General features: G+C 34.6%; 1 long non-coding RNA gene across 1 annotated transcript; it reads right to left on the minus strand.

The window, feature by feature from the left end:
- Nucleotides 1-12,437: 12,437 nt before the first annotated feature.
- On the minus strand, nt 12,438-59,735 carry LOC140710048 (uncharacterized). Its single transcript, XR_012090912.1, has 5 exons — nt 59,310-59,735; nt 58,278-58,322; nt 51,510-51,653; nt 50,716-50,857; nt 12,438-12,723 (listed from the first exon to the last, which is right to left on the minus strand). It is a non-coding gene; the product is annotated as an uncharacterized lncRNA (long non-coding RNA).
- Nucleotides 59,736-72,089: the final 12,354 nt, after the last annotated feature.

Consider the following 72,089-nt stretch of genomic DNA (forward strand, 5'->3'; position numbering starts at 1 on the left):
TATTTTTCCCCACTAGAGGACTTACAGCATTACAATTAACTTAGAATAGATTTCCCACATGTTCATGTGATAAGGCAGAAGGTAGGACCATCGATGTTGGTAATAATTTCAGTAAGACCTGTCTTCATTTTTCTTGGTGATGACTGTAGATATTATTATGTGGACTAATGAAATAATTCATTTCTGACATACAAATAACTCATTAAATATAAGTGTCTTTTGCTTGAAAACCCAATTCATTCTGCTAGAATGATACATAGGGAAGAGAGGCTGGGATGCTACAGGGTCAGATGAAATTTTAGCTTTTAAGATTGAAAAGTTCTATGTTAGATGGAATAGGTCTCCTGGGAGACAGTTTAATTTTATCCTTGTTGTTAGCAACATTTCTCTGATAGAATCTTCGTTTTCCTAGTTTCATTCCATTGGTCCTGGGCATGTCCTTTTGCACTACTCTAAATAATTCAATATTGTGTAATAGCTCCTAGTAAAGGGCTCTTTTCACTTCCATTTCCTGCCCTCACATTATGCAATAAAACCTTTAGTTTGAATTTGCTATTCTTTAATATCTTTTCATTTTATTCTCTGGACCTTAGTCTATGATTCATCTGCCTTTTACTACTTGTTTCTCTACCAGCTATGGTCAGAGCTATCTAATGAGAATAAGAATACACTTTTATACAAAAGTAGAACCAAATGCAGCAATGCATAACATTTTTGCTAATAGTTCTGGGACATTATAGGTGGCTTCTGCCAACAGCCAGTTGCCTCTCAATTCCCAGTAAGACAAATTAAACCTAATGAAAATGGTGACTAGAATAATTAAAAGTCAAGAAATAGCTGGATTTTTTTCCCTTTAACAGATGCAAACACCAAACTTACTTTCTATTGTATAATTAGCTAACATTTGACATTTTGTTATTTTCTTTGTTTTCCTTGCCTGCATTTTAAAAACCACTGTTTTACATGTTCTGAAATATCTTACTTGGAATATATTTCAAATGCACCTTCTTGCATTGTTGCTGTCCTCTTTCTTTTACCTTATTAATGGCATTAGGGAAAATGTATTGTATTGAAAACTTTTCTGCTCTTTTTGTTGTACCTTTGACTTATTAAATCATCCTGCAAGATAGGAGAGTGAACACCACATGAGTTCTACTCCTATTGAAACTTGCAATATTGTAAAGAAACAGACATATACAAAAATTAGAAAAAAAATACCATGGCCCCCAGTTAAAATTGAGTATGAATGAGTGGAGACGAGGACCTGAGATATGAAGAGATGTGTGTAAACTACCAACAGAATTCCTAATAAAAATTATGAGGACGCCACCTTAAATTCACTTAACTTATAAACTGGTTAAGATTAGAGTCAATTTTGATATATGTAGTGGATTAAACATGACACAAATTGTTTGCAGCTTCTTCCCTGGAGTGACGGAGACCATTTTTTCATACCCTTGAATCTGGGCTGTTTTTGCAACTTGCTTTGATCAATAGAATCTGATGAAAGTGATGTGGTAGTTCTGAGCCTAAACCTCAAAACTCTTTACAACTTCAGTTCTTGTCTTCTTGAAACGCTGAAACTACCACGTGAAGATTGCAGACCTAGCCATCCTGAGGATAAGAGACCTGTTGCAAGAGGGGTACCTGCGGAAAACCGACAACAACCATTAGGACTGTGACAGGCCATCTTCGCCCACCCACCTCCTGATGGCACATGAGTGCCAGTAGGCAAATGAGTGACCCAAGGCATGACCAGCAGAAGAATTTCACCTTTGAGCTCAGACAAAATTGCTGACCACAGAATCATGGGCTAATCAGTTTACTGTTACTTTGAGCTACTACGTTTTGGGGTTGGTTTATTGTGCAGCAAATGGCAAATAATATGTACAAAAGCAAACATATAGACAAGGCCAGAAAAATTTGGTTTAGTAAAGGGAATAATTTAAAAGTGTTTTGTATGATAATACACTGTTTGCAGTTTCCCTGGAGGTGCACATTGGTCCTACTCTAATGTTGATAATACCATCATCAAAATCAAGCCATTGTACCTCAATCAAGCTCTTGTCTGTGCAATATTCAAATGGTTGGGTCAAAGATTATTAATCCTTTGTTTTAAAAGAGTTATTAGAACTTTTGCAAAGAGTTGAGAAGAATCAAATCAAACAAAACAACAAAATAATTAAACTTGCTACTAGAAAAATCAGGTACTTACATGTAAATTTTCAGGTGCTTTCTTATTTAAATTTTATTTTCATCATTGTAGTAGACGTACTCTTACATTTTTCACTCCTACCACTTCTGTTCCACTTCTCAGAGCCAACCACGCTTAAGTCTTTTAGCTCTTTCTCCTATTTACTTTTGTGCCTTCAAAGAACATAGTTAAAAGTGATACATTTTTATTTTTCAATTTTAGATAGCATCTCTTGATTTCTTATCATGGGTGAATAGGATGTAGCAGTCATACATTTATCACCACTCCAGCTATACACACTTCCCGTTTCCCCCTTTCTCGTATATAGTACTTTAAGTTTAATTCATATTCAACATTGATTTGTGATTACAACATAAATATTCTTCAAAGTAAAGCCATGTAATGCATACTTTCTTACTTACAATCTTTTGTACTTTCTCTAAAGTTAATAATTGCTTCCCTTATTTATTTTCTTAGTCTTACATGTCTCCATTACTAATTAATTGCCAAATTATCTTCTGGACTTATAAAACTTGTCACAAAATGAGAAAACACATCTGGGAATCAACATATTCAACTTTTTCCTTGTAGATGAACTATAGTTTAAGACGTCTAGTTTCCTGTCCAATATGGACTTTTCTCCAGGCATAATGGACGGCTGTTATCCTAGTCTGAAAACTTTCCTTAACTACAATCCTGGGAATTGCTTTCCTCTCTGCCCGGCTGGTGCTACTGTTCCCTAGATACTGGTTTTTCTTTCTTCCTTGGATTAATGCTTTTTTTTTTTTTGCTGAATCTCATTCCTTAGTAACTTCTTCACAAAGGCTAAATGGCAACAGAACCACTCTGATTTAGAAACCCAGGAATTCCATACACCCTGCAGTCTAGAATTCGAACAGTCACACCTAAGGCAGGGCAGAGTACATTCTGCACAGTTTTCTGGGCAGCTCTCACATGAAAGGATAGTTTTTGAGACATGGTCTGAAAATTTGTTAATCCATGCTCACATTGATTATTGTTTTGTACTGAGTATAGTATTATAGAATGGATATCATTTTTTCTAAGAATTCTGAAAGCATTGCATCAAAGTGATATATCTTTTGACGTTATCTTTTAAAGCCAAAACTTTTTTTTTCTTCTGAAATATTTGGAAACTTTTACCCCTGGTTTTCTACCATTTCTATGTGGTGTAACCTGATGTAGGTCTCATTTTATTCATTTTGCTGAGCTTTATGCAATCCCTTTTTATTTGAATACTCATGCCCTTCCAGAATTAAAAAACTGTATTTATTTGTTCATTTGATGTATACATTTTCCTCTTAGTGTTTCCAGTTCTCTCTTCCTAGAATTCTTTTTAATTGCATTCTGAGTTTATATTATAATTTGATTGTTTTATTCTCCTCCAATTTTATATCTCTTTACCTTTTTTTTTTACTGTTTTCTCAACTTGATTTTCCCAATGTCAATTATAATTTTAAAAATCTTTGTCATATTTTCAATTTTTATGAGTTCGTTCTTGTTATCTGAATGCTTATTTTAAATATTCTGTTGCTCAATTGATGCAATATATTTCTCTTATCTGAAACTAATTATAGTATTTTAATAGGCTTTTCCTGCCATAGGCGTTGCCTCTGTTTCCTTGAAGTTCCTTTATTTTATAGAATTTGTTTGTTCTCTTTCATTTTAGAGGCTTTCCATAAACATATCATAATCCTTGGCCAGCCATTTCTGGAGAGGTCTTTAAAAATTGGAACCTGGCTTGTCAACTGGTGGCTTTCAATGTAGAAAGATAAGAGTGCAAAAATGTGGCATTTTTAGTGGAGGTTCCCCATATGTCTATTTTTATAGGTTTTACAAATTGTAACTCATTTCAGAGTTTTGGGTGTGAATTGTAATTTGGACTCTACTTATGCAGGCGTGAGCTTCAGCTTTGAATGGCTTTCTAACCATCTATTCATCTGTTTTCCAATTTCCAACATTTTATTTATATCTCATGATACCGAAATGATTCTCTCCCATTCATTCTCTTCATTTGTGTGGATTTATGATTTTAAAAATAATTACCCATTTTTAATGGAGGTTCTGAGACAGACTGGAGATTTACATACATGGTAATCTACTATGTTTTAACAAACATGTTTCAATAGTTTTATTCTTGGCTGATAAAAATATTTAACTTAGAAAAAAATACTTTTAGCTGGCAATACAATTAATTGGCAAAGAATTTAAAAGGTTATGCTTCTCAATGAACTATCTGGCCTCCGTTTTTATAGGTGCTTATTTTCAGCTTGTTTTTTTTCTTTTGAGACAGAGTCTCGCTCTGTTACCCAGGGTGGAGTGCAATGGCGCAATCCCAGCTCACTACAACGTCCACCTCCCGGGTTCAGGGGATTCTCCTGCCTCAGCCTCCCGAGTAGCTGTGATTATAGGTGCCCACCACCACACCCAGCTAATTTTTTTTATGTTTTTAATAGAGACAGGGTTTCACCAGGTTACCCAGGCTGGTCTCGAACTCCTGACCGCAGGTGATCCATCTGCCTCGGCCTCCCAAAGTGCTGGGATTACAGGTGTGAGCCACCACACTCAGCCTTTCAACTTCTTATATCATCTTCTGAGTATATAACACCCATTCTGCCCTTTGATGTTTGGCACTGGACGATAAGAATTCAAGATCCTTCCAGATTAGTTCATATAAAAGTATCTCAGTCTTCACATTAATTTCATAATTCAAAAAAATGATTGTTGCATTGAATGAGTATACCGTAATTTATATGCATTTATGTAACAATCACCATATTGATGAGTATTTCAAATTTTTTTGTTATAACATCTAATGCTTCAATTACTATTGCTATGGAAACAACATTTAATCAAGGAGCCTATATATCTGTAGGGCAACTTACTAGTAGAACTGTATTTTTAAAATGTAAGTTTCCATGGAAATTATTCAAATTTAGATTCCAAAAAGGATTAAGTGAAAATATTGTTTTCCAAAACCATTATAAACACTGGCTTCATAATCTTTTCAATTTTTGCTAACAGATAAAAAATTACATTGTAGCTTATGTGTTTTTTTCATTTTTTTATGAAGGAGATTGGTAACTTCTCATATTTTTATAAGTTTTTTTTTTTTTTTTTTTTTTTTTTTGCTTTTCTATGAACTATCAGTTCTGATTTTTTGTCAATTTTTTATTTGGTTTTAGACAATTCTCTTCTTAATATCTAGAGGCTTTTTTTAAATTAAATAATTATGATATAAGCAGTAAATTATTCACCAAATTTGTTGTCTTTCAATATTGTTTATGTGTTTTTGCTATGCAGACTTTCAAAAAAGTGTTACAATTAATTATATCAGTGTTTCCACTTATGGAATCTGGATAATTTCTCATCCAATATATTAAGGTCTTCCCCTCTCAAAAGTATTAATATTTGTCATATATTATTCTAATCCTATTAAGTTGGCATTTTTTCCTTCCTGGAAATAATTTTGAAGTAAGATAGGTAGTAGAAATTCAAGTGTTATTACTAATGGCTACCCTTTTTCCCAAAATCATGTGTTAAAAGATTTTTCTTTTTTTCCCAGTAACTTGAAATTTTATTATTACCATATCATGTACTAAATTCCTGTATGAATTTGGCATATTTCTTGGGCATCCTGTATTGTTCTATTAATCTGTTTGTCAATTTTTCAACTGGTGTGATATTATTTTAATTATTGCAGCTTTTACCCATGTTTTAATACAAATGAAAACTAGTTCTCATTAATATTTAAGTTTAGAATGCTTCTGTCTCTTCTTTCTTATTTAGTCATATAGTTATATGATAGAATAAGTTTACCATTTTACAGAAAGGGAGTTTGTTGGTATCTTCATTTGACTTTGTTAATTAGAGTTTAATGTGAGAAACTCCATTGTGTGAACTATCTTATACACACCATCGTTTATCTTAGCTTTTAAGTTTTTGTTTGTGTCTTCTAAGAGTAGTATATGCATTTTTAATATTAATCTTGCATATTTCTTCTTAAGTTTGTTACCAAATATTTTATTATTTCCAATTCTATTTAATATTTCTCAGTGACTGTTGTTTACGTAGCATGTCTATTTTTTCTACAAATTAACTTTGTATGAAGTCACCCATTAAACTATATTATCATATATATTATTTTCTCTGTAGATTTTCATTGGTTTTTTTTTAAGTTAACAAACACGTTCTTCAAATAATATCACTTTAATGTCTCCTTCCTTTTCAAACTTTAAATTTAATTTAAATTTAAATTAACAAATTTTTGCTTGATTTGTTGTCTGGTACCTTCTAAAAATGTTAAAATCAATTATTCTGTGTATATATATGTATACATGTATGTAATATATAATATTATTTTCTTACCAAGCTTTAAAATATTCTCAATAGATTTAAAAATACCTCTTTTCCTCTTATATTTTTTTCCTCTCTCCTTTTTTTTTTTTTTTTTTTTTGAGAAAGAAACTCACTCTTTTCCCAAACTGGAGTACAGTGGCATAATCAGGGTTCATTATAGCCTTGGTGTCCAGGGCTCCAGTGAGTCTCTCGTCTCAGCCTCCAGAGTAGCTGGGAATACAGGTGTGCACCATCACGCCTGGCTAAGTTTTCTTATTTTTGTAGAGACAAGGTTTCACCATGTTGCCCAAGCTGGTCTCAAACTCCTGGGTTCATGCGATCCGCCTGACTCAGCCTCACAAAGTGGTAGGACTACAGGCGTGAGCCACTGCGCCTGTCTCCTCCTTCTGTCTTCCTGAGCCCTCATTCTTCCTCTACCATTTTAATGTTGCCATGTTTGGTACAAAGAGCAAATGCCTGGTGTTTGTCAATAGAAATGAATATGGGAAAAGTACCCGAATTTTCCCAATTTATGGTTTGTGATTTATAAACTGTGTTAATCAAATTCACAGTCACCTTTTGGCAGAGTGCCCCGAGGGAGAGAATTGGTGAACCCACCAGGAATGACACGTTCTCTTCATTCAAACAAAGAATCAGATTAGTGATTGTGGTTATAGAATAACTTATTTTAAAAACTTTTTATTGAGGTAGGGGCAGTTAAATAATAAAATATATAATGTTAAATACAAACACATTGTACAAATATATGTAGCTGACAACCACTACTCAGATAAAAGTATCGAAAATTTCCAGCATGGCACGTATGTCACTTTCATGTCAAGAACTCATCCTCCCTATAGCCTCTGTTAGTTTCACCTCTTCTTGAACCTCATATAAATGGAATCAGACAATATGTACTTTTTTGCCCAGCTTCTTTTACTCAACGTAGTATCTATTCTGTGTACACCGGTAGTTTATAATTTTTATTGCTGTTTCATATTACACTTTATGAACAATGAATTACATAGATGCTATTGTCAATGGATATTTGGTTGTTTTCAGTTTTGGGATTTATTTTTAAAAAGGAGTTTTTTGTTTGTTTGTTTGTTTTTGAGATGGAATCTGGCTCTGTCACCCAGGCTGGAGTACAGTGGCACAAAAAAGGACATTCTTGTACAAAGTTACTATTACTTAAAAAAAAAAAAACTGTTTTGGATATTTTTATTTGCTTATAGATATTAACACATTCTTTTCTTGGCTATATACTTAAGAACGGTATTGATGAATCATATGGTAGGCATACCTTTAGTTAGCTTTAGTAGATAATTCCAAATATTTTTCAGTCTGCCCGTATCAATTCACACTTCAACCAACAATGCAATAGAACTCCAGTAGCTTCATGTCCTTACTACTTGGCACCATTAGACTTGTTGATACTAGCCATTTTGGTGGTAGGAATGGTACAGGCTGAGGTTTTAATTTGTTCTCTTCTGGTGAACAAATATGTTGTGCTCAAAAGCCATTTGGATATCCTATATTTTGAAGTGCTGTTCATGTTTTTGCCTAATTTTGATTCAATTTTTTCTTTTTTTTACTTTTTTATGGTGGAATTTTTTATATATTCTGTATATAAATCATTTATTTTATATATACATTGAAAGTGTATTTTTCTCAGTCTTTGAATTACCTTCTTGCTTTGTTAATGATCTTTTGATGAGAAGAAATTCTTAATTTTAACAAAATCCAATTTGTTACTTTTTTTCTTTCAGGGTTACTTGCAAGTTGTTTATTCCAATGTCATGAAGATATTATGCTGTGTCTTCTCTTAGAAACGTTATTATTTTAACTGTTACATTTAAATCTATGATTAATCTCGAATATTTTTGTGTATGATGAGAGTTAGGACCTCAAGATTCAGTTTTTCAAATTATCCTAACATCATTTGTATAAAAGGCCATCCTTTCCAAAACTGAATTGTAGTGACATCTTTGTTATCAATCGGGTGACAATATGTGTGGGGGTCTATTTCTAGACTCTACTATCTTCTTTTGTTTATTTCTGTATCTTGAGCCAATACCATAATTTATTTACTATTATAGTGTTATACTAAATCACTGTGTGGTATTATAGATCTTTCAACTTTGCTCTTCTTCAAAATAATCTTGGTTAATCTAGGTCCTTTAAATTTCCTTACTTCACCTTGTTAGTTTACACACACACACACACACACACACTCATACACACATGCGCAGACACATAGTGTGTTGGGTTTTTGTTGGGATCAAATTGATTCATGAAAATTAACACTGGCTGAGCTTTTGCTAAGTACTTTTTATTCCATAATTTTTGCAACAATTGTGTGACGTTGTTGCAACAATTGTGTGACGTTGGTACTATGTTTATCATCGTTTTACTAATGAGTAATCTAGGCTTAGAGAGTGTAAAATATACCCAGATAGAGTCAGTGTGCATCATAACACAGACATGATTGGCTCAAATACCTATTGCATAACTTGTTGAAACGCAGTGCCTTTTTTAGAAATTCTGTGAGATCTTTCATTTTGAGACATTCAACAAACAATTGAATAATGAATAAAATAAACACTGTGAATGTAATTCAAGACAATTTGCCCTTGGAGTTGGAGCATAACAAGGAATTCTCAGTATCAGTTTAACACACTACTGGCTGTTTTTTGGTAGATAATAATTACATGACAACAATATATAATTTTAGATTATTAGTGATAATAGGAAATGGGCCTGTCACAGTAATAATTACCTTTCCCTTCGAAATAATATGACATAGCTGTGGCACGTAAGCTCAGTTAGTTCTAAAGATCCTGTGACTAGAGTTCTATTTCACCTTAATTTTAAAACAAGTCAGATAAGAAGAATGTAAGAAAATACTTTGTATTTCTTCTTTTTTCCCTATTACTTGCTTGACTGAAGATACTGGGCAAAACTGGGAGAACATAATTATTTTTTCAACCTGTATTTATTGATCTTGATAACTTAAACCTTAGGATCATAATTATACTAAAATAATCAGTGGGTGATAATTTTTGCTGCAAATAAGATGCTAACAGATTTTCAAAAATAAAGTATTTTCTGTTTCCCTTTTCTTTATGGGCCATTGCTGTATTTTCCACCTCGTTTATCTAATCATTTTAGTATCCAGTGGTGTCACAATGCCCACTGAATGCCTAAGGTTCAGCTGTGAGTCAATCCATGACTACCTTCCCACGCAGCTTGCACAGTCAAATACAGCATTCTTTGCCTTGAAGCTAACTAAAAAATCCTCATTGTCTGACTGTAAATTATTTTGACAAGGTTTTTTTGACCTAAATTTTTGACCAAACTCAATTAATATTAAGAAAATTAGAAGAGTGAGAAGGCCTGATTTTAAGGATATTAAATTTCTCAATGGAGATACATTTCTCAGTTGCCATATAAATGAATGCAGTATTTGACGCAGACCCTCTTCTCTTTCTCATTTCATTTAACTTTTATTCTTTTGAATATGCTGATATGCTTGATTTTATTAAATCATTGGTTCTCAAGCACTTCCTTTAAGTTTCCTAAGGAAGGGGTTTAGACCTCCCTGAATCTTTCCCTTCGCCCCTTTACCTTTACTCCTCAGCAGTAAAATTTGCGGTTCTGTGCAGAATTCCATTATCCATATAGTAGAAAATACACCTTTTCAGTTAAGTTGGAGATTAGATGAAAATTTAATGGTTGTGATTCTGCATAGTTTTTTTTTTTTTTCTTGTTTTGCTTTGTTGGTTCTTGGGTGGGTCTAAGCATGCACTGTTATGTGTAAACTCCATCTTTGGAGAAATATGAACAAGGATCTTCTGGAAAAGGTTATCACTAAAAAGCTTATGAAGGTAAATACATGTGGCACTGAGAGGAAATAATGAAAAATGAATCTGAAATCTTCATTCAAAGCATACTTGACTACAGTTGACAACGATAAAGAAGCTCCCTTTGAAAATCGCAATCATTCTTCATGAGGGATGTCGGAGAGGGAATGCTCATCTTGTCTTGTCACTGAGGCTTCCTCAATCCTTACAGCAGTGTCTGGGACATACAGTAAAGGTCACTTGTTGACTTATTATTTTTATTTTCCATTTATTGGATTGTGATTGTGCAGTCTGACAGGGGTTGGAGAAACTTTTACAATTAAGCATATCATGGGGAAATGAGGGCCATGAGTTTAGGTGGAAGCAAAATTGAGGAGAAAACTGAGTAAATCATTAAATAAAGTTGGTCACCATTCTTCAAGTTCATCTGCTAAGAAATAACGTTTTCAGCAGGCAAGTACCTACTGAAGGCAGAGTTAGAAATGTAAAGCAAAGTAGCGATGAGAAAAAAGTTGTCAGAAGCAGAAGATCATGTAGTTTCCAGCTAAAATGATCTTCTAATTACTGCCCCAAGAATCACACTGAGCTCGTCGTATAGGGAGAAATATTCCCATGTAATTCCTTAAAGTCCTTAAAAATCATTATCATTATTATTATTTTAAAAATATTATAATTACTATATTTGAACATGCAAAATATGGCAGCATTGTGATCATCACTTTATGTAATCATGACAAAATATCCTGTGAATCATTATTCCCATGTACGGAAGAAGAAACTGAGACAAAAATTAAATAACCTGTTTGAGGTCATACAGCTGGTAAATGTCAAAGCCATGACCAAGGTTTTCTTAGGACAACACTAATGCTCTTAAACGCTAAGGAGCTTTGCATCATAAGAGTAAAATCTCTGACAATATATGCTTTTCCCTCGGAATTTATCGTCTCATCTTAGTTTGATGTCACCTTAAATTTCAGAAGTTTAACGTGTAGATTTTAATAATATAAGTAAAAATGTTCCCATTGGATGCGAATCAAACTTTCTCCAGCAGCTGCTCTACCCTTCTTTCAAAAGAACCCTAGGAACCCCTGGAGTCTGATCAAACTAATGCTAGGTTAGAGTATACGGTTTAGAGTATTAGAAATATTGGAATTGATCAGCTATCCCCAGAAGTTTTAGATCTGGGAACAGAGTCATATTCAATCATACGACCTAGGTCTCTATAAATAATGAAGTGGTGGGTGTATCGTGGTATGGGGGAAAAGCATCAGAACTGCATACTGATTTCTGAGAAGTTATTTAATCTTGAAACAAACCAGGAACTTTTAAATGGTCTGTACTCTAGCCAGACTCCCTACATTATCTTCATTATTTATGAATTACTGGAATCTTAATACTTATTTTATACTTTTGTAAATCATCACCCTTCTACTCATTTGTTAATTATTTTACTATAGATATGCATATTTTTATTCCTCAAATTTCCTTCTATTTTGTTTTGAAGAAATGTAATAATATTTCAAATTACTGCTTTTGTCCCCAAGACATCTGCTTGGTACTAAGAATCCCAAGTTGGCATGAAGAAAGAGAAAATATCTGCTAAGTGGTATTATATAAGCAAGTGGCTTCTTTAATAAATCCTGGGCTATCTTTAAGAAAAATAAACTACTACAGCCATTAAAACTTTCTAACATTACTGCTACCTAGAAAGTGTTAATTTGCAATTAGTCAATTAAGTGATATTTTTGCTACGCTGAGCATTACAGTTTGGTAGTTTGACAATCTCTCTGTTGAAAAGAGAAGACAGCCTTTTGAGAAAACTATTTGCAGTCACTGGGTAACATTGATTATCTATGTTTGCCAATGCCTGGAGAAAGGAAAATCATTATGAATGACTCAGATTGCATATAAATATGTTGATAAATATGTTTGACAATGTTGAAATGTATTATTTCCCTTTACTTGTAAGAAAATTGTTTGCCAATCTAAGGAAGGGATAAATGACATACACAAGGCAGACTAACTCCTTCTTTATCTTTCTTCATTTCCCTGCAAAGCTAACATCTCTACTCCTCTGCAAGATGACCTCCTTCTGCAGGTACACAGCAGCTACTGGCTCATAGCAGCCAGACAACCCCCAAGTGCCTCTGAAAATTGCCGTGAAACAGAGATCTGCCTATTTCCTGAGAACCAGAATGAGTCTGAAGCCCAGTACATATGGGAACAGTTGAGCCTTTGGATCTTCTGTGCAGTTTCTCCTTTCTGATAAGTTATTCTCTTCCTGCAAATGATTCTCTCCCAGATAACAATCTGAGCAGGAAGGAAAAGAAGAAAGGGACAATTTGTCTATTGAGTCCAGCTTCAAGCAGCATTTAATGTACCCTAGCCTTGGAAAAGGGCTAAAACTACATTTAGTTTGTGGCAAATGTGAATTATCATCTTTCTATGTCAAGTTGTTCATGTCTTTTGATAACATAGCAGATGATACTTACTCAGAGTATTAATCATGGCACTTAACCTACTCTGAAAGAAAACGCAAATACACTTAGGGAGAGCTTCCATTACCAGGATATCCAATATTCATTTTGCCCTAAGTGCAACCTCCAAAGATGCAGTCCTATTTAAATAATCAATTCTTCTCAATCACCCCACCCAACAATGACTGGAAATTACTCCAAAGAAAAGAAGAATGGAATAACCTACTTTGAAAGAAAGCCCTTTTTATAGTAAACTTAGAAGTATTTTTTCTAACTCTCGTCATTTATATTTTTCCAGTACATACTGTAAGCTAACATATACATCAGTACCTGTCACTCATTGAATTTGTCAATCAAATCTACACATCTGTAGGGAACTGGTATTTGTTTAGCCAAAGGAAGCAAAATAAAGAGCAATGAATTATAAAAAGCAGGTTATACATGTAGCTTAATATTTGTGACAATTTTATTAATCAAGGTAGATTTGCATCTTTACAACAGGTGTCTTGAGTATATTTTTGTTGTTGAACGTGGGTCAAAGAGTGAAAACTAACTCGTAGAGTTAGAATCTGAATCTAGAGATTACTATCATTGATCCCAAGGCAAAAGCCCTCCTCTTTTCTTTTAAAAATGAATATAGTGTTTATGAAATTAACTGGCTATTCTAACACGCAAAATACCCAAGTCTGCATTCACAGTGAAATAAACAATGTTTGGGTCTTGGACAAGCTCCATGTAATGATAATGTGAATTACTTTAGTTCGTTATCTTTATTGATCAAAAAACTTGACAGTCACAGAATCCTGCTTCATTATAGTGCTGTATAGAACAAAGTATACCACAGCAACAGTCATCAGAGAGATAATTTATGATTATAATAATTTCAATCTTTTTATGACAGTTTGCCCTGTATTCGTTCAATTGATCTTTACACAAACTTTATGATTTTGGCAAGAGAAAATAAAGAGCTAGATATGGTCCTTTAGTGCTTTACAGAAAGTCTTTTTCTTTAGTTACATGGATATATATGACTTTAATGTTTAAGTAGCTTGACTCTAGAGAGTATTAGAGTAAATATTGATAAATCTGAATAGATGTCTCCTGGCATTCTATGTCAATGTGTCACACTGGCATGGTTTGTACTTTCCTGAAATGCTAAGTCCATGTATAGCTCCTGGATCTACACATTAGTATTATAGGCACTGAGGCAAAAACCCATTTCCTTCAAAATAACGGTGACCTTCCTAATAGAGGTAATGTCTCCTCTGTTCCTCCCCAGCAACTTTCCAGTCACCCACAGGGATCCTCTCAGCTAAACAGCCATCAGCTTCCTTTTCTAATTTTATGGTGGGAGGATAGGAAAAGGACATACTCCCTGAGGCATTTGAAAAGTTTAATTGTATTTTTGAAGCTAGTTTCTCATACAGGATGCACAATTTTTCAAAATATAATGAATTTAAATAAAATGTAAGATGAAATGAAGGTCACTATTCCTGATGATTAAAACTGTCTTATTAAGTGATTTGCAGTGTATGTTCTCTTCTACACAATTGATGTGTGTGATTATTTATTGATTTCCCTGGGTTTTATTGTGGCATCATTCGTACAAGGAGACCAAAATGCCACTTTTATTCTTTAACCTTAGTTAATTAAATAATTTCCTGATTTGTCTTGTTAATTCTGTAGGCGTGAGGTTGAGGGGAGGGTGTTTTCTTTTTCTGTTGCCACTTTTCTCATCTATCTCATTATTAGTAATTACGTTTGAAGTTATTTGTACTTTTTAAAGAGAAATAAGCAAGTAGTCTGAAGGTATTATATGATAGATTTTTCCAGGTAAAATATTTCAGACCCCAACTTATGAGTTGCAATGAATTTCTTTTAGGGTGATCACTGTCCCTTGGGGTTATGTTAGCTGTAGCTGGCAGACAGTAAGGGGGAAGTGGGGCACCCAGAGTGTTGGGTGCTTATTTATTCTTAATGTGACAAGACAAAGGGCATCACTGAAGGTCATGCAAAAAAATGTGTTATTTATGTCAGTTGAATGTCCAGGTATAGATAATGTATGATTTAAGCATCATAATTGACTCTTTGTTCTCATTGTCAACACTTTAGGGTGACAATGGAGACAAGAGTACATAGGTCAATGTAGCATGTGCATTTTAAGCACAATTTTCTCTGTTTCTTGGATTGATAAGCTTATTATGAGGGTGTATTCATCTTAGTTCTCCAAGGAAACAACAAATTAGGAGCATATATGCATATATATGGCTTATATGCTTACGGTATTGGTTTACATTGTTACAAAGGCTGAGAAGTCCCAAAATCTGCAATCTGCAACTGGCAACTTGAGACCCAGGAGAGCCAATGGTATATTTCCAGTCTGAGTTCAAAAGCTTGACAACCAGAAGAGCTAATGATCTAAGTAAATTCCAGTCTGAGCTCCAAGGCAGAACACTCATGTCCAGGCTCAAACACAGTCAGTCAGAGAATGGATTCTCCCTTACTCCACCTTTTGTTCTAGTCAGGCCTTCAAGGGATTGGATGAGGTCCACCCACATTGGGGAAGACAAACTGCTTTACTCAATCTGTATTCAAAGGTTAATCTCATTCAGAAACATTCTCACAGATGCAACCAGAATAATGTTTAATGAAATATCTAGGCGCCTGTGCCCAGGGAAGATGGCACATAAAATTAACCATCAAAAAGGGGCTAGCTATGGTCAAGGTTAAGGCTTTTGAAAGAATGATTTGCTTAAATTATCTTTCTTTTGTATAATTTCTCTACTGAAGATCAATGCACATTGCTACGGAATGTGATTTGTCTCAGATCAATTCAATTCACCACACATTTATCGAGCCCCTATGCTTACAAGATATAATGCCAAGCTATATGGGAAACTGAGTGGTGCAAAGTCCTTAAGAGTGCATAATCTGGTATTGAGAGATGAATATCCACAATTGCAGTGAAAGGCAGAATATAACAGGCAAAGTAAGACAGACATCAATTACTTACAAAGGAGGACAAAGAAGGGAAGAATTTATTTCTACTGAATCAAGAAACACAAAAGGAAAGGTTTAAATTTGCCTGGATTGTGACAGGTGAGCACCAGGGCTTGAAAGTGGTTAATTTTATATTATAATAACTATTCCAATTTGATGCAAATATGTTTTGGAAGCTCAGAAAATTTCTTGAATGAGTGAATGTAAATTGTGGCAAAAAGCCGGAAGAGAACACTAATTCTATCACAGGATTTGCCCATAAACATTTTTGAGGTGGAACTATTCTGATGGAATCCCCACAGAATTCCCTGAACATAAGATGTGCAGTTAAGGTATTTGTCATCCTTCTACCCAGCTTCTACCATAAAGATATGGTCATTCAGAAGGTGGAGTGTTCATTGAGTGTCACCCACCAGGGAAAGAATATAGACTATGAGAAATCTTAAAATATAAATTTCAACCATTTTTTTTTTTCTGCAGAAAGTACTCACTCTCTGAAAAGAACTAATGCTGTTTCATGAAGTATTGAACCTGGAGTAATGATATAATGTGCCTTTTGGTTGCAACCTAAGTCTGTGATAGTTTGTAAAAAATTATATGGGAAACATAATTTCAATAATTAGCTTTTATATTAAGTCAAAAATTATTGCACGTGCATTATCTCTATTACCTGTATGTGTAATAGAATAAGACTGAACTAATAAGCACTTCTGTAGTAATTCATATTTGATTTATATTGATCCTGACTCATAATTCTAATCCTTAATGATTAATGGGTACTGTATGTATGTGCAAGATGGCAGGAGAAGATAGAAAAGGTGGATTTTTAGCAGGGTAATAGAGAAGGATAAGGAGTAAACAAGATATAGGTGTTCTTTACCACAAATAAAGTCTAAAAGAGAAAACCAGTTTTCTACTAGAATAGTTAACAATGATGTGTGTCACTCATTTAGTAGCCATTCTGTATTAAGTTCTGTGCTAGGCATCTCAATATTGGGAGATTCCATATTATTTACAACCTTATATAAGAAAGAATCTGAGATTGAGACAAAATTTAGTAGTTTTTTCTTTTTCTTTTTCTTTTTTTATTTACACAGAATGCAAATAATAGAGCTCAGATTCACGTGAGAATTAATTTTACTTCAGTCATTCCAAAGCTCATACACTTTTCAATATATCACATGGTTCTTATAGAGTAAAGCCTGTATCAGTTTATTTATTTCATCATTGAGAAGTCTCTTGCATTCTTCACCCCTTTATATACTTCCTCTGTCCTTGGCTTGTTTTGAGTAAATTCTTTCCTATAGCATTGCAATGGTTTTTTTTAATTTGATTTTTCTGCCTCTAGTTTTCCATTTATGCCAGTTGTCTATTTATTGTCTCTTCACTTCAAATGCACTCTTGTTTGTGCATTTATATCACCTAGGTGTGTGATATAGCTGAACCCTATAAACATTTCTCTTTTGCCCACAAACACAAGGTTTGCTCTGTTACTCAAAAGTGCCACGTAGACACTGCAAATCCATAGCAGAGGAAGAGGTTTGTCTTTCTGATTCTAAAGGGTTGTTTTGTTTGTTTATTTGATTAAATACTCAGAAAACGACTAATCTTTGGTGCACAGTAAACACTAAATAAGAAGGATGTTAACTTTCCTTTAATATTAATAATAATTTCATTACAACAGAGATGTCTCATCAAGAAATGAGATAGTTGTGCATGTACATAATTCCTTAGAGAAAAATGTTGTCAATATAGTTAGCTATTCCTGTTGCAAATGATCCTCCCACCTCAGCCTCTTGAAGTGTTAAGATTACAGGCATGAGTCACTGTGTCTGGCCATTAGCTATTCTTGAATGTCAGTGAGAGCAAGGCAGAGTGAATGTTAAATGAGTGAATATTGCAGAGGAACTCAAATTCCAGATAAGGAGTCTGGGAAAGGTAAATGTTAAGATCCTTTGACCCTTGAGAATTTATTCTTGATTTCATAGAAAAACAATCCATTGAAACATTTACTGCCTGTCTTCTTAAATACTCATTTGTGTGTGTGTACTTTGTCTTTCCATTGTGCTATTTTTCCTTCTAACAATGTTCTCAGGGATATACCAGTTATACAGTAGAGTTAATTTATTTGTAGCGAATAGGGGTGCAAGTTCCTACTTCCAATTTTCAGTTTTAATCACCAGAAAATGCATGGCTGCTTAATGGAAAATACTAGAGTTTAATATGAAAACCTTCATGTCAACATTTCAGTTTTCCCTCATTGCCTCGTTTCCCTAACAAATACTCCACATTCTCCAGTGTTTAGCAGACAATAAATCAGTGCTGTGGCTCATTTCACACTCATATTGGAAGGGATTTATTCTCTCTAAAGCTTCAGAAGTTGGACCAAATACTCAATTTTTATGTATTCAACCCCTCAAATCTAAAAGATGTGATATGAACGAAACTAACAACACAAACAAACTCTCTGGGGGAAAAATAATACAGTGGCTTTAAAATCACTAAGAGATAAAATGAGGACACATTCCTCCGGGTGGTATAGAATTTCTCTCCTCTGCTCCAGAGGGTGCATTCCTTTTCAGCAGCATACATCTATCTCTTTTGGTCAAAGGCATGATTTAGTCTGCAGAGCCAAGAAAAAAAATCCTGTTGGATTTTAGAATTTGGAGAGTTCTATAGCCTCTAAACAGGAATTTATATACCAGAACTGGTCAATGGTCCATCTAGTCAAGCATCCTGCTTCCTCCTGCATCTAACGATGGATGTGTTAGAAGAAATGAATAAACTCGCCATGATGCCCTTAATTGAGAAAAATAGCCACACCAATGATATTTCTTCTTAACTCTGGTGCTGGGTTAGTTTATTCCATCATGCCTGAGGCCTGGTAACCATTTATCTCTATACTACTGTTACAGAGAAATTCTTTTATTTATTTTTTTGTAAGAACACACTATTAAATTTCTCATAAGCATTTAATTCTTAATTGAATCTTATTAACTTCTGCTGATTAACAACTCACTGTAGAGTGAACAAGCAATCACATTCTACCTCTTAATTTTGTTTAAAAACTTCCAGCTAAATGTACATGACATAATGATACCTCTTACTTAATTTCTTAATATCATATGTCTATAAAAATTGTGACCCACTGGAAGTCAACACATAAAAAATTTCTCTGTAATTAGTCATAAAATGTATTATTTGGTTATTAAACTACAAGGAGTGAAAGTTCAATTCATGACTTGTGAGTGTTTCAAGCCTGCTCTGTATTATTTGCTTAAACCTTTTAAGAACCTCATATTTCTTTACTAGGAGAAAATTGCCACTGAGCTAGACTACATTAACATGAAATATGTTTAACGATATCCTTGCTTGGAAACTACTAACAATGTGTTAACAGTTTTCCAGGACATTGTGGACAGTGTATTTTTTTTTTGGACAACAGGGCTGCAAAGCACTTTATGCAACTCTGTATTACGTTGTTAAGCTTTCGATGGAAGGACTTTAGGTAAACAATCTATGTCATCAAAGGACTCAACTCATTGTCATCACCTATAGACTGTTGAGCAATAAGGGCAAGGTCAAACCTTGCATTAGAACTCGGTGCTACTGTGGGTTAACTGCTACTCAGGCTTTGAGAGCAGGCATTTATGCTTGTTGGCAGACTAATTAAGGGAAATGATATGCCAAAAGAGTTCTCGCCTCATCATTTTTTAAAACGTGTTTACTTATAACTGTGCTTGGATTGGTGGTCAGAAGGCTAGAAGAAACACTAATCCTCCAAGAATTCTCTAATTCATTTTGCACGAACAGCTTACGTTATCACCTATTTTGAGTGAAAAGCCATAAATTGGTATCAGGTAATCATAAATCATATAGTCAAATATGAAAGCTTGTTCTTCTGAATGGTAATAGGTTAACAATCAAATATTTATTTATATGATTAATGTGACTAAAATGGGGTTTATTTAAACAGCATAGAATGAACATTAAGAGAACAGGACTTGTGTCTGGGTGCCCCAGATTTGAATCCTTGGCCCAAGCAGTCATTTCTATGCGCAATTAAGCAAGCCATCTATCGTCTATTAACCTGTTTCATAAGGGTGCGATGCGAAGATTAAATCTTTTAACACACTTTTAGATCATTGTTTCTATTATTACCACCATCATTATATTTTATGATTTATAAATTATGTGATTAATGAAAATAAATAAATTATGTGGACAGAATATTCTACAATTGAACTAGTTAATTTAAAAAACCAGGGCAGATTATGAGTTGTTTGAGAGAGAGAGAGAAAAAAAGAAAGAAAACTTTGACAATAATATGTTGCTCTTATGTAGCATATTCCATTGTTTTCTTTATTTGAGTCTCACAAATATCATGTAAAGTGTGTTAATTATTACTATGAAACTTTGATAAGAGTGTATTTTTCCCTCTAGGAACTAAGCTCCTTTAGAAAAATAATGTAAACATACTTTTGTACTGTTACAAAGTAGTACTAGACTGATAAATATGTCCTTACAAATGGATATAGCACTTGAAAGGTTTTGGAGCTATATGGTTCTGTACATGTCGTTATTATATTGTTTTTAAATGAATATCATTTTCTCCAAGCCCATGCATATGTATATAAGCATCTGTTAGGGGTAAATAGGTAGATGGCAAGTTGTTTCTTTGCTTAAATTTTAGTTGCAAGGCAAATTTCCTAATAGCCTCTGTTCCATGTACCTGAAGAGAAACACAGAAGACAGAAATGTAAAAACTGGCAAGAACTTAATAAAAATTTACGATGAACTCAGCATGCACTGACACAGGCAATGTGAAGACGCTAGAACATATACTAACACCCAAGTATGCAGAATCTATAAGATCAAGAATATAATCTGATACATAACTAATGCTTCATGACTATTTCCTTATACACACAGACACATACATCTATTACATTTTAGAGGATAATTTATTTTAATTACTCTGTAGTTTTAAAAACTTTTTAAATGATACAAAAGAATTGCACATATGAGTTACAGGTTGATAGTTTGATACATGTATATAATGTCATGATCAAATCCAGATAATTAGCATATCCATCTCCTGAAAGATTAATTACTTCCTTGTGTGGAGAACATTCTAAATCCTTTCTTCTAGCTATCTGACAATATACAATAAATTTTTATTAACTATAATTACCTTATAATGCTATAAAACCTTAGACTTCTCCTTCTAGCTATAATTTTGTATCCATTAAACAACCTCTCCTTATCCTTCCCTTCTCCCTACCCTTTTCAACCTTAAATAGCCACAATTCTACTCTTTATTTTTAGGAGCTAAACTTGTTATCTCTCACATATGAGTGAGAACACGTGATATTTATATTTCTGTGTCCAACTCATTTCACTTAACATAATGTACTCCAGGTTCATCCGTGTTGCCATAAACGACAGGATTTCATTCTCTCAAGACTGAATAGTATTCCACTGTGCATATATGAACATTTTCTTTATCCAATCGTCTGTTGATAAAGACTTAAGTTGACTCCATATCATGACTATTGTAAAGAGTGCTGCAATAAACATGTGAGCACAGATATCTCTTTGCTATACTGATTTTCTTTCCTTTAGATAAATTCCCAGTAGTAGGATTACTGGATCATACAGTATTTCAAGTTGTAGTCTTTTGAAAAATCTCATACTGTCTCCCATAATATCTGTACTAATTGATATTCCCACCAACAGTGTATGAGAGTTCCCTTTTCTCCACATCCTTGCCAACATTTGTTATTTTTCACTTTTTTGATAAGAGTCATTCCAACAAAGCGTTGTGGTTTTGATTTGCATTTCCCTGATGATTAGTGATGTTAAGCATTTTTCCATATAATTTTGGCCGTTTGTATGCCTTCTTTTGAGAAATATCTGTTCTGATACTTTGCCCATTTTTAATGGAATTATTTGTGGGGTTTCTTTTTGCTGTTGACCTGAGGTTTTTTTTTTAATATATTCTGGATATTAATCTATTGTCAGATGAATAGTTTGCATACATTTTCTCCCATTCTATAAGGGTCTCTTCACTCTCTTGTTTCCTTTGTTGTGCAGGAGTTTTATAGTTTGATAAGACTGCATTTACTATCTTTGCTTTTGTTGCCTAAACTTTTGAAGTCTTATCCATAAAATTTTTGCCGAGAACAAAATTCTGAAGTGTTTTTCCTATGTTGTCTTTCATTAGTTCTACAGTTTGAGGTTTTATATGTAAGTCTACAATTCATTTTGAGCTGATATTTGTACATGTAGAGAAATAGATGTCTAGTTTCATTCTTATGCATATTAATATCCAATATTGGGGGATATTAGACTTACATAAAAGGATCCAGAAATCAAACCTAAGTCTGATTATAACCCTGTAATCTATATTCCCTGAAAAGGAGAAATTAATGGAAAGAGGGTAGAGTTAAGACATAAATTCTGAATGTTATCTAATGTTTATAGTGTTACTATATGCATGTGCACATGTATGTATGTGTGGGAGAGTGTGAGAGAGAAAGTGTAATGGAGATGGCTTGGAATGTATCTGAGATTTTTCTCTGATGAATTATTCATCTGTTAGAGTTTTAGTGATCGCATCTTTCACAATGTTTGTATAATTGCTTGTCTAGGTAAACTTGATTTTTCACACATCTTTGCACAAAAAGAACATTGTATATAACTCTATTTCTGAAAGCACAATATAATGGTGATTTAATTATTTGGCTAGAAGTACTGACCTTCACCCCAGATAGTGAATATCCTAATGAGAAAAGGAAGTGAGTCTTATTTCATACATGCCACAAGCATTGTGGGGCTTCAATTAATGTGTGCTGAATTAAATTGCTAGAGATGTAACAACTACTTTAGTTTCAGACTAATAAAAGCAAACACTTACCAAACACTGTATGCCAAGCACAATAGTCTAGGTGATATATCGAGAGCATCTAATATCCTCAGTAATCCAACCAAATAAGGACTATTATCATCATTCACATTTTTCTGATGAAAAAAATTAGGGTGAGGTAATATGTTTAAGGTTATGCAGGTAGTGAGAAGAAAAATGGAAATTTATACAACGGCCCGATTCTTATTTGTTTTTCTGGGGAGAAATGGTCTCATCTCTTTATCTTCAGGTAAGTTACTTCCTCTTAATGAATGGAGAAGTAGTGATCTGTGCCATGCTGTTTGTGAAGAATCTAAAAGTACAATCTGAGTCTTATAACAGCCAATCTAGTGTATTTCCACTACTTCATTAAACTCTGACCTACTTGTAGATGACACCACATCTGCCTTGTTGACAGTCATATCCCAGAACCTGGTATAGTGACCCTCATATTGTAGGTAGCCAATAAATATTTTCTGAATTAATGACTGAAACACAATAGAGCTCATTGAAAGTCATATCCCAGAACCTGATATAGTGACCCTCATATTGTATGTAGTCAATAAATATTTGTTTGCTCAATTAATGATTAAAGCACAATAGCGCTCTCTCAATTTCCATAAGAACTGGATCCTAAGTTAAAAGGTAACAATTTAAGACACACAATTGCAGTGTTAAAGCCTCCATCTATAAATGAGCACATTCTTTATTGCCTTGCAGACCAATAATCATTAACAGACTGGATATCAAGTTTGAATAATAATATACTGAGCTAGGTTTTATAAGGACATTAATTCACATGCACATCTACAACAACCCCTGAGGACTTTGTAGAATGTGAATATAGACATTATGTGATTCATGCCTTAGCTAGGCACCTCTGGGGCCTGTCATGATGGCTTGCATTCAGCCACAAGTTGGTGAGAAATATTTGGAAATGTCAGAACTAGCAAAGAACATAAAATGTGCTGTTGAAAACTCACCTAGAGATTTCAGTGAGGCTAACTCTTCTGAGATCTGCAAGAGGCAGTAAGCCAAGCCTCAGCACTGTCTCAGTGATCAGATAAACACACGTTTGCATGTAACAGTAGCCTTTAACAGTTGAGCCTGCCAGGGAAGGTGGTCTGATTAGCACCTCACTGGGTGCTCTTCCCTGCTTTCTGCCCTGGGCCAATTTCTGGTTTTGCTGCTCAGACGGGCTTGCTTCCTTTATAACACTGCTATGCAGCCACAGTTTTGGTCAATTTATTTCACACTCTTATCAATTTTTTTAGTGTGTAATGGAAGGCTTCACTTGGAGCACTAAGACATAGGATGGGTGTAGCAAACCTGTGCACCACACGAACAAGGCCAAATCAACCTCATTGACAGGTAAAAATTGAAAATTGTCGGGACCCTAATGCAAACTTTTTTTTCTCCCCTGCCCTTTTTTTTTCTTTTAAAATTTATCATTGAAATGGGAAAAAAAAAAAGTTTATTTCAATGTACAGGTATCTTCATCCCTCACTTGGTTTATGACTAGTTTAAACCATTAAAAGAAAATTAAAGAAAAAGTCTATAAGCATGGCTTCTACCTGTAGCTCTTCCATTAAGTAGCTAGGCACTCTGCCTTGTGTGTAAGGTTACTTCTGCAACATGAGAGATAAATGATCTTTAGTGGTCTGTTTTATCCTCTATAATTCAATAATTTTTTTGTTTGAATATTATCTTTTATCTTTTCTGAAAGAATCACTTATTATGCTCCACATAGTAGCCCTACAGAAGAGAAATCTAAAATTCCTAGAGTCCACACCTCCCACCTTTTCTTGTGCTATGTGGAGTTCTGGGGTTTAACTATGACATGGTTTGGCTGTGTCTTCACCCAATCCTCACCTTGAATTATAATAATCTCTATGTGCCAAGAACAGGGCCAAGTGGAGATAACTGAATCATGCAGGTGATTTCCCCCATACTGTTCTTGTGATAGTGAATAAGTCTCATGAGATCTGATGGTTTTATAAACGGGAATTCCCTTGCACAAGCTCTCTTGCCTGCCACCATGTAAGAAGTGCCTTTGCTTCTCCTTTGCCTTCCATCATGATTGTGAGGCCTCCTCAGCCATGTAGAGCTTTGAATCAGTTAAACCTCTGTCATTTATGATTTACTCATTCTCAGGTATGTCTATTAGCAGCATGAAAATGAACTAATACAAAGTGCTTTGATGTGTTTGAAATATTTGCTATGTACTAAATATTTTTCAAGTTTTAGATCTCTTATCTGTTTTTTTTATTATTATTTTCTTTTCCCCATGTAAGTTTAGCACAGTGATGTTAAAAAGTAAAAGTACTGAAAGCTGTTAACATGAACTGCACAATTATAAACAATTTTGAGACTTCTGCATCTGACCATGCTGTATGATTTTATTAAATCTGCAATCTCACACACAAAAAAAAATAGAATTCAGGACACAATGTGTTTAAATATAGATCCTCAAAGGCATCAGAGCATGTTCAAGGAACCATGACTTGAGAGAACAAGACACCATAGGTGAGATAAATTCATTGAAATGAGCCTGATGTTCTCTAATGCTTTTCTTCTTAAAACCAAGGGAACAGCAGATAATGGGTTAAAAATCTAGCAAAAAATTTCTGGGCCGGGCGCGGTGGCTCAAGCCTGTAATCCCAGCACTTTGGGAGGCCGAGACGGGCGGATCACCAGGTCAGGAGATCGAGACCATCCTGGCTAACATGGTGAAACCCCGTCTCCACTAAAAAATACAAAAAACTAGCGGGGCGTGGTGGCGGCGCCTGTAGTCCCAGCTACTCGGGAGGCTGAGGCAGGAGAATGGCGTGAACCCGGGAGGCGGAGCTTGCAGTGAGCCACGGAGCTTGCAGTGAGACGAGATCGCACCACTGCACTCCAGCCTGGGCGACAGAGCCAGACTCCGTCTCAAAAAAAAAAAAAAAAAAAAAAAAAAAAAAGATAAGTAGAGTGTTTTCCTCAGCTCTGTGAGCCACTCCAGCAAATTAATAAAACACAAAGAGGAGGTTGTAAAAACCCCAACTTATAGCTGGTCAGTCAGAAGCACACATCACAACCTGTACTTACAAATGGCACCTGAAGTAGGGGGCCGTGGGACTGCATCATCAACCTGTGAGCTCTGACGTTACCTTCAGGTAGATAGAGCAAGAATTAAATTGAATTAGAGGCTGCTCAGCTGGTGTCTGCTGCAGAACTAATTGGTTGCTGGTGGGTAGAAATCCCCACAGATTTTGGTGGCCAAAGATGCTGTGTTAAGTGAAGTTAGGTGCATGAGAGTAAGAAAAAAAAAAAAAGAACAAAGAAACACTTCAGGTTTGTGTTTTTCCATGAATCTCAACATCTCCACAATAAAATCCAGGCCCAGGAGTTGATCAGTGAATTTTTTCAAACATTTAAGAAAGAAACAATGTAAATATTACACTAAATATTTCGGGAATAAATAATGTGGAAACAATTCACAAATTATTTTCTAAAGTCGGGAAAACCTTGATATCAAAATAGCTAGTGAAAAGAAAAAAGGAACGTCACAGGTCAATCTTTCTCACAAGCACAGTTGCAAAGTTCCTTAAAAAAATGAGAAAATTAAACCCAGTATTTTCTACAAAGAAAATTCATCAGGGTTATGTTTCTTTCTACCAGAAATGCAAGGTTTCTCTGACATTTCAAACTCAACCATGGAAATTAACTTTATCTACCCACTTACATACCAAAATAGCAAAATAAACCAAAACAAAGTACTTGCAAGTAACAAATGTTGGTGAGGACATGATACAATTGGAACTCTCATGCACTGTTAGTGAGAATTCCATTGGGTACATCCATTTTGATATATTGTTTTGTATCACCTTCTAAAGTTTAAAATATGTATATCTTATGACCCAGTCAGTATACTCCTATGTGTATGTTCAACATAATTGCAGAATTATATTTAACAATGGCTATATATGAGAATATACAGAGCAGTATTATTCATGATAGCCCAGAGTGGAAATAATATAAATGTCCACTAAGTATAAATGGAAAACATAATTTGTGGTATATTCATCTCATATATTGATAATACTATAACATTAAAATTTAAGCACATGCAATGATATGAAAAAATCTCAGAGACACAAATTTGAGTACAACAGCTAGATATGAGGCTGCACATGCTCTGCAACTTCTGTCATATAAAAGCAAAAATGAAAAAAGCTAATCCATGGTTACAGAAGTCAGAACAATGTTTATTTTAGGGGGGATAGCATCTGGGATGGGCCTGAGGCAGTCTTTTGGAAAGCTGGTAACTTTCTATTTCTCAATCTGGATGGTAGTTACACAGATGTGTTTACTTTTCAATAACTACCAAGATGAACTATTATGATTTATGAATTTTTCTTTCTATATACTATATTTTAAAATAAAAGAAAATGAACAGGAATATTCTGCCTCAAACAAAGAGATCCTGTGATGAAGACTCATCAGAGTTGTTCTCTATAAGCTTGAAGAGGAATGGTATCAGGTAGGTCCAATTCCAAGTGACCAATTGGAAAATGGAAAATTATCTAGTTATGTATCATAGGGAATTTGTAGATAACCAGAGGGTTGAAATAGAGCCAGCCAATTTTTTTTTTTTTTAATTATAACAGTTTGGCTACAGAGATTTACCTCTAGGGAGATTAAATGGCTTTACCAAAATTTTAAATAAGATATTCAGCCATTTTATCATTGGCTGTATAATCAGTTGAGGGAAATTGAGGATGCTTAGATGAAGAAAGAAGTGGAAGTGAACAGTGGGTAAAGAAAATCACATTGCCAGTAGGATCATGTCCTGTGCTCAAACTGAAACCATATCCATCTTACTTTTTTGGCGTGAAGATAGAACAATAGGTAATAACTCATAAGTATTTATAAAGTAGAAACTCTGCAATATAGTGGATGGGGCTACATACAACTTAAAGTTAAGCCTACTCAGGAAAATAGAAAACACAACCTTATTCTTACATAAATATTTCAGCTCATGTTATATGATGGTCATATTTCACTTATCCATCCATCCATCCATTGTGTGACACATTGGGAACTTGAAGTACAATTGAGAACCAGAGAATGAGTAACAAAGATCTTAAACAGGCAAAGCTGATTAATTCACTCACAGGAAACTATCTCCGAATCTAACTCACATCCTTTGATTCTTAGACACAAGTTTAGCACTTTTGGTTTATGTGCTCTCCATAAAATTGCAACACCAAGATTGGGCATTCCGGTATTCTAGAACGCCCATATTTTCCTTAAGCATTTTATTTCACGTATTGATTAGTAACTTCAGTCATTCTCAGCAGGAGAGTGTGTTTTTTTTTTTTTTTTTTGGTTTGTTTGTTTTTTTGTTGTTGTTCCCCATGTGCCTCCTTCAGTGTCCCTGAAAACACAAGCCCTCTTTATGCTATCACTCAGCTCTAGCAACGACTTCATCATGGTCATCTGCCCCATCTTCTTCCCTGCCAAGGAAAAAGAAAAGTTTTGCTTGGATTTTGTGAGAGGGCCCTGTGAAGCAGGTGGATGTCTCTATAGAAAACAGATTAAATCAGGGTAATCTCTCCCATGTTGGTAGATAAGAACATTAGAAGATCTGGGCAGAGGAGCTGCCCAGACGCCGTGGTTCTAAGTGATCCAAACAGAGGTAACGAAGAATTCAGGAACACAGTGGGACCAGGTTACAGAGGTGGCAATGATGAGTAGGCACCACTGGTGGGAACACAAGTAGAAGAAAGTAGGAGAGTCAGTAGAGGCTAATACTTTCTATCGAAATGACTATGCTTCTTACTTTAATCCGCGCTTGCATCTCTGAAAAGGAATACCTGAGACTGAGTAATTTATGAAGAAAACAAGTTTAATTACCTCACGGTTATGCAGACTGTACCGGAAGCATGGCACTAATATCTGCCCCTAGGGATGGCCTCAGGGAGCTTGCAATCATGACAGAAAGTAAAAAGGGAGCAGGCATACTACATGGCCGAGAGAGGGAGCAAAGAGGGGAGTGGGGAGGTGCCACACACTTTGAACCAACCAGATCTCACATGAACCCAGAGCAATAACCAAGGGGAAGACACTAAGCCGTTCATGAGGAATCTGCCCCCATGAGTCAAACAACTTCCACCAAGCCCCACCTCCAACACTGGGGATTACATTTCAACATGACACATTTGAAGGGGACAACCATCCAAACCCTATCACTTGTTGAACATTAATACTGTGGTAAATTTGTGTTTTCACCACGGTTTGGAAATGTTTATACATTTTTATATTAGAAATGCGTTAACTTTTTGACTCATTTAATTTAATTTATGCATAGTTTATTTTATGAATTATAAATAAAAATCATTTTATGCTTATATTTTATAACTATAACAATATGGTAAATAGATATAAAAATAAAACATCAATATTTAGGAGTCACACAAGAGAGATATATATACATGTATACATGAATAAATGTGTGTATCTACATATACGTGTGTACATACATCTATAATTAATACATAAATTAGATAGATAAATGCAAATCACTACATGGTACAACAGAGTTTAGGCACACAATGATAGTGGAAGGTAGGAAGAAGCAGGTTCACAGGTGTTAGTGAATAATGACTGTGCATCTAACAGATACAAAAGTGAAAACAAATACATCAAAAGGAAATGGAAGACATAAAGCCACCCAGTAAAGGGCAAATCCAGTCTCTGGAAGAGATCTCCACCATGGCCTGGATCAGTGTTAGTGTTCACAATGATGACATGGAGGAATGTGAAAAACAGTTATTGCACTTTTAAAAATTAAGAACCAAATAGTATAGTTGTTTACAAGTATATAACTAGTTTCCAGATGTGTAAAGAAAACTTCCATCACTAAAAATTAATTCAAAAAGCAATTTTCTGCATATTTAAAGAATGTGCTTACCTATGCCTTCCTTTTAAAACTATCCCCGACAGAAGTTCATTGAGTTTTTCTATTTAAATAGAAGAGGCTGCCTTTTGTTAGCGCACTTTTGTTAATTGCAGGCTTAATGAATCTCCACAGGAGTCCCACCATGAGAGGCACGATCCTATTTCTCAAATAAATATTTCTCAAGCTTCTACTGACATGTGACCCCAGATGAACTTTTCTGTTTCTACCAGGGCTATCATAATGTGAAAACTTGGAGAAATTCAACAGAAGTTTAGGTCTTTCTGTTGAGAGATATTAAATGTGAACTCTGTGAATTGCTCTTGTGGTGGCAATTTGAGTATCAAGAGAGATTTTTATGAAGTGTGAAATATATCACTGATTTTCTGAGTTTTAATTTAAAATATTATAAGCAGTTGTATATTCTTTGTTATTACATTTTCTTAAAGGAGGGCACCATGACGCCATCTCTGGGCTGGAAAGGCAAAACATGTGAATATTCTGGACCAATCAAATGATAGGCTTCATACAACTTGGTCACGTAAGTCTATAATCAGGTAGATTCTCAATATTATCTGAAAAGATGAATAGAAATGTATGAGCTTCTGTGAAATGTATCTGTGTGTTGTTAGCATAGATATTGCAGAGCTCAGTTCACACATCGCTGCACCTATGTTGAGGAAGGCATATAGAAGGAATGTCTAACACATTTTATTAATTGGGTAACTAGACCAGTGTGATTTAGCAACATATACAAATACAGTAACACATATTAGAAGCCTTTTCATTACATAATAACAGGAGTAGCCGTAACTCAAAAATGGCATTATAAAGCAAAGATCTTTGGGAGTTACTTTAATGAAAATATGTAACTTGGAATTATCACATCTTTAATTATGACATTTAATTATGAGCTTAACATTGACCTTTTTGCTCAAGCATTTAAACATACCAACTGAGAATATCCTCAAATTACTAATTTTCTTGCTAATGTTTTTTCTCATATTAAAAGAAAAAATAGTAACTTCTAGTCAAGTCAATGTCCGCAGGTATCAGATTTAAATTGGTGGAGCCCTGAGGAATGAATTTTTTTTTCTTTAAGAGGAAACATGTAAAAATAGTGAAAATTTGACTTTATAAATATTAAACTTATCCCAAAATTCCATACAATGGTAATGACTGGGGAGCTAGTACAGTTTATTATGGTGTTGTATCAGCCTTTGAGACACTACTGGTCTGTAGAATTACTGAAAATGCATCTCCGTCTTGAAAAGTCATTTTAAAAAAGATGATGTGTTTCTGAAAGACCCATCTGTTTTTTAAAACTTCATAATAACCATTTTCTAGGTACTCCCTGATCCGCAACTTATTTGATGGGAGGAACTGTTTGAAGCAAAACTAAAATCAACCGGATACTAGGTTCTATCTATTCACAGATAGATTTCAGATTGGTTGCCTCTTTAGAAGTAATATAAGGCAACTCTGCTAAGTTCATGGTCTCATCCCTGTTTGGGAATCTCGTTGTGTGTGAATTTGGCAGGTAGAAAGAGCTTAGAGGCCTAGGATATCCAGGATGCACATGTTGCCAGCAGCTACTATCAAAGTTTAAGGTGATCTAGGGAATACTGATCCCCCTAGGTGAAAATCTTCATAACTCATAGTTTCATGATAGTATAAATTATGTTATCACTACTTCATTAGAGTACTGCTATGGGGCCTCCCATATTGGCAAGATATTGTATTATTCGAAGTTTATTGCAATTGCTAGCCACTCCCAAACCAGAAACCTATGATATCTCATTTTCTTCATTTGGGTCTTCTAATTTCATTTGCACGTATAACATCTGTTTAGCTCAAAGCAGTGAACAAGCTATTAAGACTTAGCTGATAATAGAAGCTTTGGGATTTTTATTTACATATGTTTCAAAGATTAACACAGAGAACACACATACATGTAAGTACAAATGCGCACATGTATGTGTTTAACTTTTAAACTATGTATATCCTTAATAATAATTATTAACATCATTTACTCCCAGTGATTTGCCTTTTCATTTATTATCTTGTTTCTCAAGCGGGACATAAGTGTCATGGGGAGGATCTGAAAATGGACTCCTTAGAAAGAGACTCTGAGATGAAAAGTAACTTGCAGATTTATTTGGCAGTGTTTTTGAGCCCTGTATTACTAAGATAGTTAGAAAAGCAGGATTGAGCACATGGAGAAGCTGACCTGGAATGGAATTGCAACTGAAATTTTATTGGTCCTATAGGAAGATCTGGAGCTGAGATGCCCTTTCACAGTGCTTGCTTCTAGTGAGGGTGCAGTAGAGGGTTGGAGAAAAGGGCAACCTAACCTTGAGTCAAGCAGTTGGAATGGCCAAGGCCATAGATCCCAGGGATCAACGCAGCTATAAGCCACTAGGGTGTGCTGTTCCTAACAGCAGGGGCATGGCTGTGTCATACTTGACACTTAGAATGGTACCTAGAAGATAGTATGTGCTCAGTAAATAAATTCTTAAAGAAAGTTGTTTATCAAAATTGTATAACTTATAGCTTATTGGTTTGGTGAAATCCTAACAAAATAAGCTATGAATCACAGTGCAGAGTGAAGAAAGAAAAATTTTTATCACTGTTCTCCCAATTATAATGAAACATAGATATAACATTATGCTTGATATAAAACTGATTGTTAGATTGTTAGAGAGGTCATCAGGAAAGCTTTCTCAACATTCTTCCAGCAGATTATAAGGAAATTCTTCAGAAAGTACTAATATTATAGTCTAAGAAATCCCATTATTAAATAGAAAAAAAGAGGGTATAGGTGAGACCAATGGAAAATTTTGAAATTTTAATCAATATCTGTGAATATGGTAACTCTGGAAATAAGTACATCGAGTTATACTACTCTGCTTCAAATAAAAGTGTTTTAGGGGACTTGGCTTAACACATGAATTATATATTACATTTTAAGCTAATTTCCCAACTCATTGGTTAGAAAATTGTTATGCCTTTGATTTGAAAAGTCTTATTTCATGTATCTGAATTGAAATTTTCAAAATATTTATGGAAAAATTCAACCAATTTAATCATTCTAATAACAATTAAGTCTATTCAAATGTGACTTGAATGCTGATCTCTTCAGATACATATTAAAATTGGAATAATATGAAAGAGAATTTTATGGCCCCAGGACAAGCATAGAATACAAATATGTGAGGCATTACATGTGTATCATGTGTAGAGGGAACAAAATGTCTGGCTGATCAATTTCTCCCAGCAAAATTTAATGCCACAGAAAATAGAGCAATACCAATCAGAAATTCATGGGAAAATTTTATCGAACATGAAGTGCCTAGTACTACATGTTCAACAAAGTCAAGCTTTCCACTAATATCAAGCCTATGGAAAGTCATGTACCTATCAGAAATCAAGGAACTTTAACCCCAGGTTCTCTTCTTGAGAGTAGTGCTTGAAGATAAACTACAGCCAATCAAGGGGTGTCTGACGAAAGTATGTACAGAAGGACTATGCTGTCGTTTGCAAATTTGTCCCTCCAACATTCATGCTGAAATTTAATCTCTAATGTGATACTACTGAGAGTTGAAGACTTTAAAAGCTGATTGGGTCATGGGGGCTCTGCCTTCATAAATAGATTAACCCATTAACTGGTTAATGGGTTATCATGGGAATTAGATTAGTGGCCTTATAGGAAGAGGAAAAGAGATCAGAGCTAGCACCCTCAGCTTCCTCACCATGTGATACTGCATGCCACTTTGGGACTCTATAGAGAATTCTTACCAGTAAGAAGGCCCTCACCAGATTTGGACTCTCAACCTTAGACCTCCTGGCTTCATAAGTGTAAGAAATAAATTTTATTTTGGTTTGTTTTTTTTTTAAAGTAATCAGTTCCAGTTACTCTATTATAAACAACAGAAATATGGAATAAGTCAGGAAATTTATACCAGAAATAGAATTGTTTCAGTTAACAAACACTTGAAAATGTGGAAGTGGCTTTGTAACTGGGTAATGGGCAGAGGCTAAAAGAATTTGAAGGATCTGGCCTAGATTCTGGTGAGGACTTAGAAGACAAGAAGACTAAGGTTAAAGTTTAGAACTCCTTCGAGATTAGTTAAGTGGTTGTGACTAGAATGCTGATAGAAATAGGCCAGTAAAGGTCATTCAGATGAGATTTCAGATATAACCGAGGAACAAGATACTAGAAACTAGAGGAAAAGCCATCTTTGTTATAATTTATCAAAGAACTTGGCCACACTGTGTCCATGCCCCAGGGCTCTGTGGAAGGCCAAACTTGAGAGTGATGAACTAAGGTATCTGGCCACAAAAAGCTTTGTAAAAGTTCAGGAGAGGAAACCAAGGTTGGAACCCAGTGATCATTTGCTAAAGAGATTAGCATGGATAGAAGGGAGTTAGGTGCGATTGCTCAAGACAATGGAAGAAAGATCCCCAATGACCTTCAGAGATCTTTGAGGTTGCCCCTTCAATCATAGACCCAGAGTCCTAAAAGGGCAGAATGGTTTCAGAGGACAGGCCCAGGACTCTTCACAGACTTGCTGCCTAGTCTTCTCAGGACCCTGCTCCCCCATGCCGTGCTGCAGTGCTCCACAGCCACAGTTCCAGAATGTACAAGTCATAAACCTTAGGAGCATCCACATAATGTTAATTCTGAAGGCTTGCAAAACGCAAGAGCTGTAGAGCCTTGGAAGCCTCCACCCAGATTTCAAAGGATGTTTTCAAAAGCATGAGGCCCCAGGCAGAGACTTGTCACAGGGGCAGAGCCACTTCACAGAGTTTTGCTAGGTTGTGGGGTTCAAGTTGCCTCAGAGGGTCTCCACCAGGGCAATGCCTAGTGGAGCTGTGAGAGCAAGACTGCCACCAGGACGCCAGACTGAGAAGTCACTAGCAGCATGCAGCACCCACCTGGAAAAGCTTTAGGCACCGAACTCAAACCTGTACAAGCAGCCATGTAGGTTGCACCAGAAAAGGGTTTGGGCTGCCTGAGGCTTTGGGGGTCCAACTCCGTCCCACTCCAGGAGGCAGCACATGAAGTCAGAAAAGACTATTCCCCAGATTTAAGATTTAATGTCTGCACAGCTAGATTTTGGACTTGGTTAGGGGCCTGTTATTCCTTTCTTTTCAACTATTTCTCCCTGTTGGAATGGAAATGTCTATCTTATGCCCGTATTGAATGTTGGAAGCACATAACTTGTTTTTATTTCACATACTCACAGATAAGACTTGCAATTTTCGATTTTGAGTTGGTGCTGGAACAAGTTAAGACTTTGGGGATATGGAGATGGAATGAATGTATTTGTATGTGAGAAGAGCATGAGTTTTGGGAGGTCAGGGATGGAATGTTATAGTTGAATATTTGTCCTCTCCAAAACTCAGGCTGAAATTTAATTCTCAGTGTGGTTGTATTGAGAGGTCGAGCCTTTCAGATGTGATTGGGTCCTGAGACCTCTGCCCTTATGAATGAGTTCATCCATCCATGGATTAATGGATTATTGGATTATCACAGGAATGGAATTGGTGACTTTACATGAAGAGGGAAAGAGACTTGAGTTAGCACACTCAGTATCTTCACCCTGTGATACCCTGGGCTGCTTTGGGACTACTGCAGAGAATTCTCACCAGCAAGAAGGCCTCACCAGATGTGGCCTTTCAACCTTGGATTTCTCAGCCCCAAGACTGTAACAAATAAACTTTGCTTCTTTATAAATTTCCCAGTTGCAGGCATTCTGTTATAAGAAACAGAAAATGAACTGAGACAGGCAGTCATTAGATGCTTGAAAAATATTTAAGTGTAAAACTGATAGTTAAGAAAAAAAGTAGGATTAGATTGCAAAACAAAATATAAATGTAGATTTTTTTGACATGTAAAAATGACACAAAAAACTTAGGAGAAAAAGGATGTAAAGAAGTTAGGAGATAGAGTATGTTGGTGTTGTCTCTTTTCTAACAGCTGAGGAGGCAAGTGATAGATTCATAAACATATTTTAATGTACTCAAGAGAATGAATTGTTGAGAAATTGGTTAGAGGAATAGAAAAAACATTAAGAAGAAGAAGAAGAATGTTTATTTATGAGTGCTTATATTAAGTAAATAATAGGTTAAAGAAATAGAGAACTACATTTGTATAGGTAACCTCTTTGTGATTTATCTTATAAAGATGATGTTAAAAGTACACAATAAATACAAATATTCCTATATATTACAGGGTCCACACCCACAAACACACACAGACACCAACACGCACAGCAATGCAATTTAAATACATGCCAAGACTTGTAAATTAAAACTGTAAAAATGGAAATTATAACCTAAAATACTCTGACAGAACTAATATGAAATATATCAGTCATGCCATAAATATAAACTGATTAGAGGCGCATGTTTAAAGGCAAGATTTATAAAATAGTATACAAAATAAACCCAAATCTAGGCCATAAATCTAGAATAAAGAGACACAGATAAGAAGACGATGACTTAGAAAGTTTAAAAATAAAAGGAGAAACAAAGGTATATTAGGCCAATGCAAACAAAAGAAATGCAATTCACATTGTTATCCCAGAATTTTTATAACAGAGTTCCAGATAACATAACATAAACATTCACAAAGCAAATATTAAAGAACAGACTTTAAAAATGCAGAGAAACTCACTATTAATAGGAGACTTTAATTCTCTCAGTCCATGAAAGATTATATAACTAAGAATGTAAAATATAAGCAAAATTAGAACTGACTGATACATAACTAATTCTGAAAATGATAAAAATGGAAAATGTATCCTTATTTCATGTGTCCAAGGGACATTCATAAACATTAACCATACATTAGTTGGCAACAAATTCTGAGTTTTTAAATGCCAAAGAGTAAACATAGCAAAACGTCTATGATCACAATACCAAATTAAATTTGCAAATTAATAACAAAATCAGAAACAAAATGATCCTTCTACAGATAACATTCTAACACTCTTTATAAACTACTCTTAATCAAGAAAATACAAGTAGTAGAACTTAAGAAAAACAAAATAATAGATTAAAATGCTATTACTCAGAACAAATTAGAAATAGTAAAATTAATACCACAAAGAAAATGTATAGTTTTCAATTATTATATTAATTTAAAATGTAAAAGAAACAAATAAGTGAAAACTTTCCAAAGAAAAGGTTAGAATAAAAGTAATTGAAGGCCTAAAGGTAATATGAAGAAATAATCAATAAACATAAAAGAGAAATTAGTAAGAAAAAAGAATAGAATTATAAATAGATATAAATGCTTTTTTGAATAAAAGTAACAATGTAAAAAATTGAACCTATTTAACCTATTTAAGAAAAATGTAAAATCAAAATATAAGAAATTAAGAAAAAACTTCTAGTTAAATAAAAGAATGAAAATTTTAAATTGCATACTACTAGCAAATAAGCTTAAAAACATAGATAAGAATAGATAAGTATTAAGAAAAATAGATTTTAGCAAAATTGACTGCTGAAGAGATAAAAGTCTATAAAGATCATGTTTCACAAGGGAAATACAGGGTGCTATGTAAGAACTACTCTTAAAAGCAATAACACCATATCCGACTCTTTTACAAGGAAATTTTACCAAACATTTAAAGAGTGAATATTTCCATTGTTATTTAAATTATTTCAGAACATGGGGGAAAAATAAGGAAGGAAAATGGCCAAACTCATGTATGAAGCAAGTATAATATGGAGCCCAACATTTAATATAAAGAAAGAAATTTAACTTATCACTATTAATAAAAATTTTAAAATAAACACAAATGGAAAATCTTGTGAAACTTAAAAATAAAAACACATGACTAAGTGAAAATTATTCCAGGAATCCTAGTGTATATTAATGTTTGGAAATCTATTAATAAAGCAGTGAAATGGCAAGGGATAAAATGCAATGATACATTCCTTAAGTAAAAATGAATGGATGTTTGTTAGTATGACAAAATAGATGTGTTTCAAACACAAAACTAAGAACATGCTTAATGAAGAAATTCTTGATGAAATCTTTCAAAAGTCAGGAAAAAGAAATAGACACAATGAACATTAATAACAAACACCAGACAACAGGTATATAAGACAAAACCACAAAGATGTATAAAAATTGAAAAGGAAGAGTTAGCATCTTAACAACAAATTCATATATATATTAGATTATATATACATACATATATACATATATACACATATATACACATATGCACATATATATATACACATATATATTTAGAAGGTTGGGCAATTTTATTGCTCAAAGAATCTGACAAAAGAATCTGAATATATAATGCATGTATGCGGCAACTTCACTGAAAAGGGTGGGGGAATAAGATGCTGACCTAAGGAGCTTTGGAAATGAGTCAAATCTATAAGTCTAAAGACAGAAAGAATTGTACACAAGCACTGTGCTGTAGTTGATAAATTTATTTCCCACAGGGAACATAACTCTCCATTCCTTAAACTCAGCATGTTCATAGTGCCTTTCTTCCAAAAATTGCAATATAAAAAGGGAATAAAAAGTTAGCTTGATAGGAGATAAAGCTAAAAAGAGAAAAACTAGCTCAAAATCATTGACCAAGGTTAAGAATAAGAATGATTAGTTACATTTCTTTTTTATTATTATACTTTAAGATCTGGGGTACATGTGCAGAACGTGCAGTTTTGTTACATAGGTATACACGTATCATGGTGGTTTGCTGCACCCATCAACCCATCATCTACATTAGGTATTTCTCCTAATGCTATCCTTTCCCTAGCCCCCAACCCCTGACAGGCCCCAGTGTGTGATGTTCTCCTTCCTGTGTCCATGTGTTCTCATTGTACAACTCCCACTGATGAGCAATAATATACTGTGTTTGGTTTTCTGTTCCTATGTTAATTTGCTGAGAATGATGGTTTCCAGCTTCATCCATGTCCTGGCAAAAGACATGAAGTTGTCCTTTTTTATGGTTGCATAGTATTCCATGGTGTATATGTGCCATATTTTCTTTATCCAGTCTATCATTGATGGGCATTTGGGTTGGTTCCAAGTCTTTGCTATTGTTAATTGTGCTGCAATAAACATACATGTGCATGTTTCTTTATAGTAGAATGATTTATAATCCTTTGGGTATATACCCAGTAATGGCATTGCTGGGTCAAATGGTATTTCTGGTTCTAGATCCTTGAGGAATTGCCATATTGTCTTCTATAATGGTTGTACTAATTTACACTCCCACCAGCAGTGTAAAAGCGTTTCTATTTCTCCACATCCTCTCCAGCATCTGTTGTTTCCTGACTTTTTAATGAATATCCTTCTAACTGGCATGAGAAATATATCTCACTGTGGTTTTGATTTGCATTTCTCTAATGACCAGTGATGATGAGCTTTTATTCATGTTTTTTGGCCACATAAGTGTCTTCTTTTGAGAAGTGTCTGTTCACATCCTTCACCCACTTATTAACGGGGTTGTTTGTTTTTTTCTTGTAAATTTGTTTAAGTTCCTTGTAGATTCTTGATATTAGCCCTTTGTCATATGGACAGATGTTGCAAAATTTTTCTCCAGTTCTATAGGTCGGCTGTTCACTCTGATGATAGTTTCTTTTACTGTGCAGAAGCTCTTTAGTTTAATTAGATTCCGTTTGTCAATGTCGGCTTTTGTTGCCATTGCTTTTGGTGTTTTAGTCATGAAGTCTTTGCCCATGCCTATGTCCTGAATGGTATTGCCTAGGTTTTCTTCCAGTTTTTTTATGGTTTTAGGTCTTAGGTTTAAGTCTTTAATCTATCTTGAGTTAATTTTTGTATAAGGTATAAGGTAGGGGTCCAGTTTCATTTTTCTGCATATGGCTAGTCAGTTTTCCCACACCATTTATTAAATAGGGAATCCTTTCCCCATTGCTTGTTTTTGTCAGGTTTGTTGAAGATCAGATGGTTGTAGATGTGTGGAATTATTCCTGAGGCCTCCATTCTATTTTGTTGGTCCATATATCTGTTTTGTAACAGCACCATGCTGTATTGGTTACTGTAGCCTTGTAGTATAGTTTGAAGTTAGGTAGCGTGATGCCTTCATCTTTGTTCTTTTTGCTTATGATTGTCTTGGCTATATGGGCTTATTTTTGGCTCCATATGAAATTTAAAGTAGTTTTTTTTTTTCTAATTCTGTGAAGAAAGTCCATGGTGACTTGATGAGGACAGCATTGAAAGTATACTTTGGGCAGTATAGCCATTTTCACAATATTGATTCTTCCTATCTATTAGCATGGAATGTTTTTCCATTTGTTTGTGTCCTCAATCTTATTTCCCTGAGCAGTGGTTTGGAGTTCTCCTGGAAGAGATTCTTCACATTCCTTGTAGGTTGTATTCCTAGGTATTTTATTCTCTTTGTAGCAATTATGAATGGGAGTTCACTCATGATTTGGCTCTCTGTTTGTCTATTATTGGTGTATAGGAATGCTTGTGATTTTCGCACATTGACTTTGTATCCTGAGGCTTTGCTGATGTTGCTTATCAGCTCAAGGAGATTTGGGGCTGAGAAAATGGGGTTTTCCAAATATACAATTATATAATCTGAAAAATAGACAATTTGACTTCCTCTCTTCTTATTTGAATATGATTTATTTCTTTCCCTTGCCTGATTGCCCTGGACAGAACTTCCACTACTATGTCGAATAGGAGTGGTGAGAGAGGGCATCCTTGTCTTGTGCCGGTTTTCAAAGGGAATGCTTCCAGCTTTTGCCCATTCAATATGATATTGGCTGTGGGTTTGTCATAAATAGCTCTTATTATTTTGAGATACATTCCATCAATACCTAATTTATTGAGAGTTTTTAGCATGAAATGGTGTAGAATTTTATCGAAAGCCTTTTCTGCATCTACTGAGATAATCATATGATTTTTGTCATTGGTCTGTTTATGTCATGGATTACGTTTATTGATTTGTGTATTTTGAACCAGCCTTACATTCCAGAGGTGAAGCTGACTTGATCATGGTGGATAAACTTTTTGATGTGCTGCTAGATTTGGTTTGCCAATATTTTATTGAGGATTTTGGCATCAATGTTCATTAGGGATATTGGCCTGAAACTTTTTTTTTTGGTTATGTCTCTGCTAGGTTTTGGTATTATGATGATGCTGGCCTCATAAAATGAGTTAGACGCAACTCCCTCTTTTTCTGTTGTTTGGAATAGTTTTGGAAGGAATGGTACCAGCTCCTTTTCGTACCTGTGGTAGAATTCGGCTGTGAATCCATCTGGTCCCTCCCTTTTTTTGGTTGGTAGGCTATTAATTAATTCCTCAATCTCAGAACCTTTTGTTGGTCTATTCAGGGATTCCACTTCTTCCTGGTTTAGTCTTAGGAGGATGTATGTGTCTAGGAATTTATTCATTTCTTCTACATTTTCTAGTTTATTTGTGTTTATTTGTGTGTTTATAGTACGCTCTAATGTTTATATAGTGTTATATAGTTTGTTATATAGTGTTTATAGTAAATAGTTTATTTGTGTGTTTATAGTATGCTCTAATGGTAGTTTGTATTTCTGTGGGATCAGTGGTGATATCCCCTTTATCATTTTTTATTGTGTCCATTTGATTCTTCTCTCTCTTCTTTTTTATTAGTCTGGCTAATGGTCTATCTATTTTGTTAATCTTTTCGAAAAACCACCTTCAGGATTCATTAATTTTTTTGCAGGGATTTTTGTGTCTCTATCTCCTTCAGTTCTGCTCTGATCTTAGTTATTTCGTGTCTTCTGCTAGCTTTCAAATTTGTTTGCTCTTGCTTCTCTAGTTCTTTTAATTGTGATGTTAGGATATCGATTTTAGATCTTTCCTACTTTCTCCTGTGGGCATTTAGTGCTATAAATTTTCCTCTAAACACTGCTTTAGCTGTGTCCCAGAGATTCTGCTGTGTTGTGTCTTTGTTCTCATTGGTTTCAAATAACTTCTTTATTTCTGCCTTAATTTCGTTATTTACCCAGTAGTCATTCAGGAGCAGGTTGTTCAGTTTCCTTGTAGTTGTGGTTTTGAGTGAGTTTCTTAATCCTGAGTTCTAATTTGATTGCATTATGGTCTGAGAGACTGTTATGATTTCTGTTCTTTTCCATTTGCTGAGGAATATTTTACTTCCAATTATGTGGTCAATTTTAGAATAAATGTGATACGATGCTGAGAAGAATGCATATTCTGCTGATTTGGGGTGGAGAGTTCTGTAGATGTCTGTTAGGTCTGCTTGGTCTAGAGCTGAGTTCAACTCCTGAATACCCTTGTTAATTTTCTGTCCTGTTGATCTGTCCAACATTGACAGTGGGGTGTTAAAGTCTCCCACTATTATTGTGTGGGAGTCTAAGTCTCTTTGTAGGTCTCTAAGAACTTCCTTTATGAATCTGGGTGCTCCTATATTGGGTGCATATACATTTAGGATAGTTAGCTTTTCTTGTTGCATTGATCCCTTTACCATTATGTAATGCCCTTCTTTGTCTTTTTTTATCTTTATTGGTTTAAAGTCTGTTTTATCAAAGACTAGGATTGCAACACCTCCTTTCTCTTTTTTTGCTTTCCTCTTGCTTGTAACTATTCTTCCATCCCTTTATTTTGAGTCTATGTGTGTCTTTGCACCTGAGATGAGTCTCCTTAACAGAGTACACTGATGGTTCTTTGCTTTTTAGTCAATTTGCCAGTCTGTGTCTTTTAATTGCAGTATCTAGCCCATTTACATTTAAGGTAAATATTGTTATGCTTGAATTTGATCCTGTCATTATGATGCTAACTGGTTATTTTGCCCATTAGTTGATGCAGTTGCTTCATAGTGTCTATGTTCTTTACAATCTGGTATGGTATGTTTTCCCAGTGGTTGGTACCAATTGTTCCTTTCCATGTTTAGTGCTTCCGTGAGGAGCTCTTGTAAGGCAGGCCTGGTGGTGGCAAAATCTCTTAGCATTTGCTTGTCTGTAAAGGATTTCTTTTCTCCTTCACTTCTGAAGCTTAGTTTGGCTGGGTATGAAATTCTGGGTTGAAAGTGTTTTTTGTTAAGGATGTTGAATATTGACTCTCATTATCTTCTGGTTTGTAGGGTTTCTGCAGAGAGATTCACTGTTAGTCTGATGGGCTTCCCTTTGTGGGTAACCTGACCTTTCTCTCTGGCTGCCCTTAACATTTTTTTCTTCATTTCAACCTTCGTGAATCTGATGATTATGTGTCTTGGGTTGCTCTTCTCGATAAGTATCTTTGTGGTGTTCTCTGTATTTTCTGAATTTGAATGTTGGCCAGTCTTGCTAGGTTGGGGAAGTTCTCCTGGTTCTCCTGGATAATATCCTGAAGTGTGCTTTCCAACTGGGTTCCATTTTCCCCACCACTTTCAGGTACACCAGACAAATGTAGGTTTGGTCTTTTCACATAGTCTTATATTTCTTGGAGGCTTTGTTCATTTCTTTTCATTCTTTTTTCTCTAATCTTGTCTTTATATTTTCTTTCATTAAGTTAATCTTCAATCTCTGATGTCATGTCTTCCACTTGATTGATTTGGCTATTGATACTTGTGTATGCTTCACGAAGTTCTCATGCTGTGTTTTCCAGCTCCATCGGGTCATTTATGTTATTCTCTAAACTAGTTATTCTAGTTAGCAATTCATCTAACCTTTTTTATAAGGTTCTTAACTTCCTTGCATTGGGTTAGAACATGCTCCTTTAACTTGGAGGAGGTAGTTATTACCCACCTTTTGAAACCTACTTCTGTCAATTTGTCAAACTCATTCTCTGGCCTGTTTTGTTCCCTTGCTGGTGAGGAGTCGTGGTCCTGTGGACGAGAAGAGGCATTCTGGTTTTAGGAATTTTCACTCCTTTTGCACTGGTTTTTCCTCATCTTGGTGGATTTATCTACCTTTTCCTTGATGTTGGTGACCTATGGATGGAGTTTTTGTGTGGATGTCCTTTTTGTTGATGTTGATGCTATTCCTTTCTGCTTGCTAGTTTTCCTTCTAACAGTCAACACCCTCTGCTGCAGGTCTGCTGGGGTTTGCTGGAGCTCTACTCCAGACCCTGTTTGCCTGGGTATCACCAGCAGAGGCTGCAGAACAGCAAAGATTGCTTCCTGCTTCTTCTTCCTCTGGAAGCTTTTTCCCAGAGGAGCACCTGCTAGATTCCAGTTGAAGCTTTCCTTTATGAGGTGTCTGTCGACCTCTGCTGGGAGTTGTTTCCCAGTCAGGTGGCACAGGGGGTCAGCGACCTACTGGAGGAGGCAGTCTGTCCCTTAGCAGAGCTTGAGTGCTGTGCTTGGAGATCTGCTGCTGTCTTCAGAGCCAGCAGGCAGGAACGTTTAAGTCTGCTGAAGCTGCCCCCACAGCTGCCCCGTCCCCCAGGTGCTCTGTCCCAGGGAGATGAGAGTTTTATCTATAAGTCCCTGACTGGGGCTGCTGCCTTTCTTTCAGAGACGGCCTGTCTAGAGAGGAGGAGTCTAGAGTGGTAGTCAGGCTACCCCTACTTTACAGAGCTGTGCTGTGCTCTGCCTCATTTTAACTTCCTGGTGGCTTTATTTACACTGTGAGGGGAAAACCACCTACTTAAGCCTCAGTAATGACTGACGCCCCTCCCCCCACCAAGCTCTAGTGTCCCTGGTCAACTTCAGACTGCTGTGCTGGTAGTGAGAATTTTAAGCCAGTGGATTTTTGCTTGCTGGGCTCTATGGGGTGGGAGCTAGCCCACTTATATCTCTTAACTTCAGCCCTCTTTCAAGGATAGTGAATGGTTCTGTCTCACTGGTGTTCCAGGCACAATTGGGGTATGAAAACAAACAAACAAACAAAAAAAAAACCTCTTGCAGCTACCTTGGTGTCTGCCCAAAGGGCCATCCAGTTTTGTGCTTGAAACCCAGTGCTCTGGTGGTATAGGCACCCAAGGGAATCTCTTGGTATGTGGGTTGTGAAGATCATGAAAATTCATGGTACAGTTCCTCAAGTCTTCCTTTGACTAGGTGAAGGAGTTCCCTGACCCTTTGCACTTCCTGGGTGAGGTGATGCCCCACCCTGCTTTGGTTCATCCTCCGTAGGCTGCACCTGCTGTCTAACCAGTCCCAGTGAGACGAGTTGGGTACCTCAGTTGGGATTGCAGAAATCACCCACCTTCTGTGTTGATACTTGCTAGGAGTTGCAGACCAGAGCTGTTCCTATCCAGCCATCTTGCCAGCTGGAAGAGATTAATTACATTTCTAATAGATATTTTTGATATGATGTGATGAGAATTTTTCTTTACCTCTGTGATGTTCTTCCAGAAACATATAACAGTATGACAAATCAAATATATTTTGAAAAACCAATGCTTCATATATATAGAATTTTCCAATGAAACTCACCTTAAGAACATCATTAAGGTTGAATATTTCATGAGGGAAAATGTGTTATTGCAAGATAGTCTTACTAATCTTCTATGAAATAAATAGATATCTTACAAATTAATTTTGGTATAACTTTTATTGGTTTAGAGTGAGTTTTCACCCATCCTTCCTTCCATGGAATCACTTGCTAGTGCTAAACAACTAATATTTTATGGTTAAAGAAAATTTTCACATTTCGTAAAGGATAGTGAATGCAAAATAATGAGTTTAGTCTTTTGGTCAAAAAACTACTAATTTAAAAATATGAATTTTAAAGGTAAGTTTTTACTTAAAACTTCTCAGATGATCTAATTGTATGAATTAAGCAAGTCACTTTTATTTCAACCTTTTTCAGTGGGTTGAGGCAAAGATCAGATGATATTATGTGTGTAAGAGCACTTTGTAAATTTTAAGGCAGCAGAAAATTATAAGTTACTATTATAAAGCGGTCATTTGCTAAATTGTATGCTAGGATTCTCAAAAGAATAAACAGACTTTCTTCAAAAAAGTCACCTTTTGTTTGTTAGAAGAGGAATTGATAAAACCTTTAACCTTGTTTTTGTTTTCATCAGATGCTGTCATGCCTGAGAAGTAGTCATGTTAAGAGGATGACAACGTACTTTGGGGGACTAACGATTGTTCAGGGCAAGACTACGGACAAAGAAAATAAAAATTTAAAAGGCAGAGAGAATGAAAGAAGGTATATGGTGAGAAGAATATATACTTTACCTTCAGAGCCACAGAAATAGCTTATTTGTATAGATTTTTGGTTAAGAATGTTTTTTAAAATCTTTTAAATAATTGCTTATTGTAGTTGTAATCATATTAACTTTCCAAAATTTGGAAGAATAATGTGAAAATTAATAAATTTTAAGCTTATTATAAGATACTTACATGAAATGTCATGAATAATGACAATGTATAGTAATATATTATGCTTGTATTCTAACGAGTTGAATTAGCTATTTTTTCTAGTAGCACAGTCTTCCAAGATTGTGACATGACAGTTCAAATCAGCATGGTATCTGAGCTTCTTATTCTACAGTTTCTTTTCCACTTAATGTATTGACCCAATTCTATGATTGTTGATATATCACTCACTCACTCACATTTTTATATGCTAAGATCGATGTTTGTTTCTACATTCAGGATTCAGCTTCTTTGAATTTGTTTCTTATTCTTAATCGCTAACTGTCTTCTTAGGAGTTAGTTATTACAAAACATGAATAAATAGAGTCTAACTCTGTGAGTTTTTCTCAGAAAAGGAAAGACTTTTACAGGTTTTGAAATTACAATGATAAATTTTTGTGTACAGACATGTTGTTATCACACCACAGGCAAAAGAGAACAAGAGTTAACAAATCAGTAGTTCCTTCAGTTGTTTCACAGTTTTTCCACCGAGCTTTTTATTTAAACCAAATTGATCGTTGCATACTTTTCATCAACTCAGCTAGGCAAGTTCGTAGTAAATAGAGAGAAGCAAAGAAATATTGAAGATCAAAGGATTTTTGTGTGTCTGACCTAACCTTGGGCTATGCCACTCTTAATAGCAACAGATGGTGTCATTCCTTCTGAAGTCCTGTTTGCTGATGCTATAAATGACTAAAAACTGAGGTTTTAGTGAAAGTGCTGACAAAGACTCTACTAGATCATTTCACAAGATGGCATTAACTTTCATTACTGGTAACTGTGAAGGCAGTGTATTTTAGCTGCGTTATAATTACATTGCATTGCCTATAATTCAATATCCAAAAACATTTTAGCCATTCATGGGAAAGAAGAGAAAGTTAACATTGAAAAAATTACCAAAGATTATCATACAGCAAAATGTATGGTCAATGATAACATTTTTTTCTTGTCTACAATAAAATTTGAAATCTTTAAATTTCAAAATAAAGAAAAACTCAACTGACCTGGCAAAACTTTTCAGCAGTCATTTGCTTAGTCTTGGTAGATTCTGGTTTGAAAGTTAATTAGCGCCAAATAAGACAGCTGGTACTGATTCAGTAGAGACTGTATACTCCCTCCTCCTGCATATTCCCGCCTCCTCTTCCCCCTCCCTCCATTGAGAGATTTTCCTAAACACAGCAATTTGTCCCATCCATTGACGGCTTTCAGATGTCACTGATATTAATGAACATCCAGTGCCTTACTCATAATTATAGTATGTTAAATTAATAAAGATTTAATGCATGTAATGATATGAACATAGCTACAGATATAGATTATAATAATAAGGAAACTAATTTCCAGAGATAAAAATAATTCTCTATATGATACTGTACCCTAATATTAGAGAATAAGTTAATAATGAAGTATTCTTAGAACTCAACTTTTCTTATTTCTAGTTAAGCATTTTTTCAACTGTACCTTATTTCTATTGCAAGGGTAGTTATAGTCCTAAGTGTGGTGATTGTTAGTACTGTAATGGAAAAACAACATTTGGATTTGGCAAACTCTTAATACATCTTATCTCATTAATATATCTCTGTGGATTTAATGATAAGCTGCTGTCACTGAAATCCCAATGATGATGGTTAAGAACCTGAAGGAATAAAGAAACTAATAAATACACATTATGTGAGAGACATTGTACACGAACTTTTATAGAAGTTTATTTCATTTCCATCACAGTTCTCAATTTAAGTTTTTGTATTAGGATTTTTATGCAAACAGGAAATAAGGTTCAGAGAAGAAAAATAACTTCTCCAAGATGTATAACAAGTAGTGATGAAATTGAATTTGAATCCACCTTATTGTTAACTTTCCATCTGAGCAAGCAAATAATGTGTCCAAAGTTAAGCAGTAGCATTAGAATGCAGTTTCAAATGCAAGATATCAGATTCAATATCACTTGCATTTTCCATAAGACTGCACTTTGGACTTTTAACAGAGGTTCCTCAGCATTTTTTTTTTTTATGAGAAGAAACTATTTTTCAATTTTAAAACCTTGAAATTCTAAGCAAGGTCTACTTCTTGCCAATATGAATATTTGCTATGACTCAGAAAGGGGAATTTGTCAGCATCAATAAGTTTGAAAGCCTGTCCAATGTAACACTCAGGTCTCCTTTGAAGATTTATATTATTTGATTAATAACTTTATTATATGTATTCTTGTGTACATTAGATGACATACATGTAGAGTTTAACTATCTAATCTATCGATCAGTCATCTATCAAATAACTGTATTTGATTATCTATATTGTCAATTTAACTCGATAGGGTTGACCTGAAATAAAAATGTAAATCTAGGCACATTTCTTCTATCTTCACTAAATTAAATGCTGTGAAAACATATTCATTTATAATCTTCTGTAGCATATGATTAGTTCCAAAGAATTAATGATCCAATTGGTCATATATAAAATATTGTAGTTTTTCCATAGAAGTAATGTGTGCATTGAATTTTCTAAGCATGCAACTCAAACTATATTCTCCTTGGTAGAAAAAAACAGTAAGTTTTAAGAAAGAAATTGGAGGATATCCTAGGGTCTCAGCCACAGGAGATAAAGGGCTATTGTGTTTTGGTGAAAGAAAAGTAAAAATAATAATATTATACTAACAATACAATGAAGAAACTGTTATCAAGAAATGGAATTTAAGCATGACCATAGAAAATTCTATGAAGGTATTGCTCCAAGGTGCATCTACAGAGAGGTATAAGATAAAGGCAGCCCAAGTTTAAAAATATACGTGGTTTTGTAATTCAAGAGGGATAAAATAAAATAAAAAATCCTGCATTATGATTCAAAAAATCAAGTTCATAAGTACAAAATTGACCTAGCAGACATTAAAAATAACTTCACATGAAAATGTTGAGAACACACTAATGAATAATGAATGACCTCAAGGAGTTAAAAGCTTACTGGAAGAGATGGCCCGAACATAATACGTAATAAATTAGTGAACATGTAAAAAGTGTTTTGAGGCAGGAAAATACACAAGTCAAGAGTATCACTTGTGTATTAGTCAGTTTTCACAGTGAGAGCTACATGAGATTGGGTAATTTATGAAGAAAAGAGGTTTAATTGAATCACAATTCAACATGGCTGGGGAGGCCTCAAGAAACTTACAATCATGGCCCAAGGCAAAGAGGAAGCAAGGCACGTCTTACTGTGGCAGAGCAGGAGAGAGAGGGGAGTGGGGAACTACCACACACTTTTAAACCATCAGATCTCATGAGAACTCACTCACTATCGTGGAAAGAGCATGGAGGAAACCAACCCATGGTTCAATCACCTCCCACCAGGTCCCTCCCTAATATGTGGGGATTACAATTTGATATGAGAATTGGGTGGGGACACAGAGCCAAATCATATCAACTTGAAAGATTATTTTAAAGTCATTGCTGATAATAATCCAGTTAACCTTTCTGAGAGATTACAATATGCCAGCTGCTATGCTGCGGTAATTTGAAACATTATCTTACATCATTTGAATAATCCAATGTAGCAGATTATTGAATTCCCAGATTGCAGTTCAAGGTTCTTGAAGAGTTGAATTACTTTGTTCAGAGGTATAAGAGATAGAGCTAAGACGAGACTCCAGGGCTGTCTAATGTGAGAAGTGCTATTTTCGTGAAAGAAACTCAACTGCTGTCTTTGCCACACAATTACTGCAAAGTGCCTGTTAATCCACGCTGCCCACACATTGAGCTGTTGATATTTATTTAATGTTCGATACAATACAAAGAGTGAATTAGCTGTGGCTGATGAAATGCACATCACTTTAAAATATACCTGAATTTATATTAGATGTATTATTATTATGAATCGAGGATAAGAAAGTTCTCCACTAGTCATATTTTGCTTTTTGTTGTCTAATATACATTTCCCTGCTGGACCTTGGTTTTCTTTTTGACAGTAGCCTCTCAATGACTCTCAGTATATATGGTTTGGTGAAGCTGACACATTCATGCCTTCTGCCTTGTATGATCCAGACCTAACAAATGAGTATATTTTATCTCTTAGGTCATAGCAATTGTTTGAGAACTATTACTCAGTTTGTTCCAATAAGACCCAATTGGAGACTTTAAGAAAAAAGAAACTCACTTTTCTCTTTAGTGACTAATCTGCGGGGCATAAATGTATAGATTTTGGTATGGGTGGACAGATGAAGAAATTCCGCCTGAGAACAATTTGATATTTGTGTCAATTTAGGAAAAAAAACAAAACGAAACAGTGACAATAGCAAGACTAAACATAGCGTGTCCCATGGAATGTATGTGATACACTTATATTAAACATTCTTCATTGTCTCTCTGAAATTTAAATTTAAGTAGACATTATTTGATCTGACAACCCTAAATGCAAGGAAAGCAGAGATGAGACTGGAGGAAAGAGAGTCCAATGACATCATCTGAATTTAGAATCTAATGTCACCTAAAGTCAGTTGACCCTTTAACCTTTAAGTTATATGATACAAAAGATCATTTATGTCACTGGTAACAGAAGAAACACTACCTAAGAGGATGTTCTAAAAAATAGGAAGAAAAATAATTCGTATGCTTAAAACTGTTTGAACCAGTAATATAAATAGAAGACATCAAATCACATTTTAGTATGTTTGTGAGAATACTGTAAAAGAGAAAATGGACTTACACAACATTTTGGAGTTTGCAAAAGGGCCATTTGAGATCTAATTCTAAAATTATTTCATGTTGGATACATACAGAATGCAAAGGTCAAGGTTATTTTTTATGAGAACGTATTAAGCAGCCAAAGGAGAAGAGACTGTATTCCTCTGTAAAGTGAAAAAGAATCCAAACATAAAATGCATGGAGTATTTTATATCAATATCTGAAAAAAGCACAAAGTAGTAATGCCAACAGCAAACATTCAGATAGAAAAATAATGGAAGAAAATACACTGGATAGGTAATGATGAAGCCTTTTCCAATTATCCTACCCTCAATAATTTCTCCCTCCTATATATTTTTATCTAACTTATCATCTATACCGTTATTTGTCTCCCATTACTGCTTTTTATGCAATGATATCACTCATATTATAAAACACATTTATTCTTTATTATGAGATTATAATTTCTGTAAGAACAGTGTCAAGAGGAAATATCTTGGGTGATGAAAATGCTTACCATCTTGATAGCAGTGATGGTTTCAAGGTTGTACTCTTACGTTAAAATTGATTAAATCATACAGTTTCAATGTATGCCGTTTATTGTACTTTAATTATACCTGAAAATATTTTTTAAAGCATGTGGACTTGGTTGAAAGTTACCTGAAGACTCTAATACCAGGCTAAAAATTAGGGAAGAGAGGAAGAAGTGAGGGCCCAAATGGGTTAGAGAAAGAGTTCAGCTTTCTTACAAAAGATGATCAATAGATACAAACATAAGGTTCAATATATTGTGTGCTCCAAAATTAATGGACCCACATCAGGAACTTAGTGTCAGAAACATTCAGGCAGTAGTCAGTCTTGTTTGTTTCTAGAGATCCATTTTGGAGTTGATTCACGGATTGGTATATGGTAAAGATAAAGGACTTGGCTCCAATCCCTGGAGATTCCTGAGATTTAGAGCTAGAGGAAGATGGCAAAAACAAGGGACACTGGGAAGTAGTTCCTAAGCTAAGGGAAAAGATCGTAGAGTTTTGAAATCCATAAGAAAAAAAAAAAAAAGTTATGTATTTTGTGGAATAGAAAGGAAACTATCAAGTGCTATTGACAGATCAATTAAAACAAGGACAGAGTTGGTACTATATCCTGATAGAAGACAATGAGTTTCATGATAAGCCTCATCTGCTGGTGAGGATAAGATTATGTAATATACTGCCAGGTTTGACTGAGGATGACTCAGTGGTTGGAAGAAGCTTGCACATAAAACCTCAAGTTGAAAAGAGGTAGGACAGGAAAAAGCTAAGACACAGAGCAATTTATTATGTTTCTATGCCCCTAAACTCCTGGCCTAGTGTTACTGGCAAATCAGGCACCTAATAGATGTGTGTCAATTGATTGCCACATCAATAGACTCAAGGAATTTGCATATGATAACAGGGTTAAATATTTCATATGACTCATCTGGAAAAATGAAAGATTAAAGATATGATTAAAGTCTAAGAGATTTTGAAGGATCTGAATTGAGTGAATGCAAATGTCCTCATCAAATGCTTGATTATTAAAATGATGAGGCTCACTTTAAACTTGAAAGAGACAATTGTGAATAAATAAAGGTAATAACATTAATTTTTTTTAAAAAAAAAAAAAGGTTAAGAAACGTTTGGACCTATAACGGAAGAATGAGCTTGAGTGAAAAATTTAATGTAATTCAATTACATAAACATTTGGGGACAATCCTAAGCTTATTTGGGGTTGACATTATGCAACAAAACTATGTGCTCCTATAAAATTCTTTAGTTTTTTCCCTTAAGATCTCCATGATGAAATTCAGCTTATTTTTATCGTATTTTTTATTAAAAATACTTAACTTGGTCAGGCGCGTTGGCTCACGCCTGTAATCCCAGCACTTTGGGAGGCCAAGGCGAGTGGATCATGAGGTCGGGAGATCGAGACCATCCTGGCTAACACGGTGAAACCTCGTCTCTGCTAAAAATAAAAAAAAAATAAAAAAAAATAAAAAAAAAAATTAGCCAGGCGTGGTGTCAGGCGCCTGCAGTCCCAGCTACTGGGAAGGCTGAAGTAGGAGAATGGCGTGAACCCGGGAGGCGGAGCCTACAGTGAGCCGAGATCACGCCACCGTACTCCAGCCTGGGTGACAGAGTGAGACTCAGTCTCCAAAAAAAAAATAAAAAAAATACTTAACTTGTACATAGTATTTCACTGAGTTACTTTGAGCATTTTCCTTAAGAAGTGATTCAATTACATATAAACTAACTTATTGACAATGACATTAACTAGTATTTCATATTTTTACTTATTATTTTATTTGATTAAAAGTAATTACTGTATATTTTCCCCTTTGATTACCGACAATAGCGAATTCAGGTTCCAAAATAGCTACAACAGTGATTTATGTATAAATTATATATAGATAATTTAGCACATATGGCTGTTTGCTTTTGTGCTATTTAATGTAAAACTTACTAATAGTTGAATAGTTATGTCATGTTTCCATAAACAGTAACTCTTCGTTTTTTATTTTTTATTTTACTTTAAGTTCTGGGGTACATGTGCAGAACGTGCAGGTTTGTTACATAGGTATACATGTGCCATGGTGGTTTGCTGCACCCATCAACCCGTCACATCTAGGTTTAATTCCCGCAAGCATTAGGCATCTGTCCTAATGCTCTCCCTCCCCTTTCCTCTCACCCCCGTGACAGGCCCCGGGGTGTGAGGTTCCCCTCTCTGTCTCCATGTGTTCTCATTTAAAAAATAACTCTTGATTAAACGTATTGGACATCTAAATGGTTTTATCCAAATTCGCTTTACAGGAATCCAAGTACTTTTATTACAAACATTATTAAAATGCAAAAACATTCAATTGACTTAAAATTCTACTTTTTTTCTAGAACTGTCATTCTGTGCCAATATGTGTGAATGACTTCTATTCTCTAAAAACTATCTACAAAAATAAATCACTGCAAAGGGGGTTCATTGTCAGTATTTTACTTGACCTGACAGGACAGCCAGTGTCCTCCACTTTCTAGTGTCAATGCGCCAGCATCCCCTAGTGGGCATTGTTAAAAATAAAACTTAATTCTACTGATAAGAAAGGTTAAAGATGTTTATTAATATATTAGGTTTATTTCGTTGGAATTCATTTGCATAATTTAAATAGTTTTGCATTTATGAGTGCATATTGTCAATAAAACATTATGTAACTGCAAATACTCTGGTTGGGATGGTACCAGCTATCGTCTATTGCCCTGAAATATTTGTGTATTTAAAAAGTTTACATACACAGTATTTTTGGATTTATATGTGTGTGTACAAAGTAATTTAAGCTATTCATCATTTATATTTGTTTGAATATTCATAATTTATATTTGTGTGTTTGACAAACATTTTTTATTGAGGTTTGTGTTATGTATACTTACAATTACAGACAAAGGTTTGACTCTTAATTTAAATTATTGTGGCATTAAAAACAAGCATGGATTTCTATGTGAGACTGATTTTATTCAAATTTAATTCACCTGGTGATTAGCCTTGTGACCAAGAGAAATTTTTTTACCCCTTTGAAATCTTATTTTCTTCATTAATAAAACAAGGGTAAAAATATACATACTGACTATAAAGTAGAAATGGTCCAATGTCTCCCAAAACTTTTAGGAAAGGTTTTTGAGAATCTGGTGATATCTGTGATTTATAACACATATGTTTAAAATGCATAAACATGTACACAATTTTAACATTGAACTTTAAGAACAATGTCAAAAAGCTAAAGAATTCTTTTTTTCTTTTTTTCTTTCTTTCTTTCTTTTTTTTTTTGTTTTTTGTTTTTTGTTTTGAGCCAAAGTTTCACTTTTGTTGCCCAGGCTAGACTACAATGGCGTGATCTTGGCTCACTGCAACCTCCACCTCCCGGGTTCAAGCAATTCTCCTGCCTCAGTCTCCCCAGTAGCTAGGATTACAGGCAACCACTACCAAACCCAGCTAAGTTTTTGTATTTTTAGTAGAGAGGGGGTTGGTCAGGTTGGTCTTGAACTCCTGACTTCAGGTATCCACCCTCCTCGGCCTCCCAAGTTCTGAGATTATAGGCAAGAGCCATCGTGCCAGGCCAAAGCTAAGAAATTCTAAGCATAAAAATGCATTATAGATGGTGCTTGGGGCTGAAATAAACACAAAGTAAACAAGTGGATGTTTATTTTTATAAGAATAAATTAAATACTTTTTCTGTGTTATTGAAGAATATCTGAGATAGATTAGCTATTGAGAAGTTTACCATAAATTCTGATTAATTAATGTATAGGCTATACAGGAGCTCTAAAAAAAGCCAAATCAAATGCTAGAGCTTATTCACGAAACGGTTTCAAAATTGGGCTTATAAAAATGCTTCTTTGTGAAACTGTTTGTAGATATGAAAGAAAACCCTGTTAGAATTCATTCTTAAGACATTAGATTATCTCTATATGTAGAACTAGTTCTGCATATTTTGTCTGAACTAAGAAGTTATTTAGAAGGTTAAAATAAAATGTTATTATGGAAAGTGAGCAAAAATTTGAGATTATCAGGTAAATTTCTTAGTAGTAAGGTTTAGAGAAACATTTATTGAATGCCTGAAAAAGTGGGAACAGAAGAAGAGTGAGGCACAAAACACTCAACGGGTGCAGTTGACAGAAAAAAATGCTGAAAAGCCAACTTCATCTTTTGCAGTTATGCCCTATGGTATCTGGAAGCTATCTGGAAACATTGTTTTGGTGAGTGCACTTCAGAATTTCTTGGTTTCATGCTTTATAAACACTTTGGTTTATGGTTCACTGAATAAAGCAGATCTTCTTTGACCACAGTGGTCTGTGGTAAAGCCTTTAGCCAAATGGATTCCAATATTCATTCCCATTGGCTATGCTCTTAAGGTACCATATGTTACATGGTATATTTACATATCTATTAATGCTTCTATGTTCTCCTCCCTGCAAGATGAGAACTATCTTTGAATATCAGCAATCTATCCTTTATATGCAACATAGTAGAGATAACCAGGTCAGATTTTTCCAATAAGTTTGTAATAGTTATAAGGAAAATTTCCCCAATATTTTTGTCCGTAAGAACCACCTACAGTTATGTGAAAAATACAGATTTTTTTCCTGTGTTTTCTGAGCACGGAATCATACATTTCTTTTAGATGTGTTTGGAAATCTATATTTAAAAGATGCAACCAAATTTATTCTTATGGTTTTGAAAACATCATACATAAATTCATAATCATAAATTGATTATATTTAAAACAAATGTATAATGAGAATGTGAGCTCAGAGAGTTGAATTTTAAACATTAAGAACTGCTAGAAATCATTAAACAAACAGTGAAATTATAGTGGTGGTCTCTTTCCGATAACTTTAAGTATAATTGTTCATCCTTTAGATTAGGATGATGAAACTGACTTTTTTCTCCCCCCAGACTGCTCTTGGTTTTAAATAAAAAATGACCAAAAGATAACTTAGTAATTCACCTTTCTTTTATCTTCTTATTTTATTTTAGCCTGATATAATATTTCCTGTGGCCAGAAAAAAAAATACTAAGCTATCAATAGCTCTACATTTCTTAAATTTAGATATATAGATATCCTGATTTTATGAAAACAAATGAATGATTTGATGTTTATTTATTAACAACTTTGTTTTATTTTGCTATGTAGCAAATTACCATAAATTTAGCAACTTAAGATGACAACATTTTATTATCTCACAGTTCCCTGGGTCAGAATTCCAGCAAATTTTAACTTGGCTTTCTACTTAGGATCTTATAAAGCTGAAATCAAGGTGTTGTCCAGATGTGTACTTATCTGGAGTCTTGACTAGAGAAAGATACACTTCCCAGCGCAGTCAGGCTATTGGCAGAATTCGTTTCCTTGCAGTAGTAGACTAAGGTCTCTACTGCTTTCCTGGCTGTCAACCAGGGACCACTCTCAGCTTCTGGAGGCCACTCTTAGATCCCTGCCATGTGCCCCGCTCCATCTCAGCAATGGAGAATCTTCTTCATGTTAGTTTCTTCTTGCTCTTTAAATTTCCAATTCCCATTCTGCCACTAGCCTGAGAAAATTCTGCTTTTAAAGGCTCATGTGATTAGATCAGTCTCACCCAAATGCTCTCCGTATTGTAAAAAGTCAACCAATTTGGGGCTTTAACTACATCTTCAAAATCCCCTTGCAACAAGACCTGGAGTCATATTACTGAATAACCTGGGGATTGAAACACTGGAATGCCTTCTTAGAATTCTACCACAGCAGCTCACACATTGTCTACCACAGCAACTCACTCATTGAAGCAGTTTTTTTCAATTTGTGAATGTCTTGGAATATATTACAAAGTTAGCCTGATATGATAGCTGTGTTAATATGACTGCAGTAATGAATACACAATGTATATAAAAATATCACATTGTACATCTTAAATATACTCAATCTTTGTTTTTCAAGTAAATATTTTAGAATTTAAAAAATTAGACATTCTTTTATTGATTGACAAAAGAATAATTTCGAAGACAATACTTCCACAATTTGTACAGGTCAAAAATGAAGAACATTAGTTCTAAAGAACAGTCAAGAACCACTGTGCCATGTTGGATAAAAACATGTTACTTCTACACAGAGGTTCAGAATCTTTTCTGGTCAAGAATCTCTTTGAGAATCCGACAAAAGGTTGTAACCTATTTTCTACTTCTTAAAATACACACATTTCAGTCATTTTTTGAATGTTAATAGATTCTGATCTAAGTGAAAGAGAACAAAAATGAGGTTATTCAATGTCTATATATGCCTCTGATAAACCTATTAGAAAATAATGTTGGTCAACTAATGTTAACATAAGACTTGATTCATTTATCCAGTGCTAGTGTGATGTATATTTCAATCTAGCTCTCCTCGAAATTATTCTTTTGTCAATCAATGAAAGAATTTCTAACTTTTTAAATTCTAAAATATTTACTTGAAAAATAAAGATTGAGTATATTTTAGATGTACAATGCGATGTTTTTATATACATTGTGTATTCATTACTGCAGTCATATTAACACAGCTATCATCACTACCCATGTTGTTCCTTATGTTTTAATTATTAAACATGTAGCTTAATGGGAGTTCCTTAGAACTGGTTCATGTCAGAATAGAAAAGTTTTACCTTTTAACCATCATCTCCCCATTTCCTACACCCTGTCCAAACCCTGAACACCATTGTTCTATTCTCTGCTTCTATGAGTTCAACATTTTTTAGATACCACAATATGAATGAGAAAATACAGTATTTGTCTTTTTGTGCCTGCCTTATTTCATTTAGCTAATGTCCTCTGGTTCATCCATATAATTGAAAATGACAGGCTTTCCTCATTTTGGCTCAATAATATCCCATTGTATCAATATACCACAATTTCTTTATCCATATATCTGTCAGTGGACATTTAGGTCATTTCGGTGTCTTGGCTGTTGTAAATAATGCCGCAGTGATCACGGGAATGCAGATATCTCTTCAACATCCTGATTTCATTTCCACTTTGACAAACTAGTTGCATTTTCGTTGAATATATACTCACAAGTGGGATTGCTGAATCATATGGTGGTTCTATTTTAGAATTTTCCTAAAATAAAACAAAACAAAACACAATGAAACAAATACTGAACTGTGTTAGCACGTGGGATAGATTTCTGATGCTACACCCAGCTAAATTTATACTCAAAATTTTTTAAAGGAAGGAAGCAAAAGACTGAATTTAGCCTGGCCAGTTGTTGAAAGAAATGAATTAAGTCCTCTGTTGTTTGCAAACCAGATTATGTGTCCATTCTGAGACCCTCATCCTGCTCTGTTTCTACTTTGCCACATAATACGTAGCTAAATATGTCACACCCTCGTGACCAAAGGAATTATGGTGCCTTGGAAAATACCTGAACTAGTCCTAAAAGACAGCTTAATCATCTGACAAAATAACAGTATCTACCTCTCTGTTAGTAAAACTCGGGCTCTAAGTACTGTACTTTTCTTATTATTATGGAATAAAATATCACATGGAATGAAAAAACAGGGAAATGTACTAGAGAAATGTATTAGGTATCCTCAGTGGATACCCAGTGCCTGCTGCCTCCAAGGTCTGTGAAGGAAGATTTGATTTCTTTCTCCTGAGACACAAAATTGCAGGTCCAGGATGTGTGTTACTATGTAACAGCGATTATCTTACTTCATGGCTCTGTGGCAAATGCATGCCTGGTTTGTGGAAAGATGAAAATTAAATACAGACGTCAGAAGATTGAGAGTGAAAGAGATTTGTTAGGTGTTTTTACTAAAATGCTAAGGAACTCCCATTAAGCTATATGTTTTAATAATTAAAACATTACTTTAACTTGGCTTCAAAACTTAAGCATATCCAGAGAAACTGGAGAGGATATTAGGAACTAATTACATTAAAGTGTTGAAGATCAATTTCTCATGGTTTGGTAGCTTCATATTATTATTTCTTTAAAAACAGTGAAGGCAAATATTATAGAAACATATCAAAGGATGCTTTTCTAGGGCTCCACATTAGTCGTCAGTACTAAGCAATTTTGTAATAGAATTTATTGAGTTAGCTCACCTTGGCTTTAGGAATACACATGGTACCTCTTAGGAAGCTTGTGAAAGGAAACTTCTTGTTTCTCTTCTTGACCAGAAAAAAAAAGCCAAAATTAAATTTACTTATTAAAAGTAATCAGTTTGGAAGTGTGAAGGACTGGATTTCAAAACAGTACTTTCTAATCTGGATGAAAGATAATATTCATATATGATCAATACAATCTAATAAAATCCATTCAGCATGAGTTTTATATTTTCACTTTTTCTTCTAGAATAATATTAATATTTTTTATTAAATCAACCACATAGAAACCCCGAGCTTCAAAATGAAGTGAATTTCCACCAATTTCTTTGTGCAGTTAGGAAATTTTGGAGGTTCCTCTTGCTTTCCCACACTAGAGGGAGAGGGCGTGAGTGAGACTAGGCTGATCTCCATGCAGAGTGACATATTATCATTCACATTGTGACATAATTTCATGTGCTTTTCAGTGTAATTGGATTTCTTCCATCTTGTGGAATCTACAGTGTAGATCTTGACTCTTGTTTCAGGGATTGATTCTAGTTTGTCACCTGTAAGATCAAGGTTGAAGAATATTTTCTTTAGCGAGCTGTATCTATGGCAACCATACAAATGTTCCTTTTGAGCTTCCAACTGAAGAGACTATAATGGAGCAAGGGCTCTAGCTGCTTCCTGCTGCATGGAACAAAAATCCATTGCCACACTGACCAAAACCTATACTTCCCGTAGGCTGCTCCATGCAACGGACTGAGCATTATGGGGATACCAAGACAGGTTTGTTTCTGGAAACCATAGGACTCCCGAGCTGGCTGATTTTGGTTCAAGAACACCTTGATGACTTTGCCAAACAGCCTTAGTTTGCAAGCTGTTCAGAATATTTACATCTCCTCTTTTCCGTCTTCTTCAGTTGTATGTAAGACGCACGCTGTGGATCAACAGCTCTCCTATTATTCCATGACTCTTCTTCCATCGTCTTCCTCAGGAGTTTTCCCTAACAAAATCACTGCATGTTTAATCTAGCCTTGGACTCCGCTTTTCAAAGAACCTGAACTATCACAGTTTTTTATGTGAAGTTATATAATTATACTATTTATAAGGCAGAGAGAAAATAAAGGAATATTTTAAAATTTTTATAGAATTATGGAGTATTTCAGAATTACATATCGGTATAAACAAAAATGAGTCTAACGAAAAAATAAGATTGAGAAAATTTGGGTTCATCTTAACATTCCAGGACCCTATTATGGTGGTAACAGATTTAAAATTATAAGAATGTTTCCTTTCCTACTTACTGGATTTTATTAAGTCAGATTTGTTCAGCTACCAAAACATACTCTGTGATATCTTTGTCAAATAATTGAATTTATGGTTTATATTTGAATTCACAGGCATGGCATGGATGAGTCAAGCTCTATTGTATCTTCAGTTTATTCCAACTGTGTTATTTGATGTGACTTTTCTTTTTGCTTATCTCCAGCTCAGCGACCAACCTTAACCAAACTAAAGGCAAAACAACTTGCTAACATCAAACACGAGAGCACCCCCATCTAATAGGCTCTGTTGACATTACTTTCCTCTTCATATAGAAAACAAGCTCAATATTGCTTTCTCAGAGTTATGTGGAAAATATATTCTTCCCTGCTAAATATTATGGACAATGGTGAGCAAGAAAAGAAGTTTTTAAACATTTTAAAAGCAGAAATCCATTTACATATACAGTTTTATAATTATAACTCCCAACAGTTATTTCAATATCTTGACTTAAAGTATCAGGAAACTCTTAAACTGGATGTAAAGATAATTTATCTTCTATATATTTTTAATGAACAGTTTGGTGCTTTAAGTTAAATATTTGAATATGCATACACAGACACAAACATATATTTTTGTACATAATACATTGTGTATGACTTTTAATTATGACTTGTTTAAATTACACAAATTTTAGATACACATAATTAAATTTGAAACAAATTTTAGTGGAACCATAAAGTGTGTAAGTTGGTACTAGTGTATCATAGTTTTAAAAAATCACTGAGTTTATGTATATACACGCACATTTATATGTATAAAATATTTGTTATCCTTGATCACTTATTTTCTTTTAAAGAAATGTGTTGTACACGGACATGGACTCAACTTAAATGCACATCAATGATAATCTGGATAAAGAAAATGTGGTACATACATACCATGGAATACTATGCAGCCATGAAAAAGAATGAGATCATGTCCTTTTCAGGAACATGTATTGGTCAGGAGGCCATTATCCTTAGAAAACTAACACAGGAACAGAAAACCAAATACTACATGCTCTCAATTATAAGTGGGAGCTAAATGATGACAACACATGGACACATAGAGGGTAACAACACACCATGGGGCTTTTCAGAGGGTGAAGGGTGGGAGGAAGGACAGGATAAGGAAAAACAGCTAGTGGGAAATAGGCTTGAAACCTGGATGATGAAACAATCTCTACAACAAACCCGCATGACACAAGTTTACTTATGCAACAAACCTGCACTTGTAGCCCTGAACTTCAAATAAAAAGTAAGAGTGCACTTCCAGGGAGGACAAAATTTGCTGAAAAATCAGTTAAAATGGGAAATTGGATGAGACACAGTAATTCAAACAGAGGTTTTGTCTGTATTTTACCAAATAAATTTTTTTTAGCTTAAATTGGCATAGAATATTTATTATATGCATGTACCAAGCCAAAGTTTGATAGACCTGTAGCTTGCTAAATTAATGTGTTTTCATGGTGTTGTGGAAACAGTGTGACTGTATTTTAGTGCTTTGCCAAATGATGTTATCTCTTTTAGGCTATCTCTCTTCAGTGTCAGTTAGCAGTTAGAAGTACAGACCTCAGAGTGTAACCTTGATTTCCCCATGTGCGTATTTATTTAATTAAGCCAATTTTGTTACATAGTTAATCTTTATTTAAATATACAGTATTACAGAGTGTTACATCTACTGTGTGTCACGTGTGTGTGTGTACATGTGTATGATCTTTATTTGCAAAGATAATGCCACTAACAGTGGTTTTGATTTACTTGCGGATGTGGTTGAGAAAATGTATGCATCATTAACAGTGCTTTCCACACTGAACGTATTACATTTGTGGTTGCAGGAACTGTTTGCAAAACCCGTTGTGATTTGCTCTTGTCTGTTTCTGTTTGGTGTGAAATCTTTATCCAGAAAGAACTAATCTAGATTGCGGCAAAGCCTACCTCGAATAGGGGATTCTGCTCTGTTAGAACATAGGATATGTCAGCTGCACTGATCCAGAGAGAAGCCTGGTCCTTTTTTTTCCATCATTATTGATCTTTTTAATTTTTAATTTTTGTGGCTACATAGTAGGTGTATTATTCATGGAGTATGTGAGATATTTTGATACAGGCATATAATGTGTAATAATCACGTCATGGTAAATGGGGTATCCATCACCTCAAGCATTTATCCTTTGTGCTACAAACAATCCTGTTATATGATTTTAGTTATTTTAACGTGTACAATTAAATTATTGACTATAGTCACTCCGTTGTGCTGTCAAATACTAAATCTTATTCATTCTTTCTAACTACTGTTTTTGTACCCATCATTGTTATTGATATTAATCTATCATTACCGCAGTTTAGCAGTAGGAATTATTGGATGAATTGTTAAATTGTACAAAATAGTTTTACCAAACATAGCATGGTCTATCTGATCATACTATGCTAGAGTACAGCATGGTCAGATAGAAATTAGCATAGATTGCAAAGGGAAAAATATCAAAATGCTGTCACTTTTTGTGGAAATAACATATGAATACAACTCATAATTTTTAAGTTGTTAAACTATGTATTCAGGGTTTACGCAAGAAAAGTAAAATGCAATGTTAGTGTTGTGTTACATGAATTATATTTTTGGGTGTTCCAAACTTCTTAGTTTATAGTGAAAGCATTATTCAGACATTGAAGCCATTGCTATATATTGGTGCTTTCTGTTAATGACTCTACGACACTTCCACCTTCTGAGTCCTCACAAAGGCTCTGTGAAGATTGACATTCATAAAAAGTATGGAACCCAGAGTGTGGGGGTTGTAGCTATGAAATTTACCTCTTAAACCCATAGCATATCTTTGGCAAGGAAAATAAGTTACATTAAAATTTCCCCCAAGCCCTCCTCACCTTTGAGAATAATAATGTTCTTAATTCTACTAAAACATTTGAAAAGCTAGGGTGAGTCCAAGAATCTGCCAAGAAGGGAAAACTACCAGGTGTTTAAATGGCTAGCATCCATGGGGTACAGTTGAATGAATAAAGATGAATAGGGATGAAACATTTAGTTTGAAACAAATTTAAGTGAAAATTAATCCAGACTATGACCGAAATATAATTTAATCTGTTCATTTTACTCTAGTTAACCCCCACATATAAAAATATGCACTAAGAAAACAGGAACTTGGTATAATATATATTGCAAAAACATATGGTCAGTATCCAACAAGAGTGTCAACCTCAAAACCAAGAAAACATACTGCTCCCACTAGACAAAAATTAAACTTGGGAAGCCTGTTAAGTGCACAGCCAGAAAAAAATATGATGTATATTATAGGAAATGGGAAAGATAAACCAAATAGGAAAAGATAAAGCATGAAGTTGCCAACTTCATAAGAAATTTCACCAAGGTGGGTCCTTATCTTTCACAGATAGGTAATCATACCTATGGTGGAGACTTTAAGCAAAGGATCGATCCAGAACAACATACTTTTCAGTTTCTATTTATTTGTTATTTTTCTTTTATAGGAAACAAAGTATCAACAGAAGCATAATTGGAGGTATTTTGGGGTTAAGCCCTCGACTGATCATGTCTGCAGAGAACATATTTTCCTTGTTTCTAGTGGCAAATATCCAAGATGTTTAATATCCAAGATGTTACGTTCGCTCATGCTCATCAGCTTCTTAATCTTATCATAGGTAGGGATGCTAAACACATTTCCACTGATTTCAAATTATCTAAAAATATGTGAATAATTCTGTATATTTTTGTATTTAAGTGGAAAAATAAAAATTAATTCCATGTATTTAATAATGATTTTTAGTATAATATTTTATGACTACATGTCATAAAATCATTGCTATAAATGCTCAGAATTGTTAACATACTTCTAAAAGACTCTTGGAATAAAAAGGATGTATTTTTAATATGAGAATGACAGAGGACATGAATTTTGGAGTCCAGGATGAAATGCTATGGACAGAATTGTGTCTCTCCAAAATGCATATGTTGAGATCTATCTTAGACGTCTCAGAATGCTATAGCAAAATATCATAGATTGGCTGACTTATAAACAACAGAAAATTACTTATGATAGTTCTGGAGGCAGGGAAATACAGGATCAATATGCCAGCAGATTCAATGTCTGGTGAGGACCCGTTTTGTTTTCCATCAATAATTGTCTTTCCCTTGTGTCCTCACATGGCAGAAGGAGCGAGGGACTTTTTGGGAATCCCTTTCAAAAGAGTACTAATCCCATGCATGAATGTTCTACCCTCCTGAACTCATGATCTCTCAAAGAACCCACTTCCAAATACCGTCACATTGGTAATTAGGTTTCTACATATGACTTTTGAGAGGACATAAATCTGTAGTCTGTAACCACCCCTAACACCCAATGTCATGGTATTTGCAGATGGGGTCTTTGGGAGACTATTAGATTTAAATGAGGTCATAAGAGTAGACATTAATGTCCTCATTCTCCAATGATGGGATTGGTGGCCTTCATAAAAGCGGTAACAGAGTGCTTGCTCTCTCTTTCTCTCTTTGCCATGTGAGAACATAGCAAGAAGCCATTTCTGGCAAGAATCCAACAATGCTGGCACCCAATATCTAGCTTCTAACCTGCCACCCAGTCCGTGGAGTCCTGAGAAGTCTAAGAAAGTTACAGTAACAGAGAAGTAAGATTAAAATAAATACTCATAAAGGCCAATATTAAAGAAAGAAATAAATGAAATCCTTCAGTTAAATATCAAACCTGGTTATTGAAACTAAATGCTACGCAAAGTCACTGAGCTACTTGTGAAATAACAATATTGCATATAAAGTTATTATCAGCTGATTAAAGTGTTATATTTGCCCCACTTTTGTCATTTGGATTCCATGTTCACAGTGTACATAGCATATGTGGCTAGAAATTTTCAAAGTGCCTGAATATGTGTTGCCAGTTGTAAGTACAACTACGTGTTTGCCATCAGTTGATGTATCTTGTCTTATATCGTACTCATATAGGATAAATTTAAGATATCTTTAAGTTTATTATAATAGCATTAAAATTAAAGAGCACCTTATAATTTTATGTTTTACACATTTCATAATTTACTTCACAAAATAATTCAGGTAAATAAACCACTGGATTGAAAAAAAGTAATTCTAGTGATTACACATTAGTTCCCAACCTTTACATTTTCAGGTAAATTCTGTGATCATTCATGGTGGATGCGGTTCTGGTCTTAGGCACTTTATATAGTTTCTTAGCCTTATCTTCACCAGCTGTGAAAGGAATCTTCTAGCCGTCTCTGATTTTAATTTACCTGTGGAATAGTCTGTCCTGAGGCTTCTTCATCTGTAGAGCCGTCTCCACTTAAAAAGGGGCATGACTTGGGATTAGGAAAAAATGTTCTACAGGTTCCTTAATTGTTCTACCAAATCTCACAAGAAGCAGATAGAAGATTTCAGTTGCCTTTAAAAGATTGATAAGCAGATTTCAAAATGGCTTCAGGGCAGATCTTCAAACCATAAATAAAACTCTCATTGAGAAATCATGCTTTTAAATATTTTAACTATCTGGAGAGAGTGCTCCTTTCTCAGTAAAGTATATGATGACCTCTCCTTTAAAATAAGCTAAATTTTTGTATAGGTTAATAGTAAATAATTGGTATTCTCAATTTCATACATAATTGGTTTATTTTTCTATTTTTGGCTATTGACTAGTAAAGCACAGGCATCCATCTTAAAATGCCACAGGGAAGACATCCTCAGAGGCCACCTCTCTAGACCATGTCATGGAGGTATTGTCTGTGTGCACCCTCATAGAGATGGTGGAAGTATGTGTATATAATTTTCCCAGAAAAGGATATTGAAATGAATTCTATTTTGCTAGGTAAGTAGATGACTAGAGATAAAGAGGGATAACTAAGATAGAGGAAGAGATAATCAGTGAATGGACTCAGATAAAGAATGCCTTATTTATGTACTTGCTCTGCTACTCCTACCTGAACTCAAGCGCACCAGTTACTCTCTTTTTATGAAAATAGGATTGTAAAACCTATGAGATGATGGATGACAAAGTAATCTAATATTAATGACTCAAATGGCACATCCCTGTTTAAATAATCCTAATGCAGTCTGACACATCCTTTAAAACACATGGGGAAAAAGGAGATAATGAAACTCCCGTTGGAATAATGTGTGTTTGCCTATTCATCTAATTCTTCTTCCTTAAGAAAGAACTGTATTTGATCCAGCCTTTTAAAAGTTGTACCAATATTTGTATACATCTTTCATATAATTTTTCTCTAATAGGTGCTTTTTTTTTTTTTTTTTTTTTTCCTCTGAAGCTTTGGTAGTGTAATTGAAAGAGTCCTGGAATTGGCAAACAAAATCCAGAAGTTGAGTTCCATGGCTTTTTTTGCTATTTGTCTTTGGGTAAGTCTATGATATCCAGCTTCTGCATTTCTGAATTTTGTTGTAAAGACTAAATAAAGTAGTATACATGTACACATGTACAGCTAGACTGTAAATCACTATTCAAGTATGAGTTATTTTCACCATGTTTCTATGGAAAAGAGGAAACTTTTCTATCATGTAATCAGTTTTTAATTGACAATCTATAAACTTGATTACAATTTGTACTACCCTTTGACCATTCTGTGTTTTTTCTAATCAATGAGTAATTGTCATGCAACAGGTTGGGGGCAAAAGAAAACCTGCTTAATCTGCGTTCTTCACATAGCCCTTGCATTTAAGAGGTTAAAAAATTGATTTAAGTCCCAGACACCTCTGATTTTCAGTTTACCATGGTTTCATTTGAGCTTGGTGCCATGAAAGGAGTGATTGGTCTTAATCACAACTTTACTTGTTAAAGGAAACATCCAGGACATAAAGATCTGCTTTGTAGTTGAAAGAAAAACAAGAAAAAGAAAGAAAGAGAAAGAGAGAGAGAGAGGGGAAGGAAGGAAGGAAGGAAGGAAGGAAGGAAGGAAGGAAGGAAGGAAGGAAGGAAGGAAGGAAGGAAGGAAGGAAGGAAGGAGGGAAGGGAAAGAAAGAAAGAAAGAAAGAAAGAAAGAAAGAAAGAAAGAAAGAAAGAAAGAAAGAAAGAGAAAGAAGGAAAAGAAAGAGAGAGAAAGAAGGAAAAGAAAAGAAAGAAAGAAAGAAAGAAAGAAAGAAAGAAAGAAAGAAAGAAAGAAAGAAAGAAAGAAAGAGAAAGAAAGAAAGAAAGAAAAAGAGAGAGAGAGAAAGAAAGAAGGAAAGAAAGAAAGGGAAAGAAAGAAAGGAAGAGGAAAAAATATATTAAATGTTGACACTGGCACCAGTATTGAGAAAAGTATCTTCTAAAATAGGAGGTAAACAATATTACATTTTACTGTGCTTAAACATTGTTTTAATGTCCACCAAATGTAGGCACAGAAAAAAACCCAACATACACACATTTTACAGACTCTGACTAAAGGGGGAAACAATTCTAAAGCAGATGTTTCTTTTCTCCCTTTTGAACAAATATTTTATTGAAATTCTTCACACCAGACTTTATTAATTAATCTGAAAAAAAGAATGATGGGTGATGCTGATTCTAATCACAGGAAACCGATAACAAACTGTGGTCCATTTTTCTTGTCTCTGTCTGACATCAGCATCTGGTTCCTTGGCAGGCTCTGTCAACCTTTGCGTTGACATCCTAGGAGCTGCCTCGGCTCTGTCAGTTTCCTGGGTGTCGCCGTTGGGCTGACGCTCACCACAATCATTTTATTTTGTTGTTGCTCACACTGGGTCTTGATGAAATTCTTCCTTCTGCTTCTGCAGGCATAGAAATATTATATGCAAAGTCAACTTAGTGATGTTTTTCATTAATCTTGAGATGTCCGTATAAGTACTTTATTTTTTAAGGTTAAATTTTATCTTAGATATACTTTGAATTTAGCCTAGAAGGAATGGCTAAATGGAAGAGCGTCAAATAATTCCAAAGCAAAGCAAGAAGTTATTTACAGGGCCGTAGGAGTGCCTACTGGGCCCACTGATGTGAAACCAAGCCAAAGAAGGCTAGAATGAAAGGAAGTGCTCCTAAATTTAGTCTCATTACTGGATTGCTTTGCTGAGGAAGGGGAGGACAAATCCAAGGTGGTGACTAACACAATTGATCAAGAATTTAAAAACCTAGTACAGAGGGAAATAGGAACAATCAAGGGATTACTCTTCTCACTTTCAAAAATTTAAAATTGCAATTAAATTTAATATAGTCATAGAATCTTGGAATGGTTTCAAGTGAAACGCTATGTGTTGCAAATTAGACTATAAGACATTAGTAGCAACCATCTTAAGAATGGTTCCTTTGTTATGTATTCTGTATCACATATTTAATTGACATCATTTACTTCATGATCACAGCCATGCTACTGCTTCCTGGCAAGGAAAAATTGTATGAACCAAAGAGTATTTAGTTGTTAAATACGAGTTATTAAAAATTTCAGTATTTTCATTTCAAAGTAGATTATTGGTCCTGGCTCCAAAATGTGGAGATGTTTTTAAAAATAGATTATTTTTGTCTTTTTATAGTAAAATACATGTATTTACATTATAAAATCTTCAAACTATGTTGAAAGTCATAAATATGGAATCCTCTCCTTTTTCTTTTCCCTATACAATCTCCTCCTAAGGGATATCTGCCAATCAACATTCTTTCTGTGCATTTACATGTGTACACTTTACACAAAAATTTATTTTTTAGACGTAAATAGTATAATATGTGTGTTAGGAGACTCGGTTTTATATACAACAATATGTTCTGGAGACGTTTCAATGTCGATTCATAAAGATTTTACTTTTTTTACACCTGCATCATATTCCGTATTATGACTATTCTATGATACATAACATTCAATTCCCCTTTTGAAGGATAATTGGGCCATTTCCAGTATTTCAGAATGATGAGACAATATCACAATAAACCTTCTTATGTATTCATATGATTGTGCACATGTGTAAATATTTATTAAGAATAGAATTGTCTGGATTTCAAGACAGAACCATTTACATTATTGGTGTATATTACCAAATAGGCTCAGTGAAATGTTTACTAATGTATACTCCATCAATATTAGAGTTTCTGTTTCCCCACGTCATTTTCCAACTCTTCCAAATTTTTATCTCTGAAATGAGATACCTCATTGTGTTTTTAGTATATATTTCCCTGATGATGAATAAAGGTGAACTACTTTCATTTGTTTTACTTGTATTTATTCTACTGTGAACTGACTAATTAAATCTTAGACTCATTTTCCATTTAGTGCATTTCATTTTCCAAGTTATATATGAGAATACTATGCATTCTGGATAATAAATCTTTGTTTATTAAATATGGTGCCAGTTTTGGCTTCAAACCATAATTTATATTTTAATTTTTTGATAGTTGATTTTATCATAATGAAGTTTTAAATTTTGACATAATCAAATCTGTTCGTGTATAGCTTTGGGTTTTGGCTGTTTTTAGGTAGAGTTTTCATAACTCAAAGCTACTCAGAATTTTGTTTGATATTTTTCTTTAACAATGGTTTGTTTAGTTGTTTGTTCTTTAAATCATTAATGTGTATCACAGTGTATAACATGGAGTAGTGTCCTACCTCAATTTTTTATCCTTAATTTATAGCAGTAATTTTCCACCAATGGTTGACTAAGAAATAATTTCTAAAATTATTTAAAATACCCCCTTTATCTTAAATTTAAGTCTCTTTAAACAAGTTGATTGTTTTATTTCATTCTATTTCATTTGTTGATTCGTTATTACTGCAACCTGAAATGATAAAGACTACAGTTTTATAAAGATACCCTCATTTGTATGTAATTTACTGTTTTTCTCATAAGTAATAATATTGATATTATTTTTCATTAAATTAAAATAAGAAATCAACTAGCTTATAAACCATTCTATATTCCTATATCTTCAAACAAACCTATTTTGAAAGTGCAAAATAACAAAATTAGAGATGGTGTGGTAGATATGGGCAAGTTGAAAGTCAGTCTAACTTTCTTTTGTCATTAAACTGAATCATTCCTAGTAAGTCAAGAAAAGCTTGATTCTATCCTGTGCTCGCCTGAGTAATTTGAAAGTCAGGCTCTTTCTTGGTTTTCTGTCAGTTTCTGTTCAAATGGACGTGGTTTCCTCAGTTGCCATATTAAATGCTAAATACACTGAACAGTTTATGGGTCTTTTGTGAATGATTTACAAATTAACTGTGGAGCCACACAACTATTGTCATTTCATCAGTGATGAAATTTCTCTCAGGGCAACTTTTGGCTGAGAAGAAACTTCAGTGGATGTTATTCATGTGTGTAAGTGTGCCAGAGAGAGATCCAAAGTACATTCCCACTTATCACACCCCATTAATAGTAAAAGAAAAACACAAACCAGTGAGATTAATTGTCTTATTTTTCTTAGAGTACTCTGCTTGGAATAATATGCATTTATTGGAATGATTTTACATCAATCAAAATGAAAACAGGTAGTCATGCCAGGAATATTCCTATTCATTTTTTCATGCATCTATGCATTTATTTGAAACACATTAGTTGAGTATCTGATATAAGTGGTATGATGTAATTGGGTGGTTATCACACCAAATGGGGAACTGAGGAAATTTGCATGGAGAACATAATATTCATAAGGATGTCATTACTGAGTGGTATAGTGTGCTTCTTGGGGTCTAGGAGGGGTTTGGGACACTGAAAATATCAGCATAAAATTCCACTCCAATAGTCCAAGGTCAATCCTCTGACAAAGTTCATTGGTACTAAAGGCATTAGAAGGAAACATAAGCTAGGGGAGAGGCACACTAATTGGCAAAGAAATATGAAGAGCTCTTCTCACATCCCTCAGAGGACAGATACTACACCCAAAAATATGACTCTGTATTTTAAAAGTGCACAGAAACATGAATGCAATTCAATTCTTTATTAGTTTCTTGTTGCTGCTAGAACAAATGATCTCAAGTACAGTGACTTAAACAACATGCATTTATGATCTTACAGTTCTGGAGTTCAGAAGTCCAAAATGGGCTTCTTCTGGAAGCTTTAGGGGAGAATCTCTTTCCATTCTTTTTCCAGCTTCTAGAAGTTTCCTGATCCCCTCCTCTATCATCAGAGTCTGAAATTACGTCGTTCTGATCTGAACTTTCATCCTCATGTGCTTCTTACTTCCTCTCCTTCCTATCACATCTCCTGCACCGACTCAGACTCCTCTGCCTTCTTTCACCTACAAAGACCCTGGTGATTACATTGGGTCCACCTAGGTCATCCAGAAAAATCTCCCATTGTCAAGGCCCTTCATTTAATCACACCTGAAATGCCCTTTATCTATATGAAGTAACATATTCCCAACTTCCAGGGATTCAGATTTGGACATCCCTGAGAGGCCATTATTCTCCTTACCATATGTATTAGGCCATTCTTGCATTGCTATAAAGAAATATCTGAGACTGGTTAATTTTTAAAGAAAAGAGGTTTAATTGGCTCACAGTTCTGCAGCCTGTG

This window comes from Chlorocebus sabaeus, chromosome 24 (genome assembly GCF_047675955.1).
Source record: "Chlorocebus sabaeus isolate Y175 chromosome 24, mChlSab1.0.hap1, whole genome shotgun sequence".
NCBI classification, from domain to species: Eukaryota; Metazoa; Chordata; class Mammalia; order Primates; family Cercopithecidae; genus Chlorocebus; species Chlorocebus sabaeus.